General features: G+C 45.7%; 1 protein-coding gene across 2 annotated transcripts; it reads right to left on the bottom strand.

Moving 5' to 3' along the window:
* Positions 1–15136: 15136 nt before the first annotated feature.
* On the bottom strand, positions 15137–62998 carry LOC134984714 (zinc finger protein ZFP2-like). 2 transcript variants are annotated; one of them, XM_063950225.1, is made up of 6 exons: positions 62922–62998; positions 61824–61855; positions 57343–57421; positions 57126–57223; positions 56520–56967; positions 15137–21540 (listed from the first exon to the last, which is right to left on the bottom strand). In XM_063950225.1, exons 3-6 carry the CDS (start codon positions 57374–57376, stop codon positions 19949–19951), a joined length of 2172 nt encoding a protein of 723 aa, XP_063806295.1. In that variant the 5' UTR covers positions 57377–57421; positions 61824–61855; positions 62922–62998; the 3' UTR covers positions 15137–19948. The 2 variants fall into 2 exon arrangements, with proteins under 2 accessions (XP_063806295.1, XP_063806296.1); XM_063950226.1 differs by having other exon boundaries at positions 15137–21537.
* Between the last annotated feature and the right edge of the window lie 9091 nt (positions 62999–72089).

Genomic DNA, 72089 nt, shown 5'->3' with positions numbered 1-72089 from the left:
ACTTACACAGGCTGTGTGTGGTGACCCGTTACACTGAATAGGTGAGCTCAGGATACACTCTCATGTATATTAGTTCCACTTACACAGGCTGTGTGTGGTGACCCGTTACACTGAATAGGTGAGCTCAGGATACACTGTCATGCTTATTAGTTCCACTTACACAGGCTGTGTGTGGTGACCCGTTACACTGAATAGGTGAGCTCAGGATACACTCTCATGCATATTAGTTCCACTTACACAGGCTGTGTGTGGTGACCCGTTACATGGAATAGGTGAGCTCAGGATACACTCTCATGCTTATTAGTTCCACTTACACAGGCTGTGTGTGGTGACCCGTTACACTGAATAGGTGAGCTCAGGATACACTGTCATGCATATTAGTTCCACTTACACAGGCTGTGTGTGGTGACCCGTTACACTGAATAGGTGAGCTCAGGATACACTGTCATGCATATTAGTTCCACTTACACAGGCTGTGTGTGGTGACCCGTTACACTGAACAGGTGAGCTCAGGATACACTGTCATGCATATTAGTTCCACTTACACAGGCTGTGTGTGGTGACCCGTTACACTGAATATGTGAGCTCAGGATACACTCTCATGCTTATTAGTTCCACTTACACAGGCTGTGTGTGGTGACCCGTTACACTGAATAGGTGAGCTCAGGATACACTGTCATGCATATTAGTTCCACTTACACATTCTGTGTGTGGTGACCCGTTACACTGAATAGGTGAGCTCAGGATACACTGTCATGCATATTAGTTCCACTTACACAGGCTGTGTGTGGTGACCCGTTACACTGAATAGGTGAGCTCAGGATACACTGTCATGCTTATTAGTTCCACTTACACAGGCTGTGTGTGGTGACCCGTTACACTGAATAGGTGAGCTCAGGATACACTCTCATGCTTATTAGTTCCACTTACACAGGCTGTGTGTGGTGACCCGTTACACTGAATAGGTGAGCTCAGGATACACTGTCATGCTTATTAGTTCCACTTACACAGGCTGTGTGTGGTGACCCGTTACACTGAATAGGTGAGCTCAGGATACACTCTCATGCTTATTAGTTCCACTTACACAGGCTGTGTGTGGTGACCCGTTACACTGAATAGGTGATCTCAGGATACACTCTCATGCTTATTACTTCCACTTACACAGGCTGTGTGTGGTGACCCGTTACACTGAATAGGTGAGCTCAGGATACACTCACATGCTTATTACTTACACTTACACAGGGTGTGTGTGGTGACCCGTTACACTGAATAGGTGAGCTCAGGATACACTGTCATGCAAATTAGTTCCACTTACACAGGGTGTGTGTGGTGACCCGTTACACTGAATAGGTGAGCTCAGGATACACTCACATGCTTATTACTTACACTTACACAGGTTGTGTGTGGTGACCCGTTACACTGAATAGGTGAGCTCAGGATACACTGTCATGCATATTAGTTCCACTTACACAGGGTGTGTGTGGTGACCCGTTACACTGAATAGGTGAGCTCAGGATACACTGTCATGCTTATTAGTTCCACTTACACAGGCTGTGTGTGGTGACCCGTTACACTGAATAGGTGAGCTCAGGATACACTGTCATGCTTATTAGTTCCACTTACACAGGCTGTGTGTGGTGACCCGTTACACTGAATAGGTGAGCTCAGGATACACTCTAATACATATTACTTCCACTTACACAGGCTGTGTGTGGTGACCCGTTACACTGAATAGGTGAGCTCAGGATACACTGTCATGCTTATTAGTTCCACTTACACAGGCTGTGTGTGGTGACCCGTTACACTGAATAGGGGAGCTCAGGATACACTCTCATGCATATTAGTTCCACTTACACAGGCTGTGTGTGGTGACCCGTTACACTGAATAGGTGAGCTCAGGATACACTCTCATACATATTAGTTCCACTTACACAGGCTGTGTGTGGTGACCCGTTACATGGAATAGGTGAGCTCAGGATACACTCTCATGCTTATTAGTTCCACTTACACAGGCTGTGTGTGGTGACCCGTTACACTGAATAGGTGAGCTCAGGATACACTGTCATGTATATTAGTTCCACTTACACAGGCTGTGTGTGGTGACCCGTTACACTGAATAGGTGAGCTCAGGATACACTGTCATGCATAATAGTTCCACTTACACAGGCTGTGTGTGGTGACCCGTTACACTGAATATGTGAGCTCAGGATACACTCTCATGCTTATTAGTTACACTTACACAGGCTGTGTGTGGTGACCCGTTACACTGAATAGGTGAGCTCAGGATACACTGTCATGCTTATTAGTTCCACTTACACAGGCTGTGTGTGGTGACCCGTTACACTGAATAGGTGAGCTCAGGATACACTGTCATGCTTATTAGTTCCACTTACACAGGCTGTGTGTGGTGACCCGTTACACTGAATAGGTGAGCTCAGGATACACTCTCATGTATATTAGTTCCACTTACACAGGCTGTGTGTGGTGACCCGTTACACTGAATAGGTGAGCTCAGGATACACTGTCATGCTTATTAGTTCCACTTACACAGGCTGTGTGTGGTGACCCGTTACACTGAATAGGTGAGCTCAGGATACACTCTCATGCATATTAGTTCCACTTACACAGGCTGTGTGTGGTGACCCGTTACATGGAATAGGTGAGCTCAGGATACACTCTCATGCTTATTAGTTCCACTTACACAGGCTGTGTGTGGTGACCCGTTACACTGAATAGGTGAGCTCAGGATACACTGTCATGCATATTAGTTCCACTTACACAGGCTGTGTGTGGTGACCCGTTACACTGAATAGGTGAGCTCAGGATACACTGTCATGCATATTAGTTCCACTTACACAGGCTGTGTGTGGTGACCCGTTACACTGAACAGGTGAGCTCAGGATACACTGTCATGCATATTAGTTCCACTTACACAGGCTGTGTGTGGTGACCCGTTACACTGAATATGTGAGCTCAGGATACACTCTCATGCTTATTAGTTACACTTACACAGGCTGTGTGTGGTGACCCGTTACACTGAATAGGTGAGCTCAGGATACACTGTCATGCATATTAGTTCCACTTACACATTCTGTGTGTGGTGACCCGTTACACTGAATAGGTGAGCTCAGGATACACTGTCATGCATATTAGTTCCACTTACACAGGCTGTGTGTGGTGACCCGTTACACTGAATAGGTGAGCTCAGGATACACTGTCATGCTTATTAGTTCCACTTACACAGGCTGTGTGTGGTGACCCGTTACACTGAATAGGTGAGCTCAGGATACACTCTCATGCTTATTAGTTCCACTTACACAGGCTGTGTGCGGTGACCCGTTACACTGAATAGGTGAGCTCAGGATACACTCTCATGCTTATTAGTTCCACTTACACAGGCTGTGTGTGGTGACCCGTTACACTGAATAGGTGAGCTCAGGATACACTGTCATGTATATTAGTTCCACTTACACAGGCTGTGTGTGGTGACCCGTTACACTGAATAGGTGAGCTCAGGATACACTCTCATGCTTATTACTTCCACTTACACAGGCTGTGTGTGGTAACCCGTTACTCTGAATAGGTGAGCTCAGGATACACTCTCATGCTTATTAGTTCCACTTACACAGGCTGTGTGTGGTGACCCGTTACACTGAATAGGTGAGCTCAGGATACACTGTCATGCTTATTAGTTCCACTTACACAGGCTGTGTGTGGTGACCCGTTACACTGAATAGGTGAGCTCAGGATACACTCTCATGCTTATTAGTTCCACTTACACAGGCTGTGTGTGGTGACCCGTTACACTGAATAGGTGAGCTCAGGATACACTCTCATGCTTATTAGTTCCACTTACACAGGCTGTGTGTGGTGACCCGTTACACTGAATAGGTGAGCTCAGGATACACTGTCATGTATATTAGTTCCACTTACACAGGCTGTGTGGTGACCCGTTACACTGAATAGGGGAGCTCAGGATACACTCTCATGCTTATTAGTTCCACTTACACAGGCTGTGTGTGGTGACCCGTTACACTGAATAGGTGAGCTCAGGATACACTGTCATGCTTATTAGTTCCACTTACACAGGCTGTGTGTGGTGACCCGTTACACTGAATAGGTGAGCTCAGGATACACTCTCATGCTTATTAGTTCCACTTACACAGGCTGTGTGTGGTGACCCGTTACACTGAATAGGTGAGCTCAGGATACACTCTCATGCTTATTAGTTCCACTTACACAGGCTGTGTGTGGTGACCTGTTACACTGAATAGGTGAGCTCAGGATACACTGTCATGCATATTAGTTCCACTTACACAGGCTGTGTGTGGTGACCCGTTACACTGAATAGGTGAGCTCAGGATACACTGTCATGCATATTAGTTCCACTTACACAGGCTGTGTGTGGTGACCCGTTACACTGAACAGGTGAGCTCAGGATACACTGTCATGCATATTAGTTCCACTTACACAGGCTGTGTGTGGTGACCCGTTACACTGAATATGTGAGCTCAGGATACACTCTCATGCTTATTAGTTCCACTTACACAGGCTGTGTGTGGTGACCCGTTACACTGAATAGGTGAGCTCAGGATACACTGTCATGCATATTAGTTCCACTTACACATTCTGTGTGTGGTGACCCGTTACACTGAATAGGTGAGCTCAGGATACACTGTCATGCATATTAGTTCCACTTACACAGGCTGTGTGTGGTGACCCGTTACACTGAATAGGTGAGCTCAGGATACACTGTCATGCTTATTAGTTCCACTTACACAGGCTGTGTGTGGTGACCCGTTACACTGAATAGGTGAGCTCAGGATACACTCTCATGCTTATTAGTTCCACTTACACAGGCTGTGTGTGGTGACCCGTTACACTGAATAGGTGAGCTCAGGATACACTGTCATGTATATTAGTTCCACTTACACAGGCTGTGTGGTGACCCGTTACACTGAATAGGGGAGCTCAGGATACACTCTCATGCTTATTAGTTCCACTTACACAGGCTGTGTGTGGTGACCCGTTACACTGAATAGGTGAGCTCAGGATACACTGTCATGCTTATTAGTTCCACTTACACAGGCTGTGTGTGGTGACCCGTTACACTGAATAGGTGAGCTCAGGATACACTCTCATGCTTATTAGTTCCACTTACACAGGCTGTGTGTGGTGACCCGTTACACTGAATAGGTGAGCTCAGGATACACTCTCATGCTTATTAGTTCCACTTACACAGGCTGTGTGTGGTGACCTGTTACACTGAATAGGTGAGCTCAGGATACACTGTCATGCATATTAGTTCCACTTACACAGGCTGTGTGTGGTGACCCGTTACACTGAATAGGTGAGCTCAGGATACACTGTCATGCATATTAGTTCCACTTACACAGGCTGTGTGTGGTGACCCGTTACACTGAACAGGTGAGCTCAGGATACACTGTCATGCATATTAGTTCCACTTACACAGGCTGTGTGTGGTGACCCGTTACACTGAATATGTGAGCTCAGGATACACTCTCATGCTTATTAGTTCCACTTACACAGGCTGTGTGTGGTGACCCGTTACACTGAATAGGTGAGCTCAGGATACACTGTCATGCATATTAGTTCCACTTACACATTCTGTGTGTGGTGACCCGTTACACTGAATAGGTGAGCTCAGGATACACTGTCATGCATATTAGTTCCACTTACACAGGCTGTGTGTGGTGACCCGTTACACTGAATAGGTGAGCTCAGGATACACTGTCATGCTTATTAGTTCCACTTACACAGGCTGTGTGTGGTGACCCGTTACACTGAATAGGTGAGCTCAGGATACACTCTCATGCTTATTAGTTCCACTTACACAGGCTGTGTGTGGTGACCCGTTACACTGAATAGGTGAGCTCAGGATACACTGTCATGCTTATTAGTTCCACTTACACAGGCTGTGTGTGGTGACCCGTTACACTGAATAGGTGAGCTCAGGATACACTCTCATGCTTATTAGTTCCACTTACACAGGCTGTGTGTGGTGACCCGTTACACTGAATAGGTGATCTCAGGATACACTCTCATGCTTATTACTTCCACTTACACAGGCTGTGTGTGGTGACCCGTTACACTGAATAGGTGAGCTCAGGATACACTCACATGCTTATTACTTACACTTACACAGGGTGTGTGTGGTGACCCGTTACACTGAATAGGTGAGCTCAGGATACACTGTCATGCATATTAGTTCCACTTACACAGGGTGTGTGTGGTGACCCGTTACACTGAATAGGTGAGCTCAGGATACACTGTCATGCTTATTAGTTCCACTTACACAGGCTGTGTGTGGTGACCCGTTACACTGAATAGGTGAGCTCAGGATACACTGTCATGCTTATTAGTTCCACTTACACAGGCTGTGTGTGGTGACCCGTTACACTGAATAGGTGAGCTCAGGATACACTCTAATACATATTACTTCCACTTACACAGGCTGTGTGTGGTGACCCGTTACACTGAATAGGTGAGCTCAGGATACACTGTCATGCTTATTAGTTCCACTTACACAGGCTGTGTGTGGTGACCCGTTACACTGAATAGGGGAGCTCAGGATACACTCTCATGCATATTAGTTCCACTTACACAGGCTGTGTGTGGTGACCCGTTACACTGAATAGGTGAGCTCAGGATACACTCTCATACATATTAGTTCCACTTACACAGGCTGTGTGTGGTGACCCGTTACATGGAATAGGTGAGCTCAGGATACACTCTCATGCTTATTAGTTCCACTTACACAGGCTGTGTGTGGTGACCCGTTACACTGAATAGGTGAGCTCAGGATACACTGTCATGTATATTAGTTCCACTTACACAGGCTGTGTGTGGTGACCCGTTACACTGAATAGGTGAGCTCAGGATACACTGTCATGCATAATAGTTCCACTTACACAGGCTGTGTGTGGTGACCCGTTACACTGAATATGTGAGCTCAGGATACACTCTCATGCTTATTAGTTACACTTACACAGGCTGTGTGTGGTGACCCGTTACACTGAATAGGTGAGCTCAGGATACACTGTCATGCTTATTAGTTCCACTTACACAGGCTGTGTGTGGTGACCCGTTACACTGAATAGGTGAGCTCAGGATACACTGTCATGCTTATTAGTTCCACTTACACAGGCTGTGTGTGGTGACCCGTTACACTGAATAGGTGAGCTCAGGATACACTCTCATGTATATTAGTTCCACTTACACAGGCTGTGTGTGGTGACCCGTTACACTGAATAGGTGAGCTCAGGATACACTGTCATGCTTATTAGTTCCACTTACACAGGCTGTGTGTGGTGACCCGTTACACTGAATAGGTGAGCTCAGGATACACTCTCATGCATATTAGTTCCACTTACACAGGCTGTGTGTGGTGACCCGTTACATGGAATAGGTGAGCTCAGGATACACTCTCATGCTTATTAGTTCCACTTACACAGGCTGTGTGTGGTGACCCGTTACACTGAATAGGTGAGCTCAGGATACACTGTCATGCATATTAGTTCCACTTACACAGGCTGTGTGTGGTGACCCGTTACACTGAATAGGTGAGCTCAGGATACACTGTCATGCATATTAGTTCCACTTACACAGGCTGTGTGTGGTGACCCGTTACACTGAACAGGTGAGCTCAGGATACACTGTCATGCATATTAGTTCCACTTACACAGGCTGTGTGTGGTGACCCGTTACACTGAATATGTGAGCTCAGGATACACTCTCATGCTTATTAGTTACACTTACACAGGCTGTGTGTGGTGACCCGTTACACTGAATAGGTGAGCTCAGGATACACTGTCATGCATATTAGTTCCACTTACACATTCTGTGTGTGGTGACCCGTTACACTGAATAGGTGAGCTCAGGATACACTGTCATGCATATTAGTTCCACTTACACAGGCTGTGTGTGGTGACCCGTTACACTGAATAGGTGAGCTCAGGATACACTGTCATGCTTATTAGTTCCACTTACACAGGCTGTGTGTGGTGACCCGTTACACTGAATAGGTGAGCTCAGGATACACTCTCATGCTTATTAGTTCCACTTACACAGGCTGTGTGCGGTGACCCGTTACACTGAATAGGTGAGCTCAGGATACACTCTCATGCTTATTAGTTCCACTTACACAGGCTGTGTGTGGTGACCCGTTACACTGAATAGGTGAGCTCAGGATACACTGTCATGTATATTAGTTCCACTTACACAGGCTGTGTGTGGTGACCCGTTACACTGAATAGGTGAGCTCAGGATACACTCTCATGCTTATTACTTCCACTTACACAGGCTGTGTGTGGTAACCCGTTACTCTGAATAGGTGAGCTCAGGATACACTCTCATGCTTATTAGTTCCACTTACACAGGCTGTGTGTGGTGACCCGTTACACTGAATAGGTGAGCTCAGGATACACTGTCATGCTTATTAGTTCCACTTACACAGGCTGTGTGTGGTGACCCGTTACACTGAATAGGTGAGCTCAGGATACACTCTCATGCTTATTAGTTCCACTTACACAGGCTGTGTGTGGTGACCCGTTACACTGAATAGGTGAGCTCAGGATACACTCTCATGCTTATTAGTTCCACTTACACAGGCTGTGTGTGGTGACCCGTTACACTGAATAGGTGAGCTCAGGATACACTGTCATGTATATTAGTTCCACTTACACAGGCTGTGTGGTGACCCGTTACACTGAATAGGGGAGCTCAGGATACACTCTCATGCTTATTAGTTCCACTTACACAGGCTGTGTGTGGTGACCCGTTACACTGAATAGGTGAGCTCAGGATACACTGTCATGCTTATTAGTTCCACTTACACAGGCTGTGTGTGGTGACCCGTTACACTGAATAGGTGAGCTCAGGATACACTCTCATGCTTATTAGTTCCACTTACACAGGCTGTGTGTGGTGACCCGTTACACTGAATAGGTGAGCTCAGGATACACTCTCATGCTTATTAGTTCCACTTACACAGGCTGTGTGTGGTGACCTGTTACACTGAATAGGTGAGCTCAGGATACACTGTCATGCATATTAGTTCCACTTACACAGGCTGTGTGTGGTGACCCGTTACACTGAATAGGTGAGCTCAGGATACACTGTCATGCTTATTAGTTCCACTTACACAGGCTGTGTGTGGTGACCCGTTACACTGAATAGGTGAGCTCAGGATACACTCTCATGCTTATTAGTTCCACTTACACAGGCTGTGTGTGGTGACCCGTTACACTGAATAGGTGAGCTCAGGATACACTCTCATGCTTATTAGTTCCACTTACACGGGCTGTGTGTGGTGACCCGTTACACTGAATAGGTGAGCTCAGGATACACTGTCATGCTTATTAGTTCCACTTACACGGGCTGTGTGTGGTGACCCGTTACACTGAATAGGTGAGCTCAGGATACACTCTCATGCTTATTAGTTCCACTTACACAGGCTGTGTGTGGTGACCCGTTACACTGAATAGGTGAGCTCAGGATACACTGTCATGCTTATTACTTCCACTTACACAGGCAGTGTGTGGTGACCCGTTACCTTGAATAGGTGAGCTCAGGATACACTGTCATGCTTATTAGTTCCACTTACACAGGCTGTGTGTGGTGACCCGTTACACTGAATAGGTGAGCTCAGGATACACTCTCATGCTTATTAGTTCCACTTACACAGGCTGTGTGTGGTGACCCGTTACACTGAATAGGTGAGCTCAGGATACACTCTCATGCTTATTAGTTCCACTTACACAGGCTGTGTGTGGTGACCCGTTACACTGAATAGATGAGCTCAGGATACACTCTCATGCTTATTACTTCCACTTACACAGGCTGTGTGTGGTGACCCGTTACATGGAATAGGGGAGCTCAGGATACACTGTCATGCTTATTAGTTCCACTTACACAGGCTGTGTGTGGTGACCCGTTACATGGAATAGGTGAGCTCAGGATACACTCTCATGCATATTACTTCCACTTACACAGGCTGTGTGTGGTGACCCGTTACACTGAATAGGTGAGCTCAGGATACACTCTCATGCTTATTAGTTCCACTTACACAGGCTGTGTGTGGTGACCCGTTACACTGAATAGGGGAGCTCAGGATACACTGTCATGCTTATTAGTTCCACTTACACAGGCTGTGTGTGGTGACCCGTTACACTGAATAGGTGAGCTCAGGATACACTCTCATGCTTATTAGTACCACTTACACAGGCTGTGTGTGGTGACCCGTTACACTGAATAGGTGAGCTCAGGATACACTCTCATGCTTATTAGTTCCACTTACACAGGCTGTGTGTGGTGACCCGTTACACTGAATAGGTGAGCTCAGGATACACTCTCATGCTTATTAGTTCCACTTACACAGGCTGTGTGTGGTGACCCGTTACACTGAATAGATGAGCTCAGGATACACTCTCATGCTTATTACTTCCACTTACACAGGCTGTGTGTGGTGACCCGTTACATGGAATAGGGGAGCTCAGGATACACTGTCATGCTTATTAGTTCCACTTACACAGGCTGTGTGTGGTGACCCGTTACACTGAATAGGTGAGCTCAGGATACACTCTCATGCTTATTAGTTCCACTTACACAGGCTGTGTGTGGTGACCCGTTACACTGAATAGGGGAGCTCAGGATACACTGTCATGCTTATTAGTTCCACTTACACAGGCTGTGTGTGGTGACCCGTTACACTGAATAGGGGAGCTCAGGATACACTGTCATGCTTATTAGTTCCACTTACACAGGCTGTGTGTGGTGACCCGTTACACTGAATAGGTGAGCTCAGGATACACTGTCATGCATATTAGTTCCACTTACACAGGCTGTGTGTGGTGACCCGTTACACTGAATAGGTGAGCTCAGGATACACTGTCATGCTTATTAGTTCCACTTACACAGGCTGTGTGTGGTGACCCGTTACACTGAATAGGTGAGCTCAGGATACACTCTCATGCTTATTAGTTCCACTTACACAGGCTGTGTGTGGTGACCCGTTACACTGAATAGGTGAGCTCAGGATACACTGTCATGCTTATTAGTTCCACTTACACAGGCTGTGTGTGGTGACCCGTTACACTGAATAGGTGAGCTCAGGATACACTCTCATGCTTATTAGTTCCACTTACACAGGCTGTGTGTGGTGACCCGTTACACTGAATAGGTGAGCTCAGGATACACTGTCATGCTTATTAGTTCCACTTACAGAGACAGATGGCATTGTGTGACCTCTCTGTTACAGTGATAAGCTGATCCCCAGGATATGTTCTCATGTATCATAACTAAGCTATTATGTGACAGCAAACACCCAGCAGACCATTCCCAGTAGTTATATCACAGACACCGTTTTATAGATGTGACACGCAAGTCTAATGACGTTATCAGAGATAATTTGCTCTTATTGAGACACAAACTGACAATTCTGAACTGTTAAAGTTTTAATGCTGTTAAATAAACTGAATGTACGGTTATCTTTGTCTGTACTAAGAACTATTGTTTATACCAAGGATTATTGGTTATCAGCAAAAGTTGTATTCAATTCAGGCGTCAAATGTAGATATATTTGTTCCAATATATATACATATATACAGGGGTAAAGAATGTGCGGGACTCAAACAATTACAGGCGCTGGAAAAAATGTAAATACTTAACAATGCGTTTCTAGGGTCGATTTCACTCTACTGTGTAGATAGAATTCTGTTTTCTTCCTTTCCTCTCGTGTGGACGTTACCATAGGAGAAAAATAATACAAATGTGTAATAAAGTTTATAACTGCAAATAAGTCTCTCTTGTTGCTATGCACTTTAAACAGCAAGGATAATGTTCGATTCTTTGAAGAGGCGTACCCCAACTCACTTTTCCACACAATGGGTTAAACCCATAAAGGTATCTTTTATCCACCACTGTGTCAGAAAAAATCAATCTGGTGATGAACCCTTATGACCGCGAAGGATAAGCGTACCGCACTTACAGAAAAGGAGACTGATTCAGGCACATAAAGGTTTCTTTCGTGGATGACTTTCTATTCCTTTCTGCAAGGTGCTTTTTCCTCTCGTGTGGCAGTCACCGTGGAAGAGAGGAATTGTATATATATGTGTGTAGTAACATTTTTAACTAAATGAAATTATTCTTCGTTACTGTGTACATTCACACATAAGGAAGTGATAGTTATTTTACTGGGAAAGCTTAGCCCATCTCACTTTTCACATAGAAGGTAAAAGCCGTAAAGGTATCTTTTATCCACCATTGTGTCAGATAAAAAGCAATCTAATGATGAGCCCTTTTGACCAAGAGGGATAAGCATACCTCACTCACAGAAAAAGGAGACTGGTTCAGGCACATAAAGGTTTCTTTCATGAGTGGCTCTCTATTTCTTTCGACAAGATGTCCAATCCTCTCGTGTAGGTGTCACCATAGAAAATAATTTGTATAGATATGTGTAGTAATGTTTTTAACTAAACACCGTTCTTTTTCGCTACTGTTCACTTTCATATATAGGAAGGTGATGTTTATTTCAATGAAGAAACGTACCCCAACTCACTTCTCAAATAGATGATAAAAGCCCATAAAAGTTTCTTTTATCCACCACTGTGTTAAAACCATATCAGTCTGGTGGTGAACCCTTTAACCCAAAGGAATAGGCGGAGCTCACACAAGACAGAGCTGATAGAAGCACATAAAGGTTTCTTTTTGTGTTCAGTAGATAAATGTAAGGCGTACCCTACTCACAGAAGAGGTGGTTGTAATCAAGCACATCTGGGTTTCTTTGGGAGACTGAATGTGCTGGTCAAACAAGGCTCTCGTCTCCGTGCATAGGGGGTAATTCCAAGTTGATCGCAGCAGGATTTTTGTTAGCAAATGGGCAAAACCATGTATACTGCAGGGGAGGCAGATTTTACATGTGCAGGGAGAGTTAGATTGGGGGGTGGGGGGGGGGGGGTCAATCTGCAATCTAATTTGCAGTGTAAAATAAAGCAGCCAGTATTTACCCTGCACAGAAGCAAAATAACCCACCCAAATCTAACTCTCTCTGCAAATGTTATATCTGCCTCCCCTGCAGTGCACATGGTTTTGCCCATTTGCTAACAAAAATCCTGCAGCGATCAACTTGGAATTACCTCCATAGTGTTCCCCAATAGTGATGTATTAGTCAGAAAAAAAAAATTCTCACCTACAATGGGTCCACATGAAATGGATATAGTTTTTATTAAAAAGAAAACAAACAGATATTTTTTTAAAAATTACAGAGTCTGAAAAGGTGGTAGCAGCAAGACTGTAACATAAAATACAAAAAAACAATCCAAAAAGCACAAGGTAAAATTTGCATGTACAGAAAATTAACTTAAAAAAGTATTTTGTTCATACCTAAGTGGTATATTGGAATGGATCCACACTCTCAGCTGGTGGACATGTTTCTGCCTCTCATAGGCCTTAATCAAGACTTATGTGCAGTTAAAAACTTTATTACACATTTGTATTATTTTTTTTCCTATGGTAACATCCACACGAGAGGAAAGGACGTCCTGTGGAGAAAACAGAATTCTATCTACACAGTGGAGTGGAATCTACCCTAGAAACGCTTTGTTAAGTATTTAAAAATGTTTCCAGCGCCTGTAATTGATCGAGTCCCACACATTCTTTATCTTTAATTTGTACAATCTTTGAATCATTGGTGAGGAGCATTTGTGGTGAATCATTCTGCGGGCGGCTCCTAGTGCGCCATTTATTGCGGTTCACAAAATTCTCTTTTCCAACCATTGTCATATATACAGGGGTGTAGCGAGGGTGGCTCCGGTGGAGTGCGAGCTCTGAGGGCGCACTGCCACCCCCTTCCGCGGGCCACTGTGCTGGCAGCCGCTGAGTAGGAGGAGAAGCAGTGGCGGCGCACACTAACTTGGAGACTAGGTAGGGATCAGGGCAGGCCAGAGGTGACAGCTGGAGACAATGACAGGCTGAGAAACGCGTCAAGTGGGACCCCTGCCTATGTGGACATAAGTAATCTTGAAAGCAGCCTTCACCTCTCCCAGTGCCGGTGAGGACCTGTGCGACCGCGCTCATCACGGGCCAGCATCCAGCTGATAGCAGAGCCTGCAAACTTACTGCAAAAATGTTGTGGAAAAAAGAAATGGGAGCGCTGAATGAGTCTAATATATAAATTTATCAATAAAATGGTGTTTTAATAAACACATTATTAAAAATAAAATACATGAAATAGCCTAATAAAACATTGAAACAGTATAATGGTGAAAAATCACATAAGTGTATATAAATGAATAAGTAAATAAGACTGCAATATATCTCCTGAACCGATGTATGTAAAGAAAGTCTTATAGACCTTGATTAAAAGATGCACTGATGCTTCATAGAATTCATCCGTGCGTCCACGAACTGAAATAAGTGTAGGTGGGAGACTGATAAGAGGTACCTCTGTTGGAAATCACTTGAAATGTACGGTCTCTCCTCTCCTTATGCACATACAAGCCTCATTGGCGGACAGTGTCCCAATGTTGGAAATGCGGACACCGGCACTGTATTAATGTGTAATGATACTTCATTTCATTTCCTTCTGATGAAACGGCCAGTGCTACAGGCCGAGAAACGCGTTAAGGTACTCCATTGAAGGATTCCACCTGACTGCCATATTCTCCTGACACCTTTTGAGTTGTATACACTGAGTGGAGCTTAGCCGCAATCAACGGATATTTTTCCAGCGGCTAGATAACCTGCCTTCCCTCTACACTGTGCCGTTGCACATCCAGATTGGTACAGCGCTTACAGCGGAGAAGTATAGCTGCAAACAAACGGATAGTTCACCAGCGGCGTGACCAGCTGTATTCCCATTGCATCGAGCCGCTGCATACCCGGCTCAGTACAGCAATCTCAACGGAGAGGCTCCTCCATCAGGTGATACACTACAAGAGAATTTGATTCCTTTATACCATTACCATCGACTCATTGCACATTAATACAGTGCCGGTGTCCGCATTTCCAACATTGGGACACTGTCCGCCAATGAGGCTTGTATGTGCATAAGGAGAGGAGACTGTACATTTCAACAGTGATTTCCAACAGAGGTACCTCTTATCAGTCTCCCACCTACACGTATTTCAGTGGACACTTGTTAAATTGTGGATATGGCACATCTTCACTAAGAACTCTCACTTGCCCTGTATGTACTAAACGGGGACGCCCGTCAGAACATATACAGCTGGCATTAGCAGTTTTTTCAAAGGAGACCGTTAATCATTCTGACTTTAATTTGTAAATTTCAGCGTGTCTACCATCAAGAGACATTGCCTGATTTATACATCACAACGCTGTCCCAGCGGGAGGATTCAAGCCATTGTGAATTTATGTGTTACCTATTCCTCTAGATATGTCTGGGCTGTGAGTTATACAGTGATTTCATAGAGTTCTCAGGAGGCGGCGTATATCAGTGTGGTCATTGAGTGTATAAATGTGCATTGTGGAGAAAACTTGTATCACACAACCATATGATACATTGCTTCAATTAGAAGAGAAACAAATATATTTGCTAGTGGAACCACTGTGTTTAAGGTCCACATGAATTATTTATAGATTAGGTGCTATCCAATAGATCATGTGATATTGTTTTTAATGAACTTGTAAGAACAAGCCTATAATTTTGTACAGCGCTTTCAATTTCTTTTTATGTTTTTGTAATACTATGGGAATCAACCCTTTAATTTGGGAGCAGCAGTCCTCAATAAGGCGAGGAGAATTACTTGGTATATACTAGCAGTCCTCAATAAGGCGAGGAGAATTACTTGGTATATACTAGCATTCTTGGAAGTTAGGACAGCGGACACATTTTAGCTTAGTGCTTTTTTCTAGTTTGATTTGGCACTCTGAGATTAGACATTATTAGACGGGAATATAAAACAGAATAAAAATAAAAGCTTTAATGCAATAAATAGATGCAAACAAAAGCTTTTATTATGAAATACAGGGGAGTATCCGCACCATATAGATATAACATACAACAAACCACCGCAGATGGAACCCGGGTGACTCTAATGCACATGGTAATGTACAGGGTATATATGGACAGGATCTTGTATCAGAAAACACTCTGACACTCCTGATCAAGATGAGTGTCTGCAACAAGTTAGGCAAACTACAAGTGAAAACACGTTCCAATGGCCGCCATATTGTCGCGCAGCAATACAGATTGTGGAAACTGGTATTAGACATTCACATTTACACAAAGCACAAGATACAAAATAAACAGCAGAAAAAAGACCTAAGCATTTGGGATGTATTATTTAGGAAGTAAATAGAGGTACATTAATGAAAAGCGTGAGTAACAGTCATCAGTCTGTTTGTGAAGGTCTCTAGAGTGGAGGCCTCTTGGACTGTGCAAGGCAGTGAGTTCCATGGTCAGGGCTGCAAAGCTAAAAGTTCAGCCCATAAATGAATGACAGGAGATTCTTGGTACTGCTGGTAACAGTCCATCATCTGTAGAAGCAAGCAGGGCAGTAGGAGGCAGAAGCTGCTTCTAGTACCTTGGACCATGTAATGTTGGGCTGGGAAGGTCAGTTAGCCAGTTATGAAACAGATTTGTCATCTTACAGGCAGCCGGTGAAGGGAGTAGAGAATGGGTGTTATGTGGCAGGAACGGGCTGGTTAGGTAACAGCTTGGCTGCTGCATTCTGTACTAGCTGCAAGCTCTGTAATTCTTTTGCTGGGTGACCCAGGTAGATGGCATTGCAGTAGTCTATGAACTTCTGAGGGAATCAAGAGCTTGATTCTGGCTATTGTCCACAGATGGAAGAATGAGGATTTGTATGTGGCAGATACCTGATGTCTGTGTCAGCCACATACCAGGACAACACACAGATTCAGCACATGTTCAGTATTTTGCAATTCTGAACACCAAAGCATAAATCCAGATGGTTGGTAAAGCTGTAGTCTTGTCCTTTATTGGGGAGTTTCTATTATGTTTCACAAAGATTGAGTCACAGCCAACTGGCATCATCCACCCTGGCACTCAGCTAGACAACCATTTATTGGTATTAGGTTCTCAGTACATGGTGCAAAAAGCAGGTCATCTGCATAGCAGTGGCAGACCAGGCCATGACGTCTGATTATATCACCCAGTGGTAGCATTTATATTGCATAAAGCATAGGAGATAGGATTCACCTTTGAGGAACATTGCATGACAGTGATAATTATACTCCAGAAGATTTAAATGGTTCCGTACTTGGATAATGTCTAATGTGTTCAACAAGAGCGGATTTATTTCTCTCACAGCATGAAAATGGCTTCTCACCTGTGTGACTTCTCTGATGTGTAACAAGATTTGATTTATATGCAAAACATTTCCCACACACAGAACAGGAATACGGCTTCTCACATGTGTGACTTCTCTCATGCCTATCAAGAGCTTATTTCCCGACCAATATCCTGCTGATATATCCTGCTCGATACTACGTTCTCGTTAGAAATTGCTCCACAGGGGTGTTCCAGTGTGCTGCATCTTTTGGTGTCTGTGCTGTCTCTAGCTGCAGAAAAACCTTGGCATTGCAGAGCTGCGTAGTGCGGCCTACATCCTGGGTGTCGCGGCCGGCCTCACTGCCTGACATTGTGCGGTGCGCAAGTTCACTTCCAGCTACGGCTCTCTCCTGACCACTCCGGCTGGCAGGCTGCTGATTCGGGGACTGCTGGCACTGACTGGCGGCGGTGGGAGACTACTACATCGCTGTCGCCTTATATTGCGAGCGGAATCCTTGCATTTTGGCCGACCCTGGGAGCAGCTTATTAAGAGTGCTTTCCCGCCACGGAGACGCCATCTTTTGACCGGGCCCCTAGGAAACCTGGGCACTTCATTACTTCTCTCCTATGCTTCCCTAGTGAGTGCACACCTTTTTTTCACTATAGCTCTCTGCTGAACACTGAGGTCTCCTTCATCATGAACACACAGAACTGCCATTTCTTCTGCGTTTCATACCTCTGATATTGACTGTTTGAGACTGGACCTTTCTAATATTTCTATCTGCTATTCAGTGCTTCTTTACATATTACTGGCTTCGGTGAGGCACCCCCTGCAGCCATGTTTAACCCTGCTAGTACCTCTGAACATCTAACCTCCTCTATCCTGAAGGCTGCTATGGAATCTGAGAAAAGGATTCTTGCTATGTTTGAAGAGACTGTTGCGGTGCCCGTTTCTCCTGGACAGTCTGCCTGCCTATCTGTGTTGATGCCCTCGGAGCCCTTGGGTGAGCCTGTGGGTTCCGCTACACAACAAGTTATAAATACATTCGGGGAGTTGCGGATTAATCCCATGCGTATTCGCCGTTATTCCTGGTTTCCGATGGTGCATGGGATGTCAGCGGCAGCCTCCATCTCGTCATTAGTGACTGTGTGGACCCACACTGTAATCTCATTCAGGGCCTCAAAATGTGACTTTTTGGACACTGGAGAACTGTACTGTATCACATTGCAGTCCGTTGAGGTGCTAGGGAGGGGGATGGATTTCCATTCTGTAATTTTTGTGGACCTGAGGCTAATGCTATGCTGTACAAGATGGCTGATGACTCCATTTGTTTGCTGGTTACTGTTTGTGAATTGTTGGGCTATATGGTTCCGGAATGGGCCCGTCCCCCAGACTGATTTTGTTTCTTTTCAAGTCTGTGTACTGATTCACTGTTGCCAGGACCCTCGCTGTTTTATTTTCTCACTGATTCTCTGTAAAATATTGTCCATTCTCATGTTTTTTGTATGTCTTATTATTGGCATAACTTTACTACATAGTTCCACACTATGTTTAATTTGAAAAATTTTCATTTAAGAGCTTATGTATCTAGATACGCATTGGAATATCTATTGGGTATAGCAAACACTATCCTTCATATTTTATGTTCACATATGTAAGTTTATACGTGGAAGTTCTACTAGATTTAGATCCTTTGATATTATCTTTTCAGTTGCCCCAGTCATATATCTATTTTATTTATCCTCATTTTGGGTATGGGGTGGGGGGGGGGGGGGGTTAGGGCTTAGACAAGTTAAGTAGCTTAGGTGGGCGGGTTATGGGGATCCAGGTATACTTAGGTTGGGGTTAGGTTATACAGGGTGGGGGGTTCTGAGGTGGTTTGTTTTGGGGGGGTTGTTTTGATTTAGTTAGAGACTGTAGGGTTTTGTTTTATTCTGCTTAGATTTATGGCAGATGTCTCCGGAATTATATATATTTTTTTCAATATTCCTTCACTCTATGCCTATTCTATTCATGGTCTGCAATATAGTTATCTCTGTATCTCTATATTCCTCAGCTATAGGTTACTCTCACTTTATCCAAGATATGTGAGCTCACATGGCGCCTGTGTGCTCCTATTGCTTAATGTTATACTGATGAGTGCTTTATATATCCTGTTTTTGTTGGGCATGTATTGTCATTTTATTTGGTATACATTGTCTGACAGTACTCCTGTCTGCATATTGCATGCTCTACTGTATCTGCCATGATTGTGATGCACAAAACGCGTTGGAGGCACAGAGCTACAGTTTACCATCTGACCGGCCCGAATTCCCTGACGCCGAGCCGCAGTGTGACGTCATTGAGCCGCGACTTAACAACTAACCGCAATCTCCCACCGCTGGACGCAGTGGCACGGGAGAAGAGGACTTACCATACTACATCTTGGAGCCCTGCATGGTACCGGTTAGTAGTTAGGGAAAGTTAGAACTTCCACATTTTGTGAAATCGTGACGGACTGAGCTCAAATTCTCCAAAAGGAGCTGTAAACACGTTTTGTATTAACAATTTTTTCTTACAGGTGCCACTTTCTTATAATTCTCATAATTTTAATAATTGTTTGTTGTATTATTTTTTTTTGGGGGGGGGGGTTAAAAAACTTACAATAAAGAATACACAATTTAAAAAAAAAGAGCTTATTTCCCACACCCAGAACAGGAATATGGCTTCTCACCTGTGTGAATTCTCTGATGTGTAACAAGAGCTGATTTCTGTGCAAAACATTTCCCACACTCAGAACAGGAATACGGCTTCTCACCTGTGTGAATTCTCTGATGTGTAACAAGAGCGGATTTCTGTGCGAAACATTTCCCACACTCAGAACAGGAAAATGGCATCTCACCTGTGTGAGCATGCTGATGAATAACAAATTGTGATTTGTGTGCAAAACATTTCCCACACTCAGAACAGGAATACGGCTTCTCACCTGTGTGACTTCTCTGATGACTAATAAGATCTGGTTTCGATGAAAAACATTTCCCACACTCAGAACAGGAATACGGCTTCTCACCTGTGTGACTTCTCTGATGTATAACAAAATGTGATTTGTGTGCAAAACATTTCCCACACTCAGAACAGGAATATGGCTTCTCACCTGTGTGACTTCTCTGATGTATAACAAGATGTGATTTCCTTGCAAAACATTTCCTACACTCAGAACAGGAATATGGCTTCTCACCTGTGTGACTTCTCTGATGTATAACAAGATCTGGTTTCGATGAAAAACATTTCCCACACTCAGAACAGGAATATGGCTTCTCACCTGTGTGACTTCTCTGATGTATAACAAAATGTGATTTGTGTGCAAAACATTTCCCACACTCAGAACAGGAATACAGCTTCTCACCTGTGTGACTTCTCTGATGTATAACAAGAGCTGATTTCCGTGCAAAACATTTCCCACACTCAGAACAGGAATATGGCTTCTCACCTGTGTGACTTCTCTGATGACTAACAAGATGGTATTTCGATAAAAAACATTTCCCACACTCAGAACAGGAATATGGCTTCTCACCTGTGTGACTTCTCTGATGTGTAACAAAATGTAATTTCTGTGCAAAACATTTCCCACACTCAGAACAGGAATATGGCATGTCACCTGTGTGACTTCTCTGATGTGTAACAAGAACTGATTTACATGCAAAACATTTACCACACTCAGAACAGGAAAATGGCCTCTCACCTGTGTGAGCATGCTGATGAATAACAAAATGTGATCTCTGTGCAAAACATTTCCCACACTCAGAACAGGAATACGGCTTCTCACCTGTGTGACTTCTCTGATGTGTAGCAAGAAATGATTTTGTTGCAAAACATTTCCCACACTCAGAACAGGAATACGGCTTCTCACCTGTGTGACTTCTCTCATGTCTAACAAGATATGATTTATATGTAAAACATTTCCCACACTCAGAACATGGAAATGGCCTCTCACCTGCCTTAGCTGGCTGATGAGTAATAAGGTTTGTGTTCTGTGTAAAACATATGGCATCTATAGAACAGGGAAACACTGTATCTACTGTCAGAGCTTTAACAGATGCACCAATATCAGAGTGATCAGGAGAACATTTCCCAGGATCAGAGGAATCAGCTGATAGAGCTGGATGAATAATTGGGGTAATGGGGTTAGCTCCTGGAGAATCCGGTCTACTGTCATTATCTGTTATTTCAGAATCCAGGGATAGCATTAGATGTCCTTCTGAGATATTCCTGCTTGTGTGTCCATCTGCTGTAAAATAAAATACATTAATATATATAATGAGTAGACAAGACCCAGGGTGTTACAGCATACAATAAATAATTCTATAACTGACATTTTTATCTGTAATCATTGCTTTTATGTTTAGTAAAAAACAAAAAAAGCTAGGATGCTTAGACTGGACCTTGATCAACACTGAACGCTCATGTGAGATTACTAGAGGGGACGTGGACGCTCATGTGGGATTACTAGAGGTGACGTGGACGCTCATGTGGGATTACAAGAGGTGACGTGGACGCTCACGTGGGATTACTAGAGGTGACGTGGACACTCACGTGGGATTACTAGAGGTGTCACGGGCGATCACGTGGGATTACTAGAGGTGACACGGGCGATCACGTGGGATTACTAGAGTTGACACGGGCGATCACTAGAGGTGACACGGATGTTCATGTTGGATCACTAGAGGTGACACGGATGTTCATGTCGGATCACTAGAGGTGACACGGACGCTCATGTGGGATTACTAGAGGTGACACGGACGCTCATGTGGGATTACTAGAGGTGACACGGACGCTCATGTGGGATCACTAGAGGTGACATGGATGCTCATGTGGGATTACTAGAGGTGACACGGACGCTCATGTCGGATCACTAGAGGTGACACGGACGCTCATGTGGGATTACTAGAGGTGACATGGACGCTCATGTGGGATTACTAGAGGTGACATGGACGCTCATGTGGGATTACTGGAGGTGACACGGACGCTCATGTGGGATTACTAGAGGTGACATGGACGCTCATGTGGGATTACTAGAGGTGACATGGGCTTTGCAATAATAAAACACCAAAGAAGAGAAAGTGCTGTCCTGTTTGCACACTAATAAATAATATATAACCTTTATTAAGTACAGTAAAGTATGTAAGATAAATCAGTGATATATTAAACACAAAGGTAAATGTATAAAGGTGAATAATGTAATAAACAAACAAGTGTATTTGTTGTTAAACATCGGCATGTATATTATATTGGGTGATAACTGATTCAGTGCTAATAATCCTGTTCAGTAAGAATATATTTATATATTACACCCATACGAGGATGGGATAAATTACACATTGAATAATATTGTGGCAGCGTTTCCTCCAGCGGTAATCTCAATGTAACATCATACTGTATGTATAAACACTTTATGGGGGGGATTCAGTTCATCGAAAAACTCCCTGTCCAATTAGCAGCAAAAAGTTATTGGTGATAATTCTCCATAGGTTTTTTATTTTGCTCACAAATGTCTGCGCACTGAGCAGTTGTGCGGTGTTAGGAGGAACTCATTTATAAAGGCTTTTTAGATGTTTCCTACTGTATTGTCTTACTGACCTATAGTTTCCTACTGTATTGTCTTACAGACCTATAGTTTACTACTGTATTGTCTTACTGACCTATAGTTTCCTACTGTATTGTCTTACAGACCTATAGTTTACTACTGTATTGTCTTACTGACCAATAGTTTACTACTGTATTGTCTTACTGACCTATAGTTTCCTACTGTATTGTCTTACTGACCTATAGTTTCTTACTGTATTGTCTTACTGACCTATAGTTTCCTACTGTATTGTCTTACTAACCTAAAGTTTCTTCTGTATTGTCTTACTGACCTATAGTTTCCTACTGTATTGTCTTACTGACCTATAGTTTCCTACTGTATTGTCTTATTGACCTATAGTTTCCTACTGTATTGTCTTACTGACCTATAGTTTCTTATTGTATTGTCTTACTGACCTATAGTTTCTTACTGTATTGTCTTACTGACCAATAGTTTACTACTGTATTGTCTTACTGACCTATAGTTTCCTACTGTATTGTCTTACTGACCTATAGTTCCTTACTGTATTGTCTTACTGACCTATAGTTTCCTACTGTATTGTCTTACTGACCTATAGTTTCTTACTGTATTGTCTTACTGACCTATAGTTTCCTACTGTATTGTCTTACTGACCTATAGTTTCTTACTGTATTGTCTTACTGACCTATAGTTTCCTACTGTATTGTCTTACTGACCTATAGTTTCTTACTGTATTGTCTTACTGACCTATAGTTTCTTACTGTATTGTCTTACTGACCTATAGTTTCCTACTGTATTGTCTTACTGACCTATAGTTTCTTACTGTATTGTCTTACTGACCTATAGTTTCCTACTGTATTGTCTTACTGGCCTATAGTTTACTGTATTGTCTAACTGATCTATAGTTTCTTACTGTATTGTCTTACTGACCTATAGTTTCTTACTGTATTGTCTTACTGACCTATAGTTTCCTACTGTATTGTCTTACTGACCTATAGTTTCTTACTGTATTGTCTTACTGACCTATAGTTTCCTACTGTATTGTCTTACTGGCCTATAGTTTACTGTATTGTCTAACTGATCTATAGTTTCTTACTGTATTGTCTTACTGACCTATAGTTTCTTACTGTATTGTCTTACTGACCTATAGTTTCCTACTGTATTGTCTTACTGGCCTATAATTTACTGTATTGTCTAACTGATCTATAGTTTCTTACTGTATTGTCTACTGAGCAGTTGTGCGGTGTTAGGAGGAACTCATTTATAAAGGCTTTTTAGATGTTTCCTACTGTATTGTCTTAAATGACCTATAGTTTCCTACTGTATTGTCTTACTGACCTATAGTTTCTTACTGTATTGTCTTACTGACCTATAGTTTCCTACTGTATTGTCTTACTGACCTATAGTTTCTTACTGTATTGTCTTACTGACCTATAGTTTTCTACTGTATTGTCTTACTGACCTATAGTTTCTTACTGTATTGTCTTACTGACCTATAGTTTCCTACTGTATTGTCTTACTGACCTATAGTTTCTTACTGTATTGTCTTACTGACCTATAGTTTCTTACTGTATTGTCTTACTGACCTATAGTTTCCTACTGTATTGTCTTACTGGCCTATAGTTTCTAACTGTATTGTCTTACTGACCTATAGTTTACTGTATTGTCTTACTGACCTGTAGTTTCTTACTGACCTATGGTGTCTTACTATATTGTTTTACTGAAATACAGTTTCTTACTGTATTGTCAAACTGACCTACTGTTTCCTACTGTATTGTCTTACTGACCTATAGTTTCCTATTGTATTGTCTTACTGACCTATAGTTTCCCACTGTATTGTCTTACTGACCTACAGTTTCCCACTGTATTGCCTTATTGGCCTACAGTTTTCTATTGTATTGTCTTACTGACCTATAGTTTTCCACTATATTGTCTTACTGACCTACAGTTTCCCACTGTATTGCCTTAATGACCTACACTTTTCTAATGTATTGTCTTACTGACCTATAGTTTCCTACTGTATTGCCTTACTGACCTATACTTTCCTTCTGTATTACATAGTAACATAGTATCTAAGGTATAAAAAATAGAATTTTAATTACCTACCGGTAAATCCTTTTCTCGTAGTCCGTAGAGGATGCTGGTCCATATTAGTACCATGGGGGTATAGACGGGTCCACTAGAAGCCATGAGCACTTTAAGAGTTTAATAGTGTGGGCTGGCTCCTCCCTCTATGCCCCTCCTACCAGACTCTAGAAACTGTGCCCGAGGAGACGACATACTTCGAGAGAAGGAAATACACAGATAGTGGCAAGATTCATACCAGCTCACACAACAGGCAAATCCGGCCAACATGCCGAAAAACTCAGCAACAGCTGAAACAGTAAATAACGCAGAACTTACCTAGGAACCAGGCAGTACTGAACTATAAAACCAAAGCAGGAAAACAAAGCGCTGGGCGAGCGGCCAGCATCCTCTACAGACTATGAGAAAAGGATTTACCAGTAGGTAATTAAAAATAAGAATTTACTTACCGATAATTCTATTTCTCGGAGTCCGTAGTGGATGCTGGGGTTCCTGAAAGGACCATGGGGAATAGCGGCTCCGCAGGAGACAGGGCACAAAAGCAAAGCTTTTACAGGTCAGGTGGTGTGTACTGGCTCCTCCCCCTATGACCCTCCTCCAGACTCCAGTTAGGTACTGTGCCCGGACGAGCGTACACAATAAGGGAGGATTTTGAATCCCGGGTAAGACTCATACCAGCCACACCAATCACACCGTACAACTTGTGATCTAAACCCAGTTAACAGTATGATAACAGAGGAGCCTCTGAAAGATGGCTTCCTAAACAATAACCCGAATTAGTTAACAATAACTATGTACAAGTATTGCAGATAATCCGCACTTGGGATGGGCGCCCAGCATCCACTACGGACTCCGAGAAATAGAATTATCGGTAAGTAAATTCTTATTTTCTCTATCGTCCTAAGTGGATGCTGGGGTTCCTGAAAGGACCATGGGGATTATACCAAAGCTCCCAAACGGGCGGGAGAGTGCGGATGACTCTGCAGCACCGAATGAGAGAACTCCAGGTCCTCCTTTGCCAGGGTATCAAATTTGTAAAATTTTACAAACGTGTTCTTCCCTGACCACGTAGCTGCTCGGCAGAGTTGTTATGCCGAGACCCCTCGGGTAGCCGCCCAAGATGAGCCCACCTTCCTTGTGGAATGGGCCTTAACAGATTTAGGCTGTGGCAGGCCTGCCACAGAATGTACAAGTTGAATTTTGTTACAAATCCAACGAGCAATCGACTGCTTAGAAGCAGGTGCACCCAACTTGTTGGGTGCATACAGTATAAACAGCGAGTCAGATTTTCTGACTCCAGCCGTCCTTTAAATGTATATTTTTAAGGCTCTGACAACGTCCAACAACTTGGAGTCCTTCAAGTCGTCTGTAGCCGCAGGCACTACAATAGGCTGGTTCAGGTGAAACGCTGATACCACCTTAGGGAGAAAATGCGGACGCGTCCGCAGCTCTGCCCTATGTCGAATGGAAAATTAAATAAGGGCTTTTATAAGATAAAGCCGCCAGTTCAGATACTCTCCCGGCCGAAGCCAGGGCCAGTAACATAGTCACTTTCCATGTGAGATATTTCAAATCCACATTCTTTAGTGGTTCAATTGGATTTGAGGAAATCTAAAAACTACATTTAGATCCCATGGTGCCACCTTAGGCACCACAGGAGGCTGTATATGCAGTACTCCTTTGATAAAAGTCTGGACCTCAGGGACTGAGGCCAATTCTTTTTGGAAGAATATTGATAGGGCCGAAATTTGAACCTTAATAGATCCCAATTTGAGACCCATAGACAATCCTGATTGCAGGAAATGTAGGAAACGACCCTCATCGGAGCACTCCGCTCCTCGCACCACGCAACATATTTTCGCCAAATACGGTGATAATGCTTCGCAGTGACTTCCTTCCTTGCCTTTATCAAGGTAGGAATGACTTCTTCTGGAATGCCTTTTCCTTTTAGGATCTGGCATTCAACCGCCATGCCGTCAAACGCAGCCGCGGTAAGTCTTGAAAAAGACAAGGACTCTGCTGAAGCAGGTCCCTTCTCAGAGGTAGAGGCCACGGATCGTCCGTGACCATCTCTTGAAGTTCCGGGTACCAAGTCCTTCTTGGCCAATCCGGAGCCACTAGTCTTACTCCTCTTTGCCGTATAATCCTCAATACCTTTGGTATGAGAGGCAGAGGAGGAAACACATATACCGACTGGTACACCCAAGGTGTTACCAGCGCGTCCACAGCTATTGCCTGCGGATCTCTTGACCTGGCGCAATACCTGTCCAGTGTTTTGTTGAGGCGAGACGCCATCATGTCCACCATTGGTTTTACCCAACGGTTTAATAGCATGTGGAAAACTTCTGGATGAAGTCCCCACTCTCCCGGGTGAAGGTCGTGTCTGCTGAGGAAGTCTGCTTCCCAGTTGTCCACGCCCGGGATGAATACTGCTGACAGTGCTATCACGTGATTCTCCGCCCAGCGAAGGATCCTGGCAGCTTCTGCCATTGCCCTCCTGCTTCTTGTGCCGCCCTGTCTGTTTACATGGGCGACTGTCGTGATGTTGTCCGACTGGATCAACACCGGTCTTCCTTGAAGCAGAGGTTCCGCCTGGCTTAGAGCATTGTAGATTGCTCTTAGTTCCAGAGTGTTTATGTGAAGAGACTTTTCCAGGCTCGACCACACTCCCTGGAAATTTCTTCCCTGTGTGACTGCTCCCCAGCCTCTCAGGCTGGCATCCGTGGTCACCAGGATCCAATCCTGTATGCCGAATCTGCGGCCCTCCAATAGATGAGCCTCCTGCAACCACCACAGAAGGGATACCCTTGTCCTCTGCGACAGGGTTATCCGCAGGTGCATCTGAAGATGCGACCCTGACCATTTGTCCCACAGATCCCTTTGCATGGAATCTGCCGAATGGGATTGCTTCGTAAGAAGCTACCATTTTTTCCCAGGACTCTTGTGCATTGATGTACAGACACCTTTCCTGGTTTTAGGAGGTTCCTGACCAGGTCAGATAACTCCTTGGCTTTTTCCTCGGGAAGAAAAACCTTTTTCTGAACTGTGTCCAGAATCATCCCCAGGAACAGCAGACGAGTTGTCGGCATTAATTGGGATTTTGGAATATTCAGAATCCATCCGTGCTGCTTTAGCACCTCTTGAGATAGTGCTAAACCCATCTCTAGCTGTTCTCTGGACCTTGCCCTTATTAGGAGATCGTCCAAGTATGGGATAATTAATACGCCTTTTCTTCGAAGAAGAATCATTATCTCGGCCATTACCTTTGTAAAGACCCGAGGTGCCGTGGACAAACCAAACGGCAGCGTCTGAAACTGATAGTGACAGTTTTGTACAACGAACCTGAGGTACCCCTGGTGTGAGGGGTAAATTGGAACGTGGAGATACGCATCCTTGATGTCCAAGGATACCATAAAGTCCCCTTCTTCCAGGTTCGCTATCACTGCTCTGAGTGACTCCATCTTGAACTTGAACTTCTTTATGTACAGGTTCAAGGACTTCAGATTTAGAATAGGCCTTACCGAACCATCCGGCTTCGGTACCACAAATAGAGTGGAATAATACCCCTTCCCTTGTTGTAGAAGAGGTACCTTGACTATCACCTGCTGAGAATACAGCTTGTGAATGGCTTCCAAAACCGTCTCCCTTTCGGAGGGGGACGTTGGTAAAGCAGACTTCAGGAAACGGCGAGGTGGCTCTGTCTCTAATTCCAACCTGTACCCCTGAGATATTATCTGCAGGATCCAGGGATTTACCTGCGAGTGAGCCCACTGCGCGCTGTAATTCTTGAGACGACCGCCTACCGCCCCCGAGTCCGCTTGCGAAGCCCCAGCGTCATGCTGAGGCTTTTGTAGAAGCCGGGGAGGGCTTCTGTTCCTGGGAAGGAGCTGCCTGTTGCTGTCTCTTCCCTCGACCTCTGCCTCGTGGCAGATATGAATAGCCCTTTGCTCTCTTATTTTTAAAGGAACGAAAGGGCTGCGGTTGAAAAGTCGGTGCCTTTTTCTGTTGGGGAGTGACTTGAGGTAGAAAGGTGGATTTCCCGGCCGTAGCCGTGGCCACCAAATCCGATAGACCGACCCCAAATAACTCCTCTACGCATCGCCTGTCCACTGTCGTGTCCATAAAGCTCTTCTGGCCGAAATGGACATAGCACTTACCCGTGATGCCAGTGTGCAGAATATCTCTCTGTGCATCACGCATATAAAGAAATGCATCCTTTATTTGTTCTAACGACAGTAAAATATTGTCCCTGTCCAGGGTATCAATATTTTCGATCAGGGACTCTGACCAAACTACCCCAGCACTGCACATCCAGGCAGTCGCAATAGCTGGTCGTAGTATAACACCTGCATGTGTGTATATACCTTTTTGGATATTTTCCATCCTCCTATCTGATGGATCTTTAAGTGCGGCCGTCTCAGGAGAGGGTAACGCCACTTGTTTTGATAAGCGTGTTAGCGCTTTGTCCACCCTAGGAGGTGTTTCCCAGCGCTCCCTAACCTCTGGCGGGAAAGGGTATAAAGCCAATAACTTCTTTGAAATTAGCAGTTTTTTATCGGGGGCACCCCACGCTTCATCACACACGTCATTTAATTCTTCTGATTCGGGAAAAACTACTGGTAGTTTTTTCACACCCCACATAATACCCTGTTTAGTGGTACCTGTAGTATCAGCTAAATGTAACATCTCCTTTATTGCCAAAATCATATAACGTGTGGCCCTACTGGAAAATACGGTTGATTCGTCACCTTCACCACCGGAATCAGTGCCTGTGTCTGGGTCTGTGTCGACCGACTGAGGCAAAGGGCGTTTTACAGCCCCTGACGGTGTTTGAGGCGCCTGGACAGGCACTAATTGAGTTTCCGGCCGCCTCATGTCGGCAAACGACTGCTTAAGCGAGTTGACGCTATCCCGTAATTCCACAAATAAAGGCATCCATTCTGGTGTCGACCCCCTAGGAGGTGACATCCTCATATTTGGCAATTTCTCCGCCTCCACACCAATAACGTCCTCATACATGTCGACACACACGTACCGACACACAGCAGACACACAGGGAATGCTCTATACGAAGACAGGACCCACTAGCCCTTTGGGGAGACAGAGGGAGAGTCTGCCAGCACACACCAAAAAGCGCTATATATGACAGGGATAGCCTTATGATTAAGTGCTCCCTTATAGCTGCTTTTATATTAATATATTGCCATTTATTATGCCCCCCCTCTCTGTTATACAGTGCAGTGCAGGGGAGAGACCTGGGAGCCTTCCTGACCAGCGGAGCTGTGACAGAAAATGGCGCCGTGTGCTGAGGAGATAGGCCCCGCCCCTTTTTCGGCGGGCTCGTCTCCCGCTATTTAGTACATTTAGGCAGGGGTAAATATCTCCATATAGCCTCTGGGGCTATATGTGAGGTATTTTTAGCCTTTTTAAAGGTTTTCATTTGCCTCCCAGGGCGCCCCCCCCCCCCAGCGCCCTGCACCCTCAGTGACTGCCATGTGAAGTGTGCTGAGAGGAAAATGGCGCACAGCTGCAGTGCTGTGCGCTACCTTTAGAAGACTGCAGGAGTCTTCAGCCGCCGATTCTGGACCTCTTCTTGCTTCAGCATCTGAGAGGGGGCCGGCGGCGTGGCTCCGGTGACCATCCAGGCTGTACCTGTGATCGTCCCTCTGGAGCTTCATGTCCAGTAGCCAAGAAGCCAATCCATCCTGCACGCAGGTGAGTTCACTTCTTCTCCCCTCTGTCCCTCGTTGCAGTGATCCTGTTGCCAGCAGGAATCACTGTAAAATAAAAAACCTAAGCTAAACTCTCTAAGCAGCTCTTTATGAGAGCCACCTAGAATTGCACCCTTCTCGGCCGGGCACAAAAATCTAACTGGAGTCTGGAGGAGGGTCATAGGGGGAGGAGCCAGTACACACCACCTGACCTGTAAAAGCTTTGCTTTTGTGCCCTGTCTCCTGCGGAGCCGCTATTCCCCATGGTCCTTTCAGGAACCCCAGCATCCACTTAGGACGATAGAGAAATCCTATTTTCTCTTACGTCCTAGATGATGCTGGGGTCCATATTAGTACCATGGGGATATACCAAAGCTCCCAGTATGGGAGGGAGAGTGCGAAGGTTCCTGCAAAACTGCTTGACCAAACTTGAGGTCATCAGAGGCCAAGGTATCGATCTTGTAAAACTTAGCAAACATGTTCGACACAGACCAAGTAGCTGCTCAGCAAAGCTGTACAGACGAGACACCCCGGGCAGCCACCCAGGAAGAGCCCACCTTACGAGTAGAGTTGACCTTTACAGATTTTGGACACGGCAATCCTGCCATAGAATATGCATGCAGGATGGTGAACCTGATGCAGCGTGAAATCGACTGCTTAGAAGCAGGACACCCAATTTTCTTGTGATCATAGAGGACAGAGTCAGTTTTCCTATGATGAGCCGTCCTCTTCACATAAATCTTCAAAGCCCTTACAACATCCAAGGCCTTTGAAGCAATTGAGGTGTCAGTAGCCACTGGCACCACAATAGGTTGGTTGATATGAAAAGCTGATACAACCTTAGGCAGGAACTGCGGACAAGTCCTGAGTTCCGCCCTATCTTCATGGAAGATCAGATAGGGGCTTTTACAGGAAAAAGCTCCCAATTCTGACACGCGTCGAGCAGATAGCTAAGGCCAACAAAGTGACCGCCTTCCACGTGAGAAACTTGATTTTAGCCTCCTGTAGAGGCTCAAACCAATCCGACTGCAGGAACTAATACCACACCAAGATCCCAGGGTGCCATTGGCGCCACAAAGGGAAGCTGGATGTGCAGAACCTCTTCAAAAAGGTCTAAACCTCAGGGAGGACAGCCAATTGCTTTTGTAAGAAAATGGATAAAGCCGAGATCTGAACCTTGATAGTTCCCAATCTCAGGCCCATATCCACACCTGCTTGCAGGAAAAGGAGCAAGCGTCCAAGTTGAAACTCCACAGCAGGAAATTTCTTGGATTCACCCCAAGACACATATTATTTCCAAATTCGATGGTAATATTTAGATGTTACCCCATTCCTAGCCTGTATCAGGGTAGGAATCACCTCGCTTGGGATACCCTTTCGAGCTAAGATCTGGTGCTCAACCGCCATGCCATCAAACGTAGCCTTGGTAAGTCTTGATAGGCGAACAGCCCCTGCAGCAGCAGATCCTCCCGAAGACGTAAGGGCTGTGGATCTTGCAGAAGATCCAGCAGATCCGCGTACCAAGCCCTCCTTGGCCTGTCTGGAGCAATGAGGATTGCCAGAACCTTTGTTCTTCTTACAAGTTGAAGAACTCTTGGAATCAGAGGAAGTGGAGGGAACACATACACTGACGTGAACACCCACAGTGTTACCAGTGAGTCCACCGCCACTGTCTGTGGGTCTCTCGACCTGGAAAAGTACCTCCGCAGCTTCTTGTTGAGACGGGAGGCCATCATGTCTATGTGAGGAACCCCCCACCAACCGGTTACCTCCTCAAACACCTCTGGGTGAAGACCCCACTCTCCTGGATGGAGATAGTGTCTGCTGAAGAAGTCTGCTTCCCATCTTTCTAATCCCGGAATGAAGATTGCTGACATCGCCACTGCGTGCCTTTCTGCCCAGAGGAGGATTCTTGACACCTCTGACATTGCAGCCCTGCTCTTCGTTCCGCCTTGTTGGTTTATGTAGGCCACTGTGGTCACGTTGTCCGACTGCACCAGAACAGCTCAATCCTGTAGGTGTGCTGCTTGAAGAAGGCCGTTGTACATGGCCCTTAGCTCAAGGATGTTTATTGGGAGAAGGGATTCTTGATACGACCACCTTCCTTGGAAGGTTTCTCCCTGAGCGACTGCTCCCCAACCTCTTAGACTTGCATCCGTGGTTAGAAGGATCCAGTCCTGAACCCTGAACCTTCGGCCTTCTAGAAGGTGTGGTAGTTGTAGCCACCAGAGGAGTGAAACCCTGGCTTTGGTGACAGATGTATCCTCTGATGCATATGTAGGTGAGATCCCAACCACTGGTCCAAGAGATCCAGCTAAAGGAGCGAGCAATGAATCCTCCATACTGCAGAGCCTCCTAGGAGGCAACCATCTTCCCCAGAAGGTGGATGCACTGATGAACCGATACCCATGAAGGCTTCAAGACATCCCGGACCATTGTTTGAATCACTAGTGCTTTCTCTACCGGTAGAAACACCCTCTGCACCTCCATGTTGAGGATCATTCCCAGGAAAGGCAGCCTCCTTGTCAGCTCCAGATGAGACTTTGGAAGGTTCAGGATCCAACCGTGCTCCTTAAGCAGATGTGTCATGAGAGCATTGGATCTTAATAACTTCTCCCTGGATGTTGCCTTGATCAGGAGATCATCCAGATACGGAATTGTGTTCACACCCTGCTTGCAGAGGAGAACCATTATCTCTGCCATCACCTTGGTGAAGACCCTCGGTTGAAACGGATAGTGATCGTCTAAAAAGTGCAAACTTGAGATAAGCCTTATGCGTCGACCAAATGGGAATGTGGAGGTACGCATCCTTGATGTCCAGGGACACCAAGAATTCCCCCTCCATCAGTCCTGAGATGACAGCTCTCAGAGACTCCATCTTGAACTTAAACTCCCTGAGATAAGGGTTCAAATACTTTAAGTTCAGAATTGGCCGTACAGAACCATCCGGCTTCGGTACCATGAGAAGGTTCGAATAGTAACCCTTGTTCCACTGATGAGGCAGAACTGGAACAATGACCTCGGACACTACCAATTTTCAGATATCTTCCAGAACAATTGCTCTATCTGCCTGCAAAGCCGGTAAGCCTGATTTTAAGAAACGGTGAGGTGGGAGAGTTTGAAACTCCAGACTGTACCCCCAGGACACCATATCCTATATCCAAGGGTCCAGGCCAGACGACACCCAGACGTGGCTGAAATGCCGGAGTCTTGGTCCCATCTGACTTTCCTCCAGGCTGTGTGGTCCACCGTCATGCGGAGGACTTGTGGGTACCAGAAGCAGGCTTCTGGTCTTGGGAACCTGCGGGAGCAGGCTTTTTTCCTTTAGCACGACCACCTCTAAAGAAGATGTGAGGTTTGTTCTTTGTAGGCCTCGCAGAATACTGAATGTTACGTAAGAATAAATCAACATCACCTTTATCCATCGTAGTCAAGTCCTCCTGCAGAGTGATTGACCATCTGGCTATAGCCCTGAAGCCGTATATATGGATTTGAGCGTAGCATCCACCTTGCGATCAGCCGGGTCCTTCAACGCGGTAGATCCCGGGACTGGTAAAACCACTTATTTTGACAGCCTTGAAACAGAGGCGTCCACTATAGGTGGAGACTCCCATTTCTTTCTATCATCCTCTGGGAATGGAAAAACAACCAAGACCCTTCTTAGGGATCTGTAATTTTTTCACTGGATTTTCCCAGGCCTTTTCAAATATAGCATTTAATTCCTCAGATGCTGGAAAGGTGAGAGGGGCCTTCTTACTGTCCGTGAAAAAGGCCTCCTCAACCTGCTCAGGAGGAGTGTCCGAAATACGCAACACATCCCGTACGGCCTCAATCATCAACTGCACCCACTTTGCAAGTGACGCTGTCCACCTCAACACATTTCCATCACTGTCTGCAGTGTCAGAATCGGTGTCCGTGTCATCCTGCGTAATCTTGGCAAGCGCACGTTTGTGATAATGTACTGCAGGGGACCCTGAGGGAGCAGTATCAGACCATACAACCATAGAGGATTGCAGTACCTGAGTGACATGCTCAGATCTTGTAACCCTCTCAGAAATCTGAGAAATAGTCCCCCTAAGAGAGGTTAACCACTCCGGTTCTCTAGCTGGGATCTGCGCTACAACAGTGCAATCCTGATTACATGGGATGGGATCTTCCTGAGAAGATGAATCCTCTGCATATGAGACAGAGTCTGTAGACATGTTTGCTGTTACACACTACTCATCACACATACACACAGGGGACTGGGCAGTCCCCCCCCCCCCCCCAAGAATGGCAGAGACAGATAGAGATTGGAGCCAACCCACACACAGCGCTATTACAGGTATAGGGAGACCCTAAACCAGCGCTGACTGTGTCCATTAATAGGTGACAGTTTTACACAGCCTCCCCTCCTTCTACACCCCCTGCTACCATACAGATAGCTGGAGTTGCACTGGAGGGACTGATCTTCCACTTGTATCCGACTGTAGGCAGGAAAATGGCGCTGAAACGCTGCCCGGTCCGCTCAGAGAAGCTCCGCCCCCTTAATGGCGCCGTCTTCCCGCTCTTGATAGATTATACTGGCCTGAGGTTTTGTGTGCTGGCTGAGATCCGCAGACCCCGACATGCTGGAATTGTCAGTGTAGGGTCAGGCGCTGGCTCAGGGCGCCCCTCACAGCGCCACACCTAGGTACCGCTGAGCCGTCCGGGAGCGGTTAATACTGCGCTCCTACCCTGTAGCCGCCATCTTCACACAGACCCCCCGCTTGTTAGGGGGGCAGTGACTCACTCGCCACCCTTCACATCTGCAAGAGGGTGGCGGCATGCTGCTGGGGTGAGCGTTCCCCTGTGGCGGGGAGCGATCTATCCCCTCTGGAGCTCGGTGTCCAGTCAGCGGAGACAGTGGCTCACACCCCGCAGGGCGGACACTGCTCCCCCCCTCAGTCCCTCGATGCAGGGAGACTGTCGCCAGCAGCCTCCCTGTAAAATAAAAACTCTAAGAAAAACTTTTACTAAGAAAGCTCTGTAGAGCTCCCCTAGGTGTGACCGGCTCCTCCGGGCACATTTTCTAAACTGAGTCTGGTAGGAGGGGCATAGAGGGAGGAGCCAGCCCACACTATTAAACTCTTAAAGTGCCAGTGGCTCCTGCTGGACCCGTCTATACCCCATGGTAGTAATATGGACCCCAGCATCCTCTAGGACGTAAGAGAAAAGACAATTTGTCCATAGAGTTCAACCTATTTGTGGTTTCCTGTGCAGTATTATTTTTGGACTAAATTTTGTCTGATGCTGATGTCAGCCATTGTGTTTATTCCTTTTTTTTATAATAACTATAGTGAGTGACTACGCCCCATAATCCTGAATTTCATTATCCATTAGGAATTTATCCAACCCATTCTTAAAGGTGTTGACTGAGTCCGCCATTATAACTCTCAGGCAGGGAATTCCAAACACGTATTGTCCTTACCGCGAAAAAATAAGATTTTACTCACCAGTAAATCTATTTCTCGTAGTCCATAGTGGATGCTGGGAACTCCGTAAGGACCATGGGGAATAGCGGCTCCGCAGGAGACTGGGCACAAAATTAAAGCTTTAGGGCTACCTGGTGTGCACTGGCTCCTCCCCCTATGACCCTCCTCCAAGCCTCAGTTAGGATACTGTGCCCGGACGAGCATACACAATAAGGAAGGATTTTTGAATCCCAGGTAAGACTCATACCAGCCACACCAATCACACCGTATAACTTGTGATCTGAACCCAGTTAACAGTATGATAACAGAGGAGCCTCTCGAAAAGATGGCTCACTACAACAATAACCCGATTATTTTACAAAAACTATGTACAAGTATTGCAGACAATCCGCACTTGGGATGGGCGCCCAGCATCCACTACGGACTACGAGAAATAGATTTACCGGTGAGTAAAATCTTATTTTCTCTGACGTCCTAGTGGATGCTGGGAACTCCGTAAGGACCATGGGGATTATACCAAAGCTCTCAAACGGGCGGGAGAGTGCGGATGACTCTGCAGCACCGAATGAGAGAACTCCAGGTCCTCCTCAGCCAGGGTATCAAATTTGTAGAATTTTGCAAACGTGTTTGCTCCTGACCAAGTAGCTGCTCGGCAAAGTTGTAAAGCCGAGACCCCTCGGGCAGCCGCCCAAGATGAGCCCACCTTCCTTGTGGAGTGGGCATTTACAGATTTTTGGCTGTGGCAGGCCTGCCACAGAATGTGCAAGCTGAATTGTACTACAAATCCAACGAGCAATAGTCTGCTTAGAAGCAGGAGCACCCAGCTTGTTGGGTGCATACAGGATAAACAGCGAGTCAGATTTTCTGACTCCAGCCGTCCTGGAAAAATATATTTTCAGGGCCCTGACAACGTCTAGCAACTTGGAGTCCTCCAAGTCCCTAGTAGCCGCAGGCACCACAATAGGTTGGTTCAGGTGAAACGCTGAAAACCACCTTAGGGAGAAACTGAGGACGAGTCCTCAATTCCGCCCTGTCCGAATGGAAAATCAGATAAGGGCTTTTACAAGATAAAGCCGCCAATTCTGACACGCGCCTGGCCGAGGCCAGGGCCAATAGCATGACCACTTTCCATGTGAAATATTTTAACTCCACAGATTTAAGTGGTTCAAACCAATGTGACTTTAGGAACCCCAAAACTACATTGAGATCCCAAGGTGCCACTGGAGGCACAAAAGGAGGCTGTATATGCAGTACCCCTTTTACAAACGTCTGAACTTCAGGGACTGAAGCTAGTTCTTTCTGGAAGAAAATTGACAGGGCCGAAATTTGAACCTCAATGGACCCCAATTTCAGGCCCATAGACACTCCTGTTTGCAGGAAATGTAGGAATCGACCCAGTTGAAATTCCTCCGTCGGGGCCTTACTGGCCTCGCACCACGCAACATATTTTCGCCAAATGCGGTGATAATGTTTTGCGGTTACATCCTTCCTGGCTTTGATCAGGGTAGGGATGACTTCATCCGGAATGCCTTTTTCCTTCAGGATCCGGCGTTCAACCGCCATGCCGTCAAACGCAGCCACGGTGAGTCTTGGAACAGACAAGGTCCTTGCTGGAGCAGGTCCCTTCTTAGAGGTAGAGGCCACGGATCCTCCGTGAGCATCTCTTGAAGTTCCGGGTACCAAGTCCTTCTTGGCCAATCCGGAGCCACGAATTTAGTGCTTACTCCTCTCCGTCTTATAATTCTCAGTACCTTGGGTATGAGAGGCAGAGGAGGGAACACATACACTGACTGGTACACCCACGGTGTTACCAGAGCGTCTACAGCTATTGCCTGAGGGTCCCTTGACCTGGCGCAATACCTGTCGAGTTTTTTGTTGAGGTGGGACGCCATCATGTCCACCTTTGGTTTTTCCCAACGGTTTATAATCATGTGGAAGACTTCTGGGTGAAGTCCCCACTCTCCCGGGTGGAGGTCGTGCCTGCTGAGGAAGTCTGCTTCCTAGTTGTCCACTCCCGGAATGAATAATGCTGACAGTGCTATCACATGATTTTCCGCCCAGCGAAAAATCTTTGCAGCTTTTGCCATTGCCCTCCTGCTTCTTGTGCCGCCCTGTCTGTTTACGTGGGCGACTGCCGTGATGTTGTCCGACTGGATCAACACCGGCTGACCTTGAAGCAGAGGTCTTGCTAAGCTTAGAGCATTGTAAATGGCCCTTAGCTCCAGGATATTTATGTGAAGTGATGTCTCCAGGCTTGACCATAAGCCCTGGAAATTCCTTCCCTGTGTGACTGCTCCCCAGCCTCGCAGGCTGGCATCCGTGGTCACCAGGACCCAGTCCTGAATGCCGAATCTGCGGCCCTCTAGAAGATGAGCACTCTGCAACCACCACAGGAGAGACACCCTTGTCCTTGGTGACAGGGTTATCCGCTGATGCATCTGAAGATGCGACCCGGACCATTTGTCCAGCAGGTCCCACTGTAAAGTTCTTGCGTGGAATCTGCCGAATGGGATTGCTTCGTAGGAAGCCACCATTTTTCCCAGAACCCTTGTGCATTGATGCACTGAGACTTGGCTCGGTTTTAGGAGGTTCCTGACTAGCTCGGATAACTCCCTGGCTTTCTCCTCCGGGAGAAACACCTTTTTCTGGACTGTGTCCAGGATCATCCCTAGGAACAGAAGACGAGTCGTCTGAATTAGCTGCGATTTTGGAATATTGAGAATCCAACCGTGCTGCCGCAACACTACCTGAGATAGTGCTACACCGACCTCCAACTGTTCCCTGGATCTTACTCTTATCAGGAGATCGTCCAAGTAAGGGATAACTAAAACTCCCTTCCTTCGAAGGAGTATCATCATTTCGGCCATTACCTTGGTAAAGACCCGGGGTGCCGCGGACCATCCAAACGGCGGCGTCTGAAACTGATAGTGACAGTTCTGTACCACAAACCTGAGGTACCCTTGGTGAGAAGGGTAAATTGGGACATGAAGGTAAGCATCCTTGATGTCCAAAGACACCATGTAGTCCCCTTCTTCCAGGTTCGCAATCACTGCTCTGAGGGACTCCATCTTGAATTTGAACCTCTGTATGTAAGTGTTCAAAGATTTTAGATTTAAAATCGGTCTCACCGAGCCGTCCGGCTTCGGTACCACAACAGTGTGGAATAATACCCCCTTCCCTGTTGCAGGAGGGGTACCTTGATTATCACCTGCTGGGAATACAGCTTGTGAATGGCTTCCAATACTGCCTCCCTGTCGGAGGGAGACGTCGGTAAAGCCGACTTTAGGAAACGGCGAGGGGGAGATGTCTCGAATTCCAATTTGTACCCCTGAGATACCACCTGAAGGATCCAGGGGTCTACTTGCGAGTGAGCCCACTGCGCGCTGAAATTCTTGAGACGGGCCCCCACCGTGCCTGAGTCCGCTTGTAAAGCCCCAGCGTCATGCTGAGGGCTTGGCAGAGGCGGGAGAGGGCTTCTGTTCCTGGGAACTGGCTGATTTCTGCAGCCTTTTTCCTCTTCCTCTGTCACGGGGCAGAAATGAGGAACCTTTTGCCCGCTTGCCCTTATGGGAACGAAAGGACTGCGCCTGATAATACGGCGTCTTCTTATGTTGAGAGGCGACCTGGGGTAAAAACGTGGATTTCCCAGCTGTTGCCGTGGCCACCAGGTCTGAAAGACCGACCCCAAATAACTCCTCCCCTTTATAAGGCAATACTTCCATATGCCGTTTGGAATCCGCATCACCTGACCACTGTCGTGTCCATAACCCTCTTCTGGCAGAAATGGACAGCGCACTTACTCTTGATGCCAGTCGGCAAATATCCCGCTGTGCATCACGCATATATAGAAATGCATCTTTTAAATGCTCTATAGGCAATAATATACTGTCCCTATCTAGGGTATCAATATTTTCAGTCAGGGAATCCGACCACGCCAACCCACATCCAGGCTGAGGCGATTGCTGGTCGCAGTATAACACCAGTATGTGTGTAAATACATTTTAGGATACCCTCCTGCTTTCTATCAGCAGGATCCTTAAGGGCGGCCATCTCAGGAGAGGGCCTTTGTTTTGACAAGCGTGTGAGCGCTTTATCCACCCTAGGGGGTGTTTCCCAACGCACCCTAACCTCTGGCGGGAAAGGATACAATGCCAATAACTTTTTAGAAATTATCAGTTTTTATCGGGGGAAACCCACGCTTCATCACACACCTCATTTAATTTCTCAGATTCAGGAAAACTACAGGTGGTTTTTCCTCACCGAACATAATACCCCTTTTGGTGGTACTCGTATTATCAGAAATGTGTAAAACATTTTTCATTGCCTCAATCATGTAACGTGTGGCCCTACTGGAAGTCACATTTGTCTCCTCACCGTCGACACTGGAGTCAGTATCCGTGTCGGCGTCTGTATCTGCCATCTGAGGTAACGGGCGCTTTAGAGCCCCTGACGGCCTATGAGACGTCTGGACAGGCACAAGCTGAGTAGCCGGCTGTCTCATGTCAACCACTGTCTTTTGTAAAGAGCTGACACTGTCACGTAATTCCTTCCAACAGTTCATCCACTCAGGTGTCGACCCCCTAGGGGGTGACATCACTATTACAGGCAATTTGCTCCGCCTCCACATCATTTTCCTCCTCATACATGTCGACACAAACGTACCGACACACAGCACACACAGGGAATGCTCTGATAGAGGACAGGACCCCACTAGCCCTTTGGGGAGACAGAGGGAGAGTTTGCCAGCACACACCAGAGCGCTATATATATATATAGGGATAACCTTATATAAGTGTTTTTCCCCTTATAGCTGCTGTATTGTTAATACTGCGCCTAATTAGTGCCCCCCTCTCTTTTTTAACCCTTTCTGTAGTGTAGTGACTGCAGGGGAGAGCCAGGGAGCTTCCCTCCAACGGAGCTGTGAGAGAAAATGGCGCCAGTGTGCTGAGGAGATAGGCTCCGCCCCTTTTTCACAGACTTTTCTCCTGCATTTTTATGGATTCTGGCAGGGGTTAAAATTCATCCATATAGCCCTGGGGGCTATATGTGATGTATTTTCGCCAGCCAAGGTGTTTTTATTGCTGCTCAGGGTGCCCCCCCCCAGCGCCCTGCACCCATCAGTGACCGGAGTGTGAGGTGTGTATGAGGAGCAATGGCGCACAGCTGCACTGCTGTGCGCTACCTTGGTGAAGACTGATGTCTTCTGCCGCCGATTTTCCGGACCTATTCTTGCTTCTGGCTCTGTAAGGGGGCCGGCGGCGCGGCTCTGGGACCGGACTCCATGGCTGGGCCTGTGTTCGATCCCTCTGGAGCTAATGGTGTCCAGTAGCCTAAGAAGCCCAATCCACTCTGCACGCAGGTAAGTTTACTTCTCTCCCCTTAGTCCCTCGATGCAGTGAGCCTGTTGCCAGCAGGTCTCACTGAAAATAAAAAACCTAAAATACACTTTTATTCTAAGCAGCTCAGGAGAACTTTGCGTCAGCGGTTGAGGTTACTCGTGGTCAAGTAAGAAGGGGCCTTATCCAAATGTGAATCAAAATGGATTTTTCTTCTGGATGCATTATCACCTAAGGGCCTCAACGAAAAATTCACTTGGAACATATTTCTATCATGAGGGATATGTCACTGGGTCTCCTCATAAGTTTTACTACACAACAGTATTCCATGTTGTCCCTTTTTCTCCAATATTTATTGTTGCTGATCATGTACATATTTTTTGTCCCCCCTTCCTTCTTTTCCTCCCCCCCCCCCACCCTCCCCCCCTCCTTTCCTTTTTTGTTTCCCTTCCTCCCTTCTCTCCCCCCCCCCCCCTCCCCCTTTCCCCCTCCCACCCACCCCCATTCCCTCTTTTTTCCGTTCTCTTGTACCTCTTGAAGACAGACGTCAGCCAGGGCTTAGTGCCTAAGTCAATATCAAAATTTAAATATTAAAATTTAAATAATAATTATTTTTCCTTACATGGGACATACAGTTAAAATATGCTCATATGCCTATAGAACATGTGCCTTTATTGGTAACCACAGAACTGCATGTTTTTTGCTGTACAGCTTTTTGAATATTGCCTTTTTAAACTTATCTTTCAGTCACTATATTGCTTTCATTTTCACTAGTTCTGTTCACAGCATCACTGCATGTATTTCACATGCCTTCTCACTTTGTTTACATTTCTCTGACAGGCTTTCCCGGCGCCTGTCTAATCACGGACACGTTGCTAGGCAACACACACGTCATCACAGAGCCGCTCACGTGACTCACCCGGAAGTCCTGATCACAGAGTGCTTCTCGTTCGGGCACAAAAATCTAACTGAGGCTTGGAGGAGGGTCATAGGGGGAGGAGCCAGTGCACACCAGGTAGTCCTAAAGCTTTACTTTTGTGCCCAGTCTCCTGCGGAGCCGCTATTCCCCATGGTCCTTACGGAGTTCCCAGCATCCACTAGGACGTCAGAGAAAAACATTTCGCCGCTTTGTGCGGAATCTTCTCTCCTCTAACCTAAGAAAGTGTCCACGTGTCCTCTGTGCTGATCTTACCAAAAACAGGTCCCAGACAAGCTCTGTGTATTGTCCCCTTATATATTTGTAGATGTTGATCATGTCCCCTCTTAGGGCCTAATTCTGAGTTGATCGCAGCAGAAAGCTTGTTAGCAATTGGGCAAAACAATGTGCACTGCAGGGGGTGGGGGGGCAGATATAACATGTGCAGAGAGAGTTAGATTTGGATGGGGTGTATTAAAACTGAAATCTAAATTGCAGTGTAAAAATAAAGCAGCCAGTATTTACCCTGCACAGACACAATATAACCCACCCAAATCTAACTCTCTCTGCACATGTTACATCTGCCCCACCTGCAGTGCACATGGTTTTGCCCAATTGCTAACAAACTTTCTGCTGCGATCAACTCAGAATTACCCCCTTAGTCTCCTCTTTCCCAGTGTAAACATGTCTAGTCTTGCAAGCATTTCCTCGTATTCCAGAGTCTCCATGCCCTTAATTAGTTTGGTCACCCACCTCTCAACCTTTTCTAACTCCAGGATATCCTTTTTGTAGTCGCATGTGTGGTGCTGTGTCTAATTTTTTTCACAGGTACCCCGGATCGACGGAGACTGTGGCAGTCGGCGGGTCAACATAGGTAAGTATGTGTGTGTTGGCAGTTGTGTAATAAAGTTTTACTAACAAGGTGTGTGTCTCCTGTTTTTATTTGGGTATTTTTTTCCAGTAGAACTACAGGTACCAGCGGGCCTGTTTTTCTCCCGCATGCTGGTACTTGTGGTTCTCCAAGTACCAGCTGGCGGGGACTTGTAGTACTACTGGAAAAAACAATATTCTTTCACAATTCTCAAGGCTATCAGCCTCCCATCCGCAGCCCTTGGATGGGGGGGACAGCCTCGGGCTTCACCCCTGGCCCTTGGGTGGCTGGGGGGGGTGGACCCCTTGATTGAAGGGGTCCCCACTCCCCCAGGGTACCCCGGCCAGTGGTGACTAGTTGGATATTTAATGCCATGGCCGCAGGGCACTGTATAAAAGTGACCCCCGGCTGTGGCATTATCTGTCCAGCTAGTGGAGCCCGATGCTGGTGTAAAAAATACGGGGGACCCCTACTCTTTTTGTCCCCCGTATTTTTTGCACCAGGCGCAGAGCCCAGTGCTGGTTTTAAAAATACGGGGGATCCCCTGTCCAATTTTTCCCCGGATTTTTAGAACCAGGACCAGCTCGAAGAGCCCGAGGCTGGTTATGCTTTGGAGGGGGGACCCCATGCCATTTTTTTCCGGGATTTTACCATTCCATCTAAAAAAATATATATATATTATTTTACAAAATATATAAATAATACTTGTGCCTCCAAAACAGACAAACCAATTACCTAATCCCTTCTAATATAAATAGATATGCTATCACCAAAAAAAAAAAAAAACACCAAAAAAAACATGTTTTACATTTTTTTTATTAGTTTCACCCACCAAAGTGTGGCGGATTGAAATTGACGAATTTACTGTCTAAAAGCACTGTTGGCGAATTTCCAAACTTCAATTGATTACACTTTTGTCGAATTGCAGCATTTGTACCATTGCAGAAAAGTCGAATTTGACAAAAGTCGAATTTCAAAAAATCAAATTTTGAAACTCTGTTTTTTTGACGGAAAGTTCTGAATTGCATTGACGATTTTTTTTGGGGGTGAAAAAGTCCAGTTTTTCGCCAATTTCGGGAATTCGACCGTAATTGCATATACCCCTATGTCTCCTACTCCTGCTGCTCTTTCAATTTGTTTCAGTAACAATTTCTCATCAGACACATTAATACCAGGCGTTTCAACAGTATTTACAGTCCACTCTTGAATATCTTCCCATATATGAGGTTTTAATAACGGCTTTACATAAAGACATACCCCTCCACCCGTTTATTTAGTCTGTCTCTCCTGAGCAGCGTATAACCCTCTAGGATTGACTGTCTAATAATGAGATTCATCCCAAGTTTCAGTAATGCCTATAGTATCATACTGTTTGCTTGCTGCAAGGATTTCTAGTTCCCCCTTTTTCCTGTAAGGCTTCTAGCGTTTACATACATACAATTAAGATCAGTATTTCCCCCTGTGCTAGGGGCATCATTCTCTTTATGCAGCAACGGTGACCCATAATCGTTATTACTTAGTATTTTGGTAAAAACTTTAATACCCAAGTTAATGCCCTTGCCGGCTGCTCTTTCCCTACCCCCTACTCCTTCCCCCTTTCATTCACTACCGCCATCCCCACTATTCTCACTGCATGGTCTTACTGACCTATAGTTTCCTTCTGTATTGTCTTACTGACCTATAGTTTCTTACTGTATTGTCTTACTGACCTATAGTTTCCTTCTGTATTGTCTTACTGACCTATAGTTTCTTACTGTATTGTCTTACTGACGTATAGTGGCTTATTGTAGTCTAACTGACCTATAGTTTCCAATAGGGAGAGCCCACGGCTGTCTGGCAGTGTTCTAGATGGTAAAGTATTACACATATGAATATATTTCTTCTAAATAAAATATTTTTCACCCTGATTGATATAATACTGATAGTAAGACAATTCAGTCAATAGTAATCTTTCTTTTAATTAAGTAGGATCAATTTATATGAATTTTTAGTGAATATTTCTTAAAGGTTATATTTTATTTGCAATTAAGTTAACAAGAGTGCTCCCAAAAAAACGTCCGTACTTACAGTCTCCGGACCCAAAGGCATCAAACTTGTCAAATTTCACGAACGTGTGGGCTGAGGACCACGTCGCCGCTCTGCAAAGTTGAGTAGTGGAATTGAATGGGAGCAGCATTTGGAAGGCATGCTGTTCCTTGTAGTGCCAATGGGAGATCCTGGGGGTGGCTCCCGGGTAAGTTAGCTCTCTGTCTGGAAGTGTTTTAGTAATAGCCTTTATCATGAGGCCTACTATGACAAATTACATGGCCCTATGTGGGCACTGCTATTATGTAGGTTAGGACTGCTGTATCAGAGAAGGCGTGACGTGGCTCAGCAGCTAAACATGTGTTTGCAAACATTTGTGACTAATTCTCTAAATTTTATTACCAGATAGGTTCAGGTATGGTTACAGGGTAATTTTCAGTGTGCGGAAGGGAATTTACGGGAGGGGATTTGCACCCCCTCCTCTTTGTCTGTTGAGTAGTGGAAACACATCTGGCAGCCGCCCACGAGGCACCCACTGATCTGGTGGTATGAGCACCCGTCTGAACCGTAACCTGTTTGCCACAGGAAATATAAGCTTACCGAATGGCAAGTCGAATCCATCTAGACAAAGGCTGCTTAGATGCTGGCACCCCTTCTTTGGCCCATCATAAAGAACAAACAATGGTCCGACTTTCTGAAGGACGACGTAACTTGTACATATACCCTTAAAGCTCGGACAACATCCAAGGACACTTCCCCATCTGCGAGACCCTGAAAAGATGGGACCACAATTGGCTGGTTTACGTGAAACCAACCTTAGGAAGGAAACCTGCTCTTGTACGGAGTTCTGCCCTATCCTCATGAAACATTCAAAGGACTCTTACACGATAAGGCTCCCAACTCAGAAACCCGCCTGGCCGAGACCAAGGCAATCAATAACGTGACCTTCCAAAAGAGATATTTCAGGTCTGTTCTTGCTAACGGCTCAAAAGTTGGAGATCTCAAAAATTCCAACACCAAATTTAAGTCCCATGGCGCAGTGGTAGGACGAAAAGGGGGTTGTATCCTCAGAACCCCCTGTAAAAAAGTTTGAAGCTCTGGCAAGAATGCTAACCGCTTGTTGAAATAGTATAGAGAGAAACGAAATTTTAACCTCCAGAGGGCCCAGCCTCAGTCCTACATCTAGACCGGCCTGAAGGAAAAGTAGAAGTCTGGATAAGTGGAAGATCGTTGAATTCCACCCACATTCTTGACATAAGTCTATGTACCTCTTCCAAATCCTGTAGTAGTGCATGGCTGTGACCGGCTTCCTAGCGGCAAACATTGTAGGAATGGCCATTCTTGGTATCCTTCTGTTTCTTAAGATCCGGGTTTCAATAGCCACGCCATTAAATGCAGCCTGTGCAGGTGTGGGTGTTTGAACAGTCCCTGAGATAGCAGGTCCTACCTCTGAGGTAACCGCCAAGGATCTTCCACTAGTAACCCTCGCAGGTCTGAGTACCAACTCCTGCGGGGCCAATCTAGTGTGATTAGAAATGCCCACACTCGTTCTCGTTTCAACCGTTTCAGAACCCTGGGTATGAGTGGGAAAGGTGGAAAAATGTAAATCCTCCTGTAACACCAAGGAAGTGTTAATGCGTCCACTCCTTCTGCTGCTGGATCTTTTATCCTGGGATATTGACCACATCTCCTCACCACCATTTCGAAAATCCGTGGATGCAGGCACCACTCTCCCGGATGCATGTCCTGGCGGCTGAGATAATCTGCTTCCCAGTTTTCCACACCTGGAATGAACACTGCCGAGAGAATGATGTTTCGCCTTTCTGCCCACAAAAAGATCTTTGTGGCTTCCTTTAACGCCATCCTCCTTGATGGTTTATGTAAGCAGTCATCGTGACATTGTTCGACTGTATCTTTAAGTGTTGACCCATGACTAGGTCTGCGGCTCAGAGAAGCACATTGTAAACTGCTCTCAGTTCGAGAATGTTTATGGGTAGGCTGCTCTCCTGTAACGTCCATCCTTTTTGTCCATGGATACCATGACCCCTCCATGTTCTAAACCCACAATAACTGACTGGAATTATTCCATCTTGAATCTGCAAACCGTTAGGAATTTGTTCCACTAGGACGGCACCCCAACCTCTGAGACTGGCGTCCGTTGTCAGGATCCTCCAATCCCAAATGCCGAATCTCTTGCCTGCTGCAAGATTCTTGTGCAACGACCACCAAATCAAGTAGGTTCGTATGCGTGGTGGAAGCTGGATTCTTCAATGTAGAAGCCAGTGCGAACCTGCTCCCTGAGCAATGAGTTTCATCTGGAATGGTCCGGAATGAAGTCCTCCATACCAGAGAGCTGCGAATGACGCCACCCTCTTCTTGAGAAGTAGCACAGAGGTGGAGGTGGATCCTGGATCTAGTTCTCTGGTAGGAATACTCTTAATTGTATCGTGTCCAAGATGAGATCGAGGAAATGAATCCGTTGAGTTGGCATGAGGTTGGATTTCTGGAAGTTCACAATCCACCCATGTTGAATGAGAAATTGATGAGATGTCGAAGCATCCTTTATCAGCTGTTTCTGAGATGGGCCTTGATCAGTAGATTGTCTAGATAAGGTATGATCGTGACCCCTGTCTCAATCTTGTCACCACTATTGCTATGATCTTTATAAAGATTCTTGGGGCTGATGAGGGGTTCAAATCGGGATATGAAGGTATTTTGCACTACCAAAAGTTTTGAATAAAATCCCGTTCCTCATTGAGGATCTGGGACTGGAGACTTAACCCTTTGTATGCAGGAGTCTTTGAAGTTGCCTCCTGTAACGCTCCTGCTCGCAATGGGCAGCTAGGCCCTCATGCTGCAAATAAATGGACTGTGTGGACGCTCTTTTCTGGTGTCGACTATGAACGACCTCTACCTCTGGTTCCACGAGTCTGTTGCTCCAAAACCTATTCTGGCTCGGTACGACAGCGATCGAATGAATTTAAACACTGGTCCCGAGCAACCTTCTATAACGTGTGATGTTGTGCTCGAGTAAGAAGTAGGTAGAAAGGTAGATGTTACTGCAGTTGCCTGCGAAATCCACTTGTCTAACTCATCAAACATCATCTAACCCCCAAATGGAATAGCCTCTACTCTCTATAAAAGAAGGGTAGCGGCGGAGGAGCTGTGCTGCTAGCTACCAGGGCTTAAGTTATAAGGCAGCAGCGTATGAGAAGCCGCTGCTGCTCGTTCCCCCGTCATCTTTTCCAGCCCTCCGCGCCCTCGTACTAGCACCGACGGTGGGAGGAAGTGTGCGGGGGATATAGCCCGGGTCCCGGCGAGTGCAGGAAAAGCTGCGGCTGCAGCCATGTGTTATGCACACCAGTGCCTGCAGGAATGTACAGGTGTCAGAACTGTTATGCACTCCAGTGCCTGCAGGAATGTACTGGTGTCTGAACAGATAGGTATGCAAAACAAATGAACTCATAGACAGACTGGGAAATATGACATTACGTACACAGAAGGTGATAGGGTAACAAAATACACACAAAGTGAACAGAGAAGCCCAGAGGCTAAGGAACTGGGTGTCTCCCTAGTATTAGTAATGCTCAGATGGGAAAAGCAAGATGTTGTGATTTAATACGTAGAGAACCCGAAATGATGTTGCTAAGGGCAACAGCAAAACCCTAAAGGGTTACCAACGGGTGTGGCGGTAAACTCCTTGGTCAGAGATGGAATGATAGACACAAGGAGAGTCTCCACAATCCTAATTCTCACTTGCAGTGCACAGGTTCAGCTTACTGCCACTAAGCTGACACCTGACACCTTGCACAGTGAGACAGGATTTATGCAGGCAAGTCTTAGAATACAGCCGCAAACTTGCTAAGTTCACAGAGTAGTAAAAGAACCCCAGCAAGCTAAACGACTGACTCCAGTCTTACTGCTAGGTCTGGGTTGGCAGAGTGTAGTACCAAATCCCCAGGCCTATTTGCAGTAAGCAACAACAAATACAAAGCTACACAGTACTGGCTAACTTTCAGAAACTGACTAACCAACAAAGATTTAGCAGCATCTGCTTAACCTGGGAAGAGGCCTTATAAAGCAGGTGCTGTCCACGCCCCACTCTGACCTCACAGACTGTGAGCACAAAAACCAGCACCGGATCCCCTGCCGTGCACAGAGCCTATAACCACTGCACAGCAAAAGACCCGAACCGGAGTATCAGCTGCGCTCAGGTTACTCCACTAGCACTTGTCTCCCGGTTGCCATGACGACGTGGCAGCACAGGGCAGGAGACCCTAACAGTACCCCCCCTCTGACGAGGGGTCAAAGAACCCCTACCACCGGGTTTATCGGGGAACTGCGAGAAGAAAGAGCGTATCAGTCTGGGGGCATGAAGATCACAACTGCGCACCCACGACCGCTCCTCCGGGCCATACCCCTTCCAGTGCACCAAAAATGACAGCCGACCCCGAACCACCTTGGAGTCAAGAATCCTTTCAACAACAAACTCCCTCTGGCCACGTATCAGAAGAGGGGAAGGTCTTCCACTGGAAGAAGGATTACTAATCGCCCGTTTTAAAAGGGAACAATGAAATGTTTTATTGATACCCAAAGAACGGGGCAGATCTAACTGAAATGCCACCGGATTGATAACCCTGGTGATCTTATAAGGGCCGATGAACCGGGGTCCTAACTTATGAGATGGCTGTCTCAACTTCAAATTCTTGGTAGACAACCAGACGAAGTCTCCTAATTTGAAGCTGCAGGGTCTTTTCCGCTTATTAAAAACCCTTTTGGTCACTAATGACACAGACACAAGGGCTTTCTTCACTTTCCGCCAAATACCTCTAAGGACCGAAACCACAGAGGAACCACCAGGCGTGGAGTCCAGGGGGTCAAAAGAATTGGCCTTAGGATGATGCCCATACACACAAAGGAAGGGAGAGATCCCTGTAGCAGAGTGAGCCGCGTTGTTATAGGCAAACTCCGCCATGGACAGATGAGCAAACCAGTCAGTCTGACACTTGGAGACATAACACCTGAGGAACTGCTCCAAGGACTGGTTCACCCTTTCAGTCTGCCCATTAGACTGCGGATGGTAGCCTGACGACAAGCTGACAGAAATCTGGAGATCGGAACAAAATGCCCTCCAGAATTTGGCCACAAACTGGGATCCGCGGTCAGAGACCACATCAAGTGGCAACCCGTGGAGACGCACAACATGCAGCATAAATAATTCATACAGGCATCTGGCCGATGGCAGCCCAACCAGTGGAACAAAGTGCGCCATCTTCGAAAACCTGTCAACGACAACCCAGATGGCTGTCATCCCCGAAGATTTGGGCAAGTCCACCACAAAATCCATTGAAATGTGGGTCCATGGCTTAGATGGGATAGAGAGTGGATGTAATGGGCCAACAGGAACCCCTCTAGGAGTCTTATTTTGGGCACAGATGTCACATGCCCGAACCCACTGATCCACATCCTTAGCCACCGAGGGCCACCACACCGCCCTAGATAGCATCTCCCGAGTTCTGGCAATACCCGGGTGACCTGCCGACTTCTTGGCATGGAATTCCAGGAACACTCACTGTCTTAACCTAGGAGGCACAAACAAAAGACCTACCGGAAGGTCTGGAGGAGCCTGCTCCTGTGCTCTAAGGACTAATGATAAGAGGTCCTGGGTAATGCCCACTTTAATACATGATGGGGACACAATGGGCAACGGCTCCTCGGTGGTCTCCTGGATTGGAGCAAAACTCTGCGAGAGCGCATCAGCCTTGATGTTTTTTGACCCAGGGCGATATGCTATTAAAAAATTAAAGCGAGCAAAAAACAAAGCCCATCGTGCCTGCCTGGCATTGAGACGCTTCGCTGACTCTAAATATGCCAGATTCTTATGGTCGGTGAGAATTGAGACCACAAACTTAGCCCCCTCAAGCCAGTGTCTCCACTCCTCGAGTGCATCCTTAATAGCCAGCAATTCCCAGTTACCCACGTCATAATTCATCTCGGCAGGCGGAAATTTACGGGAAAAGTAAGCACAGGGATGAAGGCGATTATCAGACACTCCCATCTGAGAAAGCACTGCCCCAATACCCATCTCAGAGGCATCCACCTCCACCACAAAAGGATGCTCTGGATCTGGGTGTCGCAGCACCTTGGCCGATACAAATGCCCTTTTGAGACGGGCAAAAGCCGCTTTAGCCTCACAAGACCAGTGAGCAACATCCGCCCCTTTCTTAGTGAGTGCCACCAAGGGCGCCACTATAGACGAAAATCCAGCGATAAATCGTCTATAAAAATTCGCAAAGCCCAGGAAACGCTGAAGCGCCTTCAAACTAGTGGGCTGCACCCAATCCAGGACTGCCTGTACCTTGGAACCCTCCATTTGGAAACCTTCTGGGGAGATAATATATCCTAGAAATGCGATTTGCTGAACTTCAAATTCGCACTTCTCCAGCTTCGCCCCAAGCCGGTGATCTCTGAGTTTCTGGAGGACTAAGCGTACATGCTTCCGATGTTCCTCCAGGGAATGGGAGAAGATTAGGATGTCATCTAAGTATACAACTAAGAATCTATCCAAATATTCCCTGAGCACATCATTCATGAAATCCTGGAAGACTGCTGGGGCATTACAGAGCCCAAAAGGCATCACCAAATATTCATAATGCCCTGAGTGGGTATTAAAGGCAGTCTTCCATTCATCCCCCTCTCTTATTCGGATTAGATTGTACGCACCGCGTAGGTCAATCTTGGAAAAAATGGTGGCAGTACGAAGCTGGTCAAACAAGACCGAAATGAGAGGCAATGGGTATGAGTTTTTAATCGTGATATGGTTCAATTCCCTGAAGTCGATGCAGGGTCGCAACGAACCGTCCTTTTTACCCACAAAGAAGAACCCCGACCCAACTGGAGACTGTGAAGGTCTGATAAATCCCTTAGCCAAGTTCTCCTGAATGTACTCTGCCATAGCCTGAGTCTCAGGACGTGACAGGGAGTACAACCTGCTCTTGGGAAGCTTAGCATTTGGCAACAAATCAATGGCACAGTCATAGGGGCGATGGGGAGGTAGTACGTCTGCAACTTTTTTGGAGAACACGTCCGCAAAATCTGCATAACACCCTGGCAATCCTGGCAAACTTAGCTGCGAGAGCCTGACTGGAAGGCTCAAGCAACTCCTGAAACAATCAGTACCCCAACTAAGAATCTCCCCAGAGACCCAGTCAAATTGAGGATTGTGGGCCCTTAACCAGGGTAACCCCAACACCAATGGGGCAAAAGTACAGACAGTCACATAAAAAGACAATTTTTCAGAGTGTGTGGCTCCAATAAACAAAGAAATCTGGCTAGTGCAAGAGGTAATTTTACCTTGGGATAATGGTTCCCCGTTTAACCCACAAATCTCAATTTCCAAAGCCAAGGGTACTAAGGGAACAGAGTGTTTCAGGGCGAATTGGCGATCCATAAAAACCACGTCGGCCCCACTGTCCACAAAGGCCTCAGTCTTGACAGTTTGACCGAGGATCTTCAAGGTCAGCGGAATGATAAAATTCTTCTTGGGAAATTCTGACTTCTGGCATGACAGGATATTTCCAATCACCCTCAGGCCCTGAAGTTTTCCGGCTTTTCTAGGCATGATACTACCACATGACCTTTATTCCCACAGTACAAACACAACCCCTGCTGTCTCCTCCGCGTCTTCTCACGCGAGGAGAGGCGGGTAGCCCCAATCTGCATAGGCTCCTCGGAAAATTCCTCAGAGTCTGAGGTTCCCTTGGAAAAGAAGGAAACCTCAGTCTCCCTTTCAAGCCTACGCTCTCTCAGCCGTCTATCCACCCGGATGGATAACTGCATGAGCTGATCCAAGCTATCAGGCAAGGGATATTGTACCAGTTGGTCCTTTATCTGGTTAGAAAGACCTCTTCGGTACTGGTGTCTCAGGGCTGGGTCATTCCACTGGGTATCATGGGCCAACCTCCGAAACTCCGTACAGTAAACTTCAACTGGCCTTCGCCCTTGCTTAAGGATCGAAATCTGAGCCTCGGCTGAGGCCGTCTTGTCAGGGTCATCATACAACATGCCCAGTGGCGTAAAAAAAGCATCAACACTTTTAAGCGACGGACAGTCAGGCTGCAACCCATATGCCCAGACCTGTGGGTCTCCTTGTAGCAAGGAAATCACTATGCCCACCCGCTGAATCTCCGACCCAGAAGACTGAGGCCTAAGCCGGAAGTATAGCTTGAAGCTCTCCTTGAAACAAAAGAACTGCGAGCGATCTCCAGAAAAACGATCCGGGAGATTTACTTTCGGCTCCTTAACCCCTGAAGGTGCTGCTGCTGCGGGAGCTCCGCCAGCGGCCTGGGAGATGTGCATTTTAATGGACAAATCATTAAATTGTCGAGTCAGGACCTGCACCTGATCGACCACCTGTTGCAACGTATTTTGAGGGGTATGCTCCATATTCCCACAAAATTTCAACAGGAGTACTAGGCTGCTGAATATGTTATGCACACCAGTGCCTGCAGGAATGTACAGGTGTCAGAACTGTTATGCACTCCAGTGCCTGCAGGAATGTACTGGTGTCTGAACAGATAGGTATGCAAAACAAATGAACTCACAGACAGACTGGGAAATATGACACTACGTACACAGAAGGTGATAGGGTAACAAAATACACACAAAGTGAACAGAGAAGCCCAGAGGCTAAGGAACTGGGTGTCTCCCTAGTATTAGTAATGCTCAGATGGGAAAAGCAAGATGTTGTGTTTTAATACGTAGAGAACCCGAAATGCTGTTGCTAAGGGCAACAGCAAAACCCTAAAGGGTTACCAACGGGTGTGGCAGTAAACTCCTTGGTCAGAGATGGAATGATAGACACAAGGAGAGTCTCCACAATCCTAATCCTCACTTGCAGTGCACAGGTTCAGCTTACTGCCACTAAGCTGACACCTGACACCTTGCACAGTGAGACAGGATTTATGCAGGCAAGTCTTAGAATACAGCCGCAAACTTGCTAAGTTCACAGAGTAGTAAAAAACCCCAGCAAGCTAAACGACTGACTCCAGTCTTACTGCTAGGTCTGGGTTGGCAGAGTGTAGTACCAAATCCCCAGGCCTATTTGCAGTAAGCAACAACAAATACAAAGCTACACAGTACTGGCTAACTTTCAGAAACTGACTAACCAACAAAGATTCAGCAGCATCTGCTTAACCTGAGAAGAGGCCTTATAAAGCAGGTGCTGTCCACGCCCCACTCAGACCTCACAGACTGTGAGCACAAAAACCAGCCCCGGATCCCCTGCCGTGCACAGAGCCTGTAACAACTGCACAGCAAAAGACCCGAACCGGAGTATCAGCTGCGCTCAGGTTACTCCGCTAGCACTTGTCTCCCGGTTGCCATGACGACGTGGCAGCACAGGACAGGAGACCCTAACACCATGAGAGATATGTCGTTTCAGCGGGCGGCGGGAGGGGATGCTCTTTTCAAGCACCCCGCTGTGTGTTTAAGAGGCGGCGGTATACGCTGCCGCTGACATCCACGCTGCGTCTCCCTCAGCCCTCTGTCTGTAGAGGAAGGAGGGGCGGGCAGGGGAGCTGACATGAAGCGGGAGTGTATAGCCGGCCAGGGAGTGTTTTAGACCGTTTGTTCTGTCACAGCGCCAGCGGAAGGAGGGGGCGGCGGGGAAGCTGCGCTGCTGAGTCCCAGGGCTTAGAGCCAGAAGGTAGCAGCATTGTGTGCGGTCCGCGGGAGGAAGTCTGTCAAACTGCCTCCTGGATCCATGAAGAAGCTATGGTTACCGTAAGTGTAACTGTAACTAGGGCCCCTTTACAACCAGTACTCACTGCTGACTCTGCGCTCCGGATTTACTGAGGAGAGATGCAGACCCCCTTTAGTAGGGATCATTGTCTCTCTATTCTTAAGACTTTCATCCCCCTTTACATTAGGGTAACTCAGTCTCAGTACTGAAATGGAGGAGGAGCTCCCTTCTTGTGCTGGTACCTCCTTGGCACAATTTTTCAAACTGAGGGATGTGAAGGGGGAGGAGCCGGCTGTGCAGACAATACTAATTTTTAGATTGTGCCACACCTCTGGTTGCAAGCTTCACACCCCTACTGTATAAGACTCCAGTGTCCCCTAGTGGATGAAAGAGAAAGGAGGTTTACTTCTTTCTTTCCCAACCGCTCTTCTATGCAGAAGGGAAATATCTGCTGTTTATTGAGAGATGCTCCCTGTAAGGAATATAGAAATTTGCCACTTGTAGCTGAACTTGCAAAATACCCCCACCCAATTTACATCAGTTAAACTAAAAGTCTCTCATGATTATGACTTCTCCCTTTAAAGCCATTTTAGTGATGTCCAACAATAGATTCCTGTCCAAATCCTGCCCCTGGCCAGGTGGTCTAGAGATCACCCCAATGCGAATAATGTCCTTCTCCCCGGTTTCTGTGGTGACCCAAAGGGCCTCAGATTTGTCTTCAATGTTTTGTATTAATTGAAGTAGCGTTTATGCTTTTTCCCCCACATACATGGTTACCCTTCCTCCTATACTGACCATTCTATCCTTCCTAAATAAATTGTATCCTGCTATAGCTATGTCCCAGTCATGATTCTCATTGCACCATGACTCTGTAATTGCCACAATATCCAGGTAATCCCTGGTCATTATCACAATTAGCTCTGGAATTTTGTCTCCTAAGCTCCTAGCATTTGCACACATAGCTTTAAGAATTATGTCTGTGCATCTGTTAGTAGTAGCCATGTCCAGACAGTACAAAATAAATGACAAGTTTAAAGTTGAAATTACCTGTTTGGTGATGTTGCTCTGTATTTGGTATTTGTTTTTTTAACTAATCAGGAATCACACTCTGTCCTTTACACCACGCTAAATGTAAAGATATAGTAAACCTGACCACAAATGGCCAAATAGGTCTACTATATACAAGGAGTTATTTAATACCTGCATCATCTAACAAAATGATGGTTATTTAATAAAAGGTTGCTAAACTGAGAAATTTAGATCCCATACAAATTAGACGCTCCACAAAAAACACACTACTACTTATATATGATCCCTAAAAATAAACTTCTGCTTGTTACTTTTAATAACAGTATAGTGATGTGTGTAATAACTCTCTTCATCTGATGTTTGTCATGGATAGCCTTGTGCTATAAACACCCAACTGAGAACAGGGCTGATGGCAGAGGAGGGTGTAGGATAAGAGATTGCTGTAGTGACTGAGCAATGAGAATATGTGACTTCTGTAATAAGTGTTTATTACTCACCTGTGCTGATATCTGTAGGGATCTCCTCCTCCTTACACTGCTGATCACCCCTCACATACATCTCTTCTTCTCCATCTATATCTTCTGCCTTTATATCAGTCACATACGTCTCTTCTTCTCCCTCCATATCTTCTGCCTTCATATCAGTCACATACGTCTCTTCTTCTTCCTCTATATCTTCTGCCTTTATATCAGTCACATACTTCTCTTCTTCCCTCTGTATATCTTCTGCCTTCATATCAGTCACATACTTCTCTTCTTCTCCCTTTATATCTTCTGCCTTTATATCAGTCACATACGTCTCTTCTTCTCCCTCTATATCTTCTGCCTTCATATCAGTCACACACAGCTCTTCTTCTCCCTCTATATCTTCTACCTTTATAACAGTCACATACGTCTCTTCTTCTCCATCTATATCTTCTGCCTTTATACGAGAAAGACGTTCTACCTAAATAACCCAAAAAATACAATGGCATTTGCATACTGTTTGATTAAATTGAGGTGAAACAGTATAATATCAGTGTACTATAAGACACACAGCTTCTCTAAACATCATATAGTGACAGTCACTTTGGTGTATTGGATGATACCCTAAATCCCACCTACCTGATCCTCCTGTGGGGTCCTGTGATTCTCCTCTGTACAATCCTGGGAATACAGAGGACGGGGACATCTCTCTGGGGTATCTCTGTTACTGGGTCCATCTGTAGGAGACACACAGTGACTGAGTACAGTGTATGTATGTGATTATCAGATGATGTGTGTATATAGGGGGCCCCCATACCTGCTCTCCCCTGTACAATACATGACAGTCTCCTCTTACCCAGTGATGTGAGGGGCCGGTGATTCTCCATCATCACGTCCTTGTACAGACCCCTGTGTTCCTCTATATACTCCCCCTCCTGCATGGAGACATAGACAGTGACATCCTGATACCTTATAGACACCAGACACACACAGTGATACAGTCATCACCCAGACACAGCCCCTGGTGTTACTGTATAATGTCCCATTCCCAGCAGTCACCTCTCCAGTCATCACCCGGACACATCCCCTGGTGTTACTGTATAATGTCCCATTCCCAGCAGTCACCTCTCCAGTCATCACCCAGACACATCCCCCGGTGTTACTGTATAATGCCCCATTCCCAGCAGTCACCTCTTCAGTCGTCACCCAGACACATCCCCTGGTGTTACTGTATAATGTCCCATTCCCAGCAGTCACCTCTCCAGTCATCACCCAGACACGTCCCCCGGTGTTACTGTATAATGCTCCATTCCCAGCAGTCACCTCTCCAGTCATCACCCAGACACATCCCCTGGTGTTACTGTATAATGTCCCATTCCCAGCAGTCACCTCTCCAGTCATCACCCAGACACGTCCCCTGGTGTTACTGTATAATGTCCCATTCCCAGCAGTCACTTCTCCAGTCATCACCCGGACACATCCCCTGGTGTTACTGTATAATGTCCCATTCCCAGCAGTCATCACCCGGACACATCCCCTGGTGTTACTGTATAATGTCCCTTTTCCAGCAGTCACCTCTCCAGTCATCACCCAGACACATCCCCTGGTGTTACTGTATAATGCTCCATTCCCAGCAGTCACCTCTCCAGTCATCACCCAGACACATCCCCTGGTGTTACTGTATAATGTCCCATTCCCAGCAGTCACCTCTCCAGTCATCACCCAGACACGTCCCCTGGTGTTACTGTATAATGCCCCATTCCCAGCAGTCACCTCTCCAGTCATCACCCAGACACATCCCCTGGTGTTACTGTATAATGTCCCATTCCCAGCAGTCACCTCTCCAGTCATCACCCAGAGACATCCCCCGGTGTTACTGTATAATGCCCCATTCCCGGCAGTCACCTCTCCAGTCATCACCCAGACACATCCCCTGGTGTTACTGTATAATGTACCATTCCCAGCAGTCACCACTCCACTCATCACCCAGACACATCCCCTGGTGTTACTGTATAATGTACAATTCCCAGCAATCACCTCTCCAGTCATCACCCAGACACATCCCCTGGTGTTACTGTATAATGTCCCATTCCCAGCAGTCACCTCTCCAGTCATCACCCAGAGACATCCCCCGGTGTTACTGTATAATGCCCCATTCCCGGCAGTCACCTCTCCAGTCATCACCCAGACACATCCCCTGGTGTTACTGTATAATGTACCATTCCCAGCAGTCACCACTCCACTCATCACCCAGACACATCCCCTGGTGTTACTGTATAATGTACAATTCCCAGCAATCACCTCTCCAGTCATCACCCAGACACATCCCCTGGTGTTACTGTATAATGTCCCATTCCCAGCAGTCACCTCTCCAGTCATCACCCAGACACATCCCCTGGTGTTACTGTATAATGTCCCATTCCCGGCAGTCACCTCTCCAGTCCTCACCCAGACACATCAAACGGTGTTATTGTATAATGTCCCATTCCCAGCAGTCACCTCTCCAGTCCTCACCCAGACACATCAAACGGTGTTATTGTATAATGTCCCATTCCCAGCAGTCACCTCTCCAGTCCTCACCCAGACACATCCCCAGTGCTACTGTACTCCCAAGTCTCCTCAGACCCCAGTCATGTCCCTGTATTATTACTATAGATATAAGTGACGTTATTGTGACGCTCCCAGATCCCCTCTCCTCCCCAGTCATGTCCCTGTATTATTACTATAGATATAAGTGATATCACTGTGACACTCCCGGTCCCCTCACCTCCCCAGTCATGTCCCTGTATTATTACTGTAGTACTCTAGTGAACTGAAGGCCTTGGGACACTATGAGGGGGCAAATCAATTAATGAATGTGTAGCTCTATAAGGTAATAGATATGCTGCCAACTGATGTATACCATATATGTGATAATAACTTGGATCTTTCTAGTGATCCAATAATGTATAGTGTTTATGCATGTTATTATTCTGTGCCTGCTGAAGGTGAAGGGACTCTGGTAAGCGCGCAGTGCGCGGGGGAGATCACGGAGAAGCTTCCAGAGGTCCCGTGTGCTGAGAGAGGTCACTGGGCGCGTGTAGTGGCAGTTTTGTTGGTGGGCTGACTAAGGGGAGAGAAAAAGGCTGGCGGCTGAGACAAGGGAGATTACAGGAAGGCGAGTGAGAGAGCCCCTGTGGGGGAAAGGAATTGGATGTCTCCCGCTGCGGGTGACAAGCAGTGTGTTAATTTCCCCTGGTGGACGCCGAGCAGGGACGTCCCGGTGCCTGGTTGTCACGGAGAGTGCTGGGAGGCGGAGCGCTGGCGGGGCAGGCTAGTACATGGAAGGAGATCGCAGTTCGGGCAGCAGCTACCAGGAGTTCAGCAGTAGCAGACAGTCCCCCCCCCTCCCCCCGAGGCAGAGCTGTGCCCCTCATCCCATCCAACCCGCAGGAAGACAGGAAGAGCCCGGTTGTTGGTGGAGGCGGAGTCGGGGGGAGGTCCAGACCGGGCACACTATCATTGTAAGTCCCCATATAAATACTGCTAATCTGCATACTCCCCTATCATCCTTTAACTATTAAAGTACCAGCCCCCAGCACAGTAGCACAGGGACCAGCAGCATCGGTGGATCTGAGGAGTATAAATAGCACCTCTAGAGACTCCATATCCATTAGATAATGACCAGCCGGGTACCAGTCATAAAGAGTGCGGTGGTGTATAATGATGAAAGCAGCTCGGAGAGGGCGCAGGGTCACCTAAACTTGGAAATTATACACTAGGAAGACTAAGCACCCCTCACCTATCAGAGACAGGTGCCAATAACCAGGACTTCTGTATGTTCTGGAGCCACCCCCACGGATCTACAGTGGGGCTATGCTTATACTGGGACAGGTAACACAGATCATCACCCCGCTATATGTAACGAGTAGACCACGGGTGTCAGGGATTCCAGGGTGGAGAGCTCCACGTACTACCTTCCTGTTTCAGGTTGTCTAGGAGCGCTACAATTAGATCTTCCATGGAAACCATGCTATTCATTGCCGTGAAGTAGGGATTGCTCAACAATCGTGAGGACAATTGCTCCAAGTGGAGACCCATATAACCCAGAGTACTTCTTATACACAGACACGAAAGGGCCCCAACCGTGCACGATTATAGTAAGAGAACCCGGGTGGTTTATCAAACACAGCCCCACAACTTTCTTATGGAGTCGTATGTTCTGTATTGCATGTATTACCTTATGTATAGGTGGGGTATATTATTATGTATAGGTGGGGTATATTATTGTGTATAGGTGGGGTATATTATTATGTATAGGTGGGGTATATTATTATGTATAGGAGGGGTATATTATTATGTATAGGAGGGGTATATTATTATGTATAGGAGGGGTATATTATTATGTATAGGTGGGGTATATTATTATGTGTAGGTGGGGTATATTATTATGTGTAGGTGGGGTATATTATTATGTGTAGGTGGGGTATATTATTATGTATAGGTGGGATATATTATTATGTACAGGTGGGGTATATTATTATGTACAGGTGGGGTATATTATTATGTACAGGTGGAGTATATTATTATGTACAGGTGGGGTATATTATTATGTACAGGTGGGGTATATTATTATGTATAGGTGGGGTATATAATTATGTATAGGTGGATATATTATTATGTATAGGTGGGGTATATTATTATGTATAGGTAGGATATATTATTATGTATAGGTGGAGTATATTATTATGTATAGGTGGGGTATATTATTATGTATCGGTGGGGTATATTATTATGTATAGGTGGGGTATATTATTATGTATCGGTGGGGTATATTATTATGTATCGGTGGGGTATATTATTATGTATAGGTGGGGTATATTATTATGTATAGGTGGGGTATATTATTATGTGTAGGTGGGGTATATTATTATGTATAGGTGGGGTATATTATTATGTATAGGTGGGGTATATTATTATGTATAGGTGGGGTATATTATTATGTATAGGTGGGGTATATTATTATGTATAGGTGGGGTATATTATTATGTATCGGTGGGGTATATTATTATGTATCGGTGGGGTATATTATTATGTATAGGTGGGGTATATTATTATGTATAGGTGGGGTATATTATTATGTATAGGTGGGGTATATTATTATGTATAGGAGGGGTATATTATTATGTATAGGTGGGGTATATTATTATGTATAGGTGGAGTATATTATGTACAGGTGGGGTATATTATTTTGTATAGGCGGGATATATTAGTAGAACGGTTCATGGTTTGAGTATTATATGATATAACTGTATAAGGTGGCCTATAACTTCTTACATATAAAACTAGTATACTTACCGGTGGAACTGTCTCCGTATCTGTGGAAGAGCCTGAAATCACAAAGGAAAGGTACGATAGGTAAATGTGCATAGTCCTATATGCTTACATCACATACTAATGTCATAGGCGACCACTACAGGGGTAGGGTATTTCTTAAGCGATAAGAGTATTGGGCTCTAGATAGCTTGGGTGGAGACACATTGCACATATACACTGTACCCCCAGGTAAAAGAGGGGTTACCTTACTATAGATATGTGATGTCACTGTGACACTCCCAGTTCCCCTCACCTCCCCAGTCATGTCCCTGTATTATTACTATAGATATGTGATGTCACTGTATAATAATAACAACAACAACAACAACAACAACAACAGGACACCTTAGGCTGCTCCCCCTGTATAATAATAATAATAACAACAGGACACCACAGGCTGCTCCCTCTGTATAATAATAACAGGACACCACAGGCCGCTCCCTCTGTATAATAATAACAGGACACCACAGGCCGCTCCCTCTGTATAATAATAACAGGGCACCACATGCTGCTCCCCCTGTATAATAATAATAATAATAATAACAACAACAACAACAGGACACCTTAGGACGCTCCCCCTGTATAATAATAATAACAACAGGACACCACAGGCTGCTCCCCCTGTATAGTAATAATAACAGGACACCACAGGCTGCTCCCCCTGTATAATAATAATAACAACAGGACACCACAGGCTGCTCCCCTGTATAGTAATAATAACAGGACACCACAGGCTGCTCCCCCTGTATAGTAATAACAACAGGACACCACAGGCTGCTCCCCCTGTATAGTAATAACAACAGGACACCACAGGCTGCTCCCCCTGTATAATAATAAAAACAGGACACCACAGGCTGCTCCCCCTGTATAGTAATAATAACAGGACACCACAGGCTGCTCCCCCTGTATAATAATAATATTAGGACACCACAGGCTGCTCCCCTGTATAATAATAATATTAAGACACCACAGGCTGCTCTCCTGTACAATAATAACAGGACACCACAGGCTGCTCCCCCAGTATAATAATAATAACAGGACACCACAGGCTGCTCCCCCTGTATAGTAAGACGTCATTACCTGATCTCCACGGACACTGGGAGTCTGCAACAGTCGATGAAAACTCACTTCCTGTATGTGGACCGCACAATACGGAAGTAAGCTGGAACGCACAGTCCGGAAGTAGGGCATGATTGGCACAGGCTGCTTATTGGTTACTGGCCCCTCCCCTCCTTCAACCCGCCCACAGCCCCGCTCTCTGCTAATGAATATTAACATACATGTCCTCAGTGCAGGAGGCCGGCGGCCATTTTCTTGTAGACCAGTCCGGCAGCAGCAATAGGTTCCCTGGCCGTGTAGTGACGTCAGGAGCCGCGGCCATTTTCCCCTTGTCTGAGCTCCGCTTTCCTTCTATCATTCCCACAAGGCAGCAGGAGCAGAGAGCAGCAGGTAATGATATTATTATTATTATTCTATAGGCTGAGCAGCTCTGGTGTCAGGTTCTGTACTACAGGGGGAGCAGCCTCTGGTGCCTTGTTATAGTGCAGCTGGAGCAGCCTCTGGTGCTGCATTATCCCTGTACAGGTGGCTGACACTCTAGTGACCTATTGCTGTAATACAGGTGGCGCAGACCCCGCCGTTACCGTAATACAGGTGGCGCAGACCCTGCCGTTACCGTAATACAGGTTGCGCAGTCCCCTCCATTACCGTAATACAGGTGGCGCAGACCCCGCCGTTACCGTAATACAGCTGGCGCAGACCCTGCCGTTACCGTAATACAGGTGGCGCAGACCCCGCCGTTACCGTCATACAGGTGGCGCACACCCCGCCGTTACCATAATACAGGTGGCGCACACCCCGCCATTACCGTAATACAGGTGGCGCAGACCCCGCCGTTACCATAATACAGGTGGCGCACACCCCGCCGTTACCATAATACAGGTGGCGCACACCCCGCCATTACCGTAATACAGGTGGCGCACACCCCGCCATTACCTTAATACAGGTGGAGCAGACCCCACCGTTACCGTAATACAGGTGGAGCAGCCCCCGCCGTTACCATGATACAGGTGGCGCAGACCTCGCCATTACCGTAATACAGGTGGAACAGACCCCGCCGTTACCGTAATACAGGTGGCGCACACCCCGCCGTTACCATAATACAGGTGGCGCACACCCCGCCATTACCGTAATACAGGTGGAGCAGACCCCGCCGTTACCGTAATACATGTGGTGCAGACCCCACCGTTACCGTAATAAAGGTGGAGCAGACCCCGCCGTTACCATGATACAGGTGGCGTAGACCCCACCGTTACCGTAATACAGGTGGAGCAGACCCCGCCGTTACCATGATACAGGTGGCGCAGACCCTGCCGTTACTGTAATACAGGTGGCGCAGACCTCGCCGTTACCGTAATACAAGCGGCGCAGACCCCGCTGTTACCGTAATTCTATACACAGGACATTACAGCTGTTGTGTCCTGTGGCATTGTACTATACAGGGGGAGCGGCCTGTGTTGTCCTACTCTACAGGGGGAGGGGCCTGTGGTGTCTTGTTACTATTATTATATAGGGTGAGCTGCATGTATTGTCTTTCTATACAGAAAGAGTGGCCTGTGCTGTCATAATATACAGTGGTAGCATCCTGTGTTGTCATAATATACAGTGGTAGTTTTTCATCGCATCGCAGTGAAAATTCTCTAAGTGCGCATGCGCAATGTTCGCACTGCGACTTGTTGGAGGTAAACCTCCTTTAGCCTCAGCCTTCTCTGAGAGGACTCCAACAACAGCCTGTCTTTTGCATTCAGAACCTGTGAATAAAATATACGTGCCATTCAGCCAGCTGGAGAAATCAAATGACCACACACTGCACACATGGTGTAGTCAATCTGAGTTCTGTTCTTTTATTAATCCATGCATACATATATACGTTTTTTGAAACTGTCACTAACTATTGCCTTAACCTCAGGATTGCGTCCTTTTCCTGATAACGCCTGCTTGTTTCCTTTTCTTTCTCCATTTCTCAGTAGCCTTGCCACACGTCCTTGTTCTTGCTTCGTTTCTTGTAAATGGCTTTACCACAACTTCTTCTTTTTGTTTCCTTTCAGCCAACTGTAATGTTTCTTCTTCCAAGCATATTTTAAACATCTCAATATCTTAATACTAAAGTAAGCTTATAATCAATTGTATATAACAAAATGGAGTGACATTGGCTTTATTGCAGAATCATACTAATGCTTGCCCATCTACCTTCCTCATTTTCCCTCCTTTTGATTCTCAAAAAGACATCACACTATACCTCGCTACCCTACTTCGCCGAGCAGGTCAGGCGATGACCTGGTCAAGTACGTCTGTCTCCCTAGGCCTATTGCCAGGGGAGGGTAATAACCATCCCGTACAGACAAAATAGTCACAAGGCATAGATGCATAAGAGTCCTTTTTACAGTCTTTTTTGATTGCTTCCATTTTTGTAGATGGGTGGTCTGTCATTACGTGATTCAATATCATCATATTCATCTTGGTCACGTTCATCCATTTCCTCTGTATGCTCGAATCTTACGTATTTAGCAGGTTTCTTTTTGTTTATCTTGCGTTTTACTTTTTTCGAAGTGCATGAAATACAACAGAGAATAATACGTATGAGTACATATACCAATAAACATACTCCAGCTACATTTGCAATTAGGAGAACAAAGCCTATTAACCATCCTCCGATTCCCTTTAACTAAATTGCACGGTTTAACCATCCAATATTCCAGTCTCCCCATGTCCATGATGATTCCTCCGCCTTTCTCACAAATTGCTGTTTTATATCTTTTATTTCCTACATTTTTGCATACTGCCCTCCTGTCTCTCCTATGCCTGGATTCTAACAGCCATGCCCATTCGTTACTCTTATGCAGGGAGGGCCTTGTCCAACATCCAGTCATACATGACCATTTCAAACTGTTTTCTGGCTAACACTTCCAACATGTCTGTACCCTTGCAAAGTATATTCCCCATGTACTGTAATCAAATTTACATTTAGTCTGACATTCCATTGCTATTTCCAGTGGTTCCTGTCCACACTCACACAAACATTTATCCCTGCCTTCCATTTTTGCACACGGTGGTATTGGCCACACTGAATGTCTTTCTTACACTTCAGGGGTATTTATTCATGGTTACAGGGTATTTTTCCTACTTATCTCAGGGGCTGGAGTAGGGCCTTGACTTACAGGCGTTTTTACCAATGTACAGTAAATACAATTGCAACAACCAACATTGCGGATCTCAAATAACCCCCCACAGGGACCTATCAGGCTTAGGTCCAAGTAAATTCATAGTTTATTACTTTCCTGGGGGTTTAATAGTGATCTTGGTCTTTTTGCAGTGCGATGCCTGCACCCACGAATCTCGACCCTCGAGTTTCACCGAGGTGGGGGTCACTAGCAACACTTGGAAAGGATTATCATATCTGGGCTCGAGTGCTCCTCTCACGTGTCGTTTTAGGTAGACCCAATCGCCAATAAGGATGCTGTGTAGTTCAAGATCAGCTCTTTCTGGTCCTGAGGATAAAACTTGAGAATGCATTTCAGTTAGGTGTTCATTCAACTGCTTTATATACTCTGTCATATTTCCATGTTTATGCTGCAGTTCCTGGGGCAAATAACTCCCTGTCTTAGGTTTTTTTTTTCAAATAAAATCTCATAAGGTGAGTATCCTGTTTCCTTGCCTGGTGGTGTTCTAACTGCAAACAATTCTAAGGGCAAGCACTCTACCTATGCTTTCCCTGTCTCTTGCATGGCCTTTTGTATTTTAAGCTTCAGGGTCCCATTCAGACGTTCTATTACTTCTGGAACCCCAAATCTGCACACTACTTCTGCTATTATTTTCCTTGCAGTAGAGATAGCATTTGCTTTTGATATCAGACCCGCTTCTGGCCATCTGCTAAAAATGTCTGTGCAGGGTAGAACATATTCATGTGTTCCATGTTTTGGCATCTGTATATAGTCAATTTGTAGTCTCTGGAAAGGAAAATAAGCTTGTGGTGTCTGTCCAAGGCTTGTCCTTGTTCTTCTTCCTGGATTTTTCTCATATCCAGCACTGATCCGTAAAGTTCTTTGCTGCCACATAAAATCCTGGTGCTATCCAATGGTCCTGTACCAGCCTTGTCATTTGTTGTTTTCCCTTGTGATCTGATCCATGGGATACATGTAGCATAGGTGGGTATAGTGCTCTTGGTAAGCACCATTTGTCTTCTTTCTTCCATAAACCTAAACAGGTTGCTTTGGCTCCCATCTTTTCCCATGTCTTGTGTTCTGCTTTTGCTTGTTCTTGCAGCTTGATGAGAGTCTTTATGTTCACTTCTTCTGCTTCTTTCTGAACATAAATGGCTGGTTCATGTTTGTTCTTCAGGGCTGCTTTCCTTGCTTCTGCATCTGCATATGCATTACCCTTGCTTTATTCTGTTTCTTCCTTAGTATGTGCTTTGGTCTTTATGACTGCCATTTGTTTGGGCAGTTTCAAATGCTCTTGTTAGTCTTTGTATTAGATGCCCATTCTTTATAAGTTTACCTGCTGCTGTAAGGAAACTTCTGTTCTTCCAGACTTCATGCGGAGAAACAATTGAATACTCCGCCACCCTGTATCCTTTAACATAATAACTAGAACCATCAGTGAAAAATAAAAATTTTATATTATGTATCGGTCTGTCATCAATCTTCTAATCTGGCTGTATTTCTTCCTCCATGAGGGCTATACAGTCATGTTCTCTTTCCAGGTATGGTTCTGTTCTTTCCTCTGGCTGTACTTCTTCATCTTTCCCTCCTTTTGAACCGTCAGGTTCATCTTTAAGAGGTAGTAAAGTTGCAGGGTTGAGAGTGGTACATCTCTTAATAGTAAGGTTGCTTGCTGATAGAAGGGCTACTTCATATTTTGTCAGCCTTGCTGTGCTGAGATGTCTTGTAGATGCCTGTTGCAGTATTTCTGTGACTGCATGTGGAACTTGTATGGTAAGTGGATGATCTATCACAACATCTGCACATTTATCCTTTATGATGGCTGCAGCTGCTGCTGACCTTATGCAGGTTGGTGATCCTTGCATCACTCCATCCAGTGCTGCTGAATAATAAGCGACCTCCTGTGTCAGGACTCCTGTTGCATGTCCCCTATGTTCATGGCAGAACAAGGTAAAAGGCTTTGTGTAGTCTGGGAGTCCCAGAGCTGGAGCTGAACATATGGCTTCCTTCATCTGTTTAACAGCCACCCACTGTGTCTCTTGCTCTTCTTGGGAGTTTGTAGCAGTCTTCGTGGCATTATACAGTGGTTGCATAAGGGCTGAAAGACCTGGTATCCAGTCTCTGACATAGGACACCAAACCTAGAAAGGCTCTTTTCTGTGTTAAGGTCTGTGAATTTGGAGCATTCAGTATAACTTTTATTCTTTCTGTTCTAAGGCGGCATGTTCCTTGAGAAATGCAGTGTCCTAGGAATATCACCTTCTTCTGAGCAAATTGCAGCTTGGCTTGTGTCACTCGGCAGTCTTTATCTGCAAGAAACTTTAACAATGATATTGTCTCTTCTGGATACTCAGGTGACCATTTCTTCAAGACTGTGGCCATGGCTTCTGTGAACTCTGATGGGCTTGTAGCTCCTCCTTGAGGTAGTCTTGTCCAGCAATATTGCTGTCCATCATGTGCAAGCATATCTTTGATCTGTACTCCTATGGCTGCTGTCTGTTCCTTGTTCAAGGGGTACTGCTTTATAGTTACTGGTACAGTTCCTGGTTTGATAGCTTCACAGGTTGGACCTTTATGGTTCCCACATCTTTTTCCTTTTGCCCATACCTTGTCTGGAATTCCCCATCCTCGCCAGATTTTAATTTGTTCTGGGGTTTCTTCTTCATCCTCTTCTGCGGTGGTTGCTAGAAATATCTGTATAGCGGCTTGCACTTGATCATAGTCTGTGGGTGATAGTGCTGTCTTGAATATCACCTTGTTCCCTCTGTACAGAATGCTTGCTTGTAGTTTCTGTAGCAAATCTGCTCCCAGCAAGTTGACTGGGCAGGTGGGAGATACTAGGAACTCTACTGGGATTTCATCTGAATGTCCTTGTACTTGTACATTGAGGATCCTAGTTTTCCTCAGCTGGATCTTTTCTCCACTTAATCCCTTTGCTGTCACTGGTTTTCCTGTAATGAGGTGTGCTGGTACTTCTTCCTGCCTTATAACTGATTGGCTTGCTCCAGTATCAAGCAAGCAGGAAACATTTTCTCCCGTTGGCAGTTTGACTTTAATAAACCCATCTTCAATTCTGTCGGAGGGGTTCATCGGTAGTATCATTGGTACTGGGGTGCCAGGACTTCAGTCTGACTTATTCTTGGGGGCTTGATCGCCCCTTTTCTCTATCCAACTCTTATATGCGTGACAGTCTCTTTTGAAGTGTCCTGGTTTCTTACACCAGAAGCATTTTCCCGATTCGGGCTTGATCATGGCTCTTCCTTCCCCTTCTAATTTTTTCTTTGAGCCTTCTCCTGTGACCAGGTAGACAGTTTTGGGTTTGGCTGTCTTTTTCTCCTTTTCTTCCTTTTCCAGATCTTCTAAGGCCTCTACCGTATCCAGAATTTGATCCATAGGTGTGGACCTATATGCAGGAGTACTAGTAATTTATTTTCTGTTTTAGACTTGGTCTTAAACCTTCCAATACTCGGTATCTGACCATCCTTTCTCCTGCTTCTGCTTCTGGGTCCAAACCTTCATTTCGGACCATATCCTTAATTTTACAGAGGTAACTTCTAAACGGTTGTTCTCCTTGTGGTCCAATGGCTTCTGGATACCTTTGATTTCTTAAATAACACCATCTCCTTAGGCGTGCCACAAATTGTGGTCCACTGGCTATAGTTTTCCTTTGTGCTTCTATTACATCTTCTATCTGTTCATGATAATCAGTGGCTTGATGAGCTGCCATATCCTTAATCTATCTTAGATCACCCTCTGCTAATTTATTTTTACATATTTGTTCCATATCTACCCATGCTGCGGAATGTAAATTACACATAGTCTCCATATATAACCCAAACCGTCCAGGCTGTTTGTAGGGATCTGGGCTATCTTTTATTATGGCTGTAACTTCCATTACTGAAAAAGGGGTATGCTCTTCTCTTGTAAAAAACTGTGGTCTAAAATAATTTTGTCCTTGAACATATCCCTCCTCATCCGCTAATATAGGCTGTCCTTCTCTTGGATTGACATAGGCAAAGGTACGTACTGGGTAACAAGCAGGAACATTTAAGTTTTCTGATTCATCTTCTTCCTCAATTTCATACATCTGTACAGTTCCATTTTCTGCTTCAGTGTAAAATACATTTCTTGTTCCCAGTCTCCCCTTTCTCAGTTTTCTTTTGTCTTTATGAGACAATGGGGATCCTGAATGCATTTCCCCTTGACGGGGTAGGTTGTATGGTTTCAGTCTATTTATTTATCATTAATGGAGTTCTGTGGCCTGTTCCTATCTGGGGTGTACGGTTGGGACATGTCATCCTCTCTGGTTCCAACAGAGATGCACATTGGGGACATTTAGTTAAATCAGGGTACTGGTTCCATACTATAGGAGGTTGCCCTGGAGTTCCCAGATTTGCGGGGTAAGGGGGTGGATCTGTGACTAGTGTAGGTACCGGGACTGGTAATACAGGTGGAGGAGGGGGCGGATTGGGAATAACTGGCACATTATGGCCCTGGTTCGTTCCTGTAGTTGCTTAACAGACTGTCATATTCTGGTCATCTTCCCTCTCTCTCTTCTTCCTTTCCTCCTCCTGCTCCCATTTTTCCCTTCTGTTAGCCACATATAAACCTGATCCCCTTTCTTGCATTTTTCTATCCATTCCCTATTACAGATTCTAAACTTTCTCCATTTGTCAGTGTTAAATTCCCCACCTGGAGGAAAACCTCCTCTTTTAAATACCTTGGCTATATCTTTAACTGCATGTGGTCCCACCTCCTGTTTTACTATTTCCACAGGGGTTAATTCACCCTTGCTATTAGAGGTTCCCATCCTGCCTTCTGCCAACTTATCAACACTTCTCTCTCCGATATGAGTTACACAATTTCAGTACTCTATGTTGATTATTGTAAAGATGGGTTTCCTGAACACTACAGGTTTACCTCTGTCCTACTGATTACATACACCTGTAATCATTCAGTTTCCTTATGGGTGGACTCACAATCTTCCGTTATCAAGGTATATCTCAATCTGGTGGGTCTGACAGAATAGGGACAAAAGAATCTTTCAGGTTCTGGTTCTTTCAGTATCTGGCGCAAGTCCTTCCCTTCCCTTAGATTAACAAAACCATGACATCCTGTTGTTAATAAACCTTTCATATAACCCACAGTTTTACCATAAACATCTTCTTGATGTCCCTTACACCTTTTAAAACCTGATATATCTTTTTTCAGTGCGTGCAACAAATGTAATATTTACTGACCCATGAGGACCTTGCACAAACCACTTTAAACTAACAGTACAACACCCACAACCATATGAGCTTTCAAAATCAATACATTCTTCAATTTCAGACATAAATTTACATTACTGTTCTGATACAAAAGAGGCAAGGCTTTTACTAGGAAGCGCTTGAGTTGAACAGAGAAAACTGACACTTCTGACACAGACGTTAAAACACGTAAAGTAACAATTGGCGAAAATCGCTATCAATTTGTTACTTACCGCGGTTAAAACGGTTCCAACGTCTAGAGCCAGGTGACTTGTTGCTCCTCTATTCAACTTCTTGGCTTCCCGGGTTTCGGCACCATGAAAATGTTGGAGGTAAACCTCCTTTAGCCTCAGCCTTCTCTGAGAGGACTCCAACAACAGCCTGTCTTTTGCATTCAGAACCTGTGAATAAAATATACGTGCCATTCAGCCAGCTGGAGAAATCAAATGACCACACACTGCACACATGGTGTAGTCAATCTGAGTTCTGTTCTTTTATTAATCCATGCATACATATATACGTTTTTTGAAACTGTCACTAACTATTGCCTTAACCTCAGGATTGCGTCCTTTTCCTGATAACGCCTGCTTGTTTCCTTTTCTTTCTCCATTTCTCAGTAGCCTTGCCACACGTCCTTGTTCTTGCTTCGTTTCTTGTAAATGGCTTTACCACAACTTCTTCTTTTTGTTTCCTTTCAGCCAACTGTAATGTTTCTTCTTCCAAGCATATTTTAAACATCTCAATATCTTAATACTAAAGTAAGCTTATAATCAATTGTAT

This window comes from Pseudophryne corroboree (genome assembly GCF_028390025.1).
Source record: "Pseudophryne corroboree isolate aPseCor3 chromosome 3 unlocalized genomic scaffold, aPseCor3.hap2 SUPER_3_unloc_76, whole genome shotgun sequence".
Lineage (NCBI taxonomy): Eukaryota > Metazoa > Chordata > Amphibia > Anura > Myobatrachidae > Pseudophryne > Pseudophryne corroboree.
Note: the sequence above shows the minus strand (reverse complement) of the source record. Positions and strands in the feature narration are given on the sequence as shown.

Bases quoted from the DNA above. Each gene is read 5' to 3' on its own strand.
- LOC134984714 (XM_063950225.1), bottom strand. From the start codon at position 57,376: ATGATGGAGAATCACCGGCCCCTCACATCACTGG. The intron at 56,968-57,125 runs GTAGGTGGGATT...TGGGTTATTTAG, and splicing joins GGACCCCACAGGAGGATCAG to GTAGAACGTCTTTCTCGTAT. The intron at 21,541-56,519 runs GTGAGTAATAAA...TTTATTTTACAG, and splicing joins CCCTACAGATATCAGCACAG to CAGATGGACACACAAGCAGG.